We start from the raw sequence: 72089 nt of genomic DNA on the forward strand, positions 1-72089 counted from the left end.
GTTAACATTGTTCCTGATCAATGTTAAACTTCAGACCTTAACTCCTCCCACAGTTTTGCCAGCACACACTCGTGCCATATGTCAAAATGACCGTCTAAATCGGGAATCGTGCGCGTGTATAGGGCTAAGAGATTGGTTAAATAGTTTAATTGATATTAATTTATTAGTGCATTAAATTTCCCCCATCCGCTTTAATGGAAAAGTGAAAAAAATCAAATTCAAGTATTTTTTTCTCAGAAACCGTAAGAGCTACAGTTACCACATTTGGAGGGGAGGTTCATAATTTTTTCCGAAATTATTTTAAAAAAAATCACACCATTCGGCCTCATTGTGGCGCTATAACAGTCCCCTTTACGTTTTGGCCTGTAACTCTTGAACCATAGCTCCTAAAATCAAAATTTCTTTTCACCTGGATTCCTTGGGTCACAACGCATCTCCCCATATAGGCCACGCCCATTTGCGTCAGGATAGATTTTCCGCCATTTTGAATTTTCTTCAAAACACTTTTTGCTCCTTTTCCTACATTTTTTTTCCAAATCTCACAAAAATCGGTACACGTGATCTATGGACCCATGCGATAAAGGTATCCAAACGGCATTTTGATAGTCCTTACCGTTCGTCCGTAATTGGCTTCCAAAGTTAGCGGGAGGGGCCCGTTTTACAAAGAATGCCAAAAATCACGAACGAAACGTCCAATCGATCCCAGATTTGAATCGCATGTCGAGGGTGGTTTACTCAACAAATCCCCAAAAGCATTTCCACTTTGACCTATAGGGGGCGCCACAAATGCGCACAATGTAACCGTTCGATGCAAAAACATGATTTTTGGGGGGATCAATCCTCTCAAAATGAAACGCAAGCGATCTCAGGAGTGACGACACAATGTAATTGGCGCAGCCTCCGACGTTATTCCTCCCGGCGTATTCCTCGAGTCCCGGCGGCCGCGACCCGCGACCCGCGTCGGCGCAACCACACTCTGCAATTTCCCCGGAATTGCGACGCGTCTAGTGTTAACATTGTTCCTGATCAATGTTAAACTTCAGACCTTAACTCCTCCCACAGTTTTGCCAGCACACACTCGTGCCATATGTCAAAATGACCGTCTAAATCGGGAATCGTGCGCGTGTATAGGGCTAAGAGATTGGTTAAATAGTTTAATTGATATTAATTTATTAGTGCATTAAATTTCCCCCATCCGCTTTAATGGAAAAGTGAAAAAAATCAAATTCAAGTATTTTTTTCTCAGAAACCGTAAGAGCTAGAGTTACCACATTTGGAAGGGAGGTTCATAATTTTCTCCGAAATTATTAAAAAAAATATCACACCATTCGGCCTCATGGTGGCGCTATAACAGCCCCCTTGACGTTTTGGCCTGTAACTCTTGAACCGTAGGTCCTACAATCAAAATTTCTTTTCACCTGGATTCCTTGGGTCACGACGCATCTCCCCATATAGGCCACGCCCATTTGCGTCCGGATAGATTTTCCGCCATTTTGAATTTTCTTCAAAACACACTTTTTGCTCCTTTTCCTACAATTTTTTTCCAAATCTCACACAAATCGGTACACATGATCTATGGACCCATGCGATAAAGATATCCAAATGTCATTTTGATAGTCCTTACCGCTCGTCCGTAATTGGCTTCCAAAGTTAGCGGGAGGGGCCCGTTTTACAAAGAATGCCAAAAATCACGAACGAAACGTCCAATCGATCCCAGATTTGAATCACATGTCGAGGGTGGTTTACTCAACAAATCCCCAAAAGCATTTCCACTTTGACCCATAGGGGGCGCCACAAATGCGCAAAATGTAACCGTTCGATGCAAAAACATGATTTTTGGGGGGAACAATCCTCTCAAAATGAAACGCAAGCGATCTCAGGAGTGACGACACAATGTAATTGGCGCAGCCTCCGACGTTATTCCTCCCGGCGTATTCCTCGAGTCCCGGCGGCCGCGACCCGCGACCGGCGTCGGCGCAACCACACTCTGCAATTTCCCCGGAATTGCGACGCGTCTAGTGTTAACATTGTTCCTGATCAATGTTAAACTTTAGACCTTAACTCCTCCCACAGTTTTGCCAGCACACACTCGTGCCATATGTCAAAATGACCGTCTAAATCGGGAATCGTGCGCGTGTATAGGCCTAAGAGATTGGTTGAATAGTTTAATTGATATTAATTTATTAGTGCCATTAAATGTCCCCATCCACTTTCATGGAAAAGTGACAAAACTCAAGTTGAAGTATTTTTTTCTCAGAAACCGTAAGAGCTAGAGTTATCAGATTTGGAGGGATAATTCATAATATTGTCCGAAATTATTGAAAAAAATATCACACCATTCGGCCTCATGGTGGCGCTATAACAGCCCCCTTTACGTTTTGGCCCGTAACTCTTGAACCGTAGGTCCTAAAATCAAAATTTCTTTTCACCTGGATTCCTTGGGTCACTACGCATCTCCCCATATAGGCCACGCCCATTTGCGTCAGGATAGATTTTTTGATATTGATTTATTTCTGCATTAAATTTCCCCATCCACTTCAATGGGAATTGCAAAAACTCCCATTCAACTATTTTTTTCTCGGAAACCGTAAGGGCTACAGTTACAAAACTTGGAGGGGAGGTTAATAGTTTTTTGAAAAATTATTAAGAAAATAATCACACCAGTCGGCCACATGGTGGCGCTATAACAGCCCCCTTTACCTTTTGGCCTATAACTCTTGAACCGTAGGTCGTAAAATCAAAATTTATTTTTCCCTGGATTCCTTGGGTCACGACGCATCTTCCCATATAGGCCACGCCCATTTGCGTCAGGATAGATTTTCCGCCATTTTGAATTTTCTTCAAAACACACTTTTTGCTCCTTTTCCTTCAATTTTTTTCCAAATCTCACACAAATCGGTACACGTCATCTATGGACCCATGCGATAAACCTATCCAAGCGGAATTTTGATAGTCCGTACCGTCCGTCCGTAAATGGCTTCCAAAGTTAGCGGGAGGGGCCCGTTTGACCAAAAATGCCATAAATCACGAACAAAACGTCCGGTCAATCCCAAATTTGAATCACATGTCGAGGGTGGTATACTAAACCAATCCCCAAAAGCATTTCTACTTTGATCCATAGGGGGCGCCACGAATGGTTGAAATGTAACCGTTTGATGCAAAAACATGATTTTTGGGGGATCAATCCTCTCAAAATGAAACGCAGGCGATCTCAGGAGTGACGTGACGATGTAATTGGCGCAGTCTCCGACGGTATTCCTCCCGGCGTATTACTGGAGTCCCGACCGCGTCGGCGCAACCACACTCTGCAATTTCCCCGGAATTGCGACGCGTCTAGTTAGTGTGGTTGCCCTAACAGGGCAACCAGACTATAGTACTCTATACACTTTCTTCCACTTCAAGATAAACAATATTTCGAACCGCATCTCCTCCCACAGTTTTTATCCCCTAATGTTGTGCCATATATCAAAATGACCATCTAAATCGGGAATCGTGCGCTTGTATTTTGCTAAGAGATTGGTTAAATAGTTTAATTGATATTGATTTATTAGTGCATTAAATTCACCCATCCACTTTAATGGAAAAGTGAAAAAACTCAAATTCAAGTATTTTTTTCTCAGAAACCGTAAGAGCTAGAGTTATCAGATTTGGAGGGATAATTCATAATATTGTCCGAAATTATTGAAAAAAATATCACACCATTCGGCCTCATGGTGGCGCTATAACAGCCCCCTTTACGTTTTGGCCCGTAACTCTTGAACCGTAGGTCCGAAAATCAAAATTTCTTTTCACCTGGATTCCTTGGGTCACTACGCATCTCCCCATATAGGCCACGCCCATTTGCGTCAGGATAGATTTTTTGATATTGATTTATTTCTGCATTAAATTTCCCCATCCACTTTAATGGGAATTGCAAAAACTCCCATTCAAGTATTTTTTTCTCGGAAACCGTAAGGGCTACAGTTACAAGATTTGGAGGGGAGGTTAATAGTTTTTTGCAAAATTATTATGAAAAGAATCACACCAGTCGGCCACATGGTGGCGCTATAACAGCCCACTTTACCTTTTGGTCTATAACTCTTGAACCGTAGGCCGTAAAATCAAAATTTCTTTTTCCCTGGATTCCTTGGGTCATTACGCATCTCCCCATATAGGCCACGCCCATTTGCGTCAGGATAGATTTTCCGCCATTTTGAATTTTCTTCAAAACACACTTTTTGCTCCTTTTCCTACAATTCTTTTCCAAATCTCACACAAATCGGTACACATGATCTCTGAGCCCATGCGGTAAACATATCCAAACGGCATTTTCATAGTCCTTACCGTTCGTCCGTAAATGGCTTCCAAAGTTAGCGGGAGGGGCCCGTTTGACCAAAAATGCCAGAAATCACGAACGAAACGTCCGGTCAATCCCAAATTCAAATCACATGTCGAGGGTGGTTTACTCAACAAATTCCCAAAAGCATTTCCACTTTGACCCATAGGGGGCGCCACAAATGCGCAAAATGTAACCGTTTGATGCAAAAACATTATTTCGGGGTGGATCGATCCTTTCAAAATGAAACGCAAGCGATCTCATGACAGACGTGACAATGTAATTGGCGCAGCCTCCGACGTTATTCCTCCCGGCCTATTCCTCGAGTCCCTGCGGCCGCGACCCGCGACCGGCGTCGGCGCAACCACACTCTGCAATTTCCCCGGAATTGCGACGCGTCTAGTGTTAACATTGTTCCTGATCAATGTTAAACTTCAGACCTTAACTCCTCCCACAGTTTTGCCAGCACACACTCGTGCCATATGTCAAAATGACCGGCTTCACCGGGAATCGTGCGCTTGTATTTTGCTAAGAGATAAGTTGTATAGTTTAATTGATATTAATTTATTAGTGAATTCATTAATCCCCATTGACTTATAATGGGAAAATGCAAAGACTGACATTCAAGTATTTATTTCTTCGAAATCGTAAGGGCTACAGTTACAACACTTTGAGGGAAGGTTCATGATTTAGTCCAAAATTATTTAAAAAATCATCACACCAATCGGCCCCATGGTGGCGCTATAACAGCCCCTTCACCTTTTGGCCTGTAACTCTTGAACCGTAGGTCCGAAAATCAAAATTTCTTTTCACCTGGATTCCTTGGGTCACTACGCATCTCCCCATATAGGCCACGCCCATTTGCGTCAGGATACATTTTCCGCCATTTTGAATTTTCTTCAAAACACACTTTTTGCTCCTTTTCCTTCAATTTTTTTCCAAATCTCACACAAATCGGTACACGTGATCTATGGACCCATGCGATAAACCTATCCAAGCGGAATTTTGATAGTCCGTACCGTCCGTCCGTAAATGGCTTCCAAAGTTAGCGGGAGGGGCCCGTTTGACCAAAAATGCCATAAATCACGAACGAAACGTCCGGTCAATCCCAAATTTGAATCACATGTCGAGGGTTCGGCCTCATGGTGGCGCTATAACAGCCCCCTTTACGTTTTGGCCTATAACTTTGGAACCGTAGGTCGTAAAATCAAAATTTCTTTTTCCCTGGATTCCTTGGGTCACGACGCATCTCCCCATATAGGCCACGCCCATTTGCGTCAGGATAGATTTTTTGATATTGATTTATTTGTGCATTAAATTTCCCCATCCACTTTAATGGGAATTGCAAAAACTCCCATTCAAGTATTTTTTTCTCGGAAACCGTAAGGGCTAGAGTTACAATACTTGGAGGGGAGGTTAATAGTTTTTTGCAAAATTATTAAGAAAATAATCACACCAGTCGGCCACATGGTGGCGCTATAACAGCCCACTTTACCTTTTGGCCTATAACTCTTGAACCGTAGGTCGTAAAATCAAAATTTCTTTTCCCCTGGATTCCTTGGGTCACGACGCATCTCGCCATATAGGCCACGCCCATTTGCGTCAGGACAGATTTTCCGCCATTTTGAATTTTCTTCAAAACACACTTTTTGCTCCTTTTCCTACAATTTTTTTCCAAATCTCACAAAAATCGGTACACGTGATCTATGGACCCATGCGATAAAGGTATCCAAACGGCATTTTGATAGTCCTTACCGTTCGTCCGTAATTGGCTTCCAAAGTTAGCGGGAGGGGCCCGTTTTACAAAGAATGCCAAAAATCACGAACGAAACGTCCAATCGATCCCAGATTAGAATCGCATGTCGAGGGTGGTTTACTCAACAAATCCCCAAAAGCATTTCCACTTTGACCCATAGGGGGCGCCACAAATGCGCAAAATGTAACCGTTCGATGCAAAAACATGATTTTTGGGGGGATCAATCCTCTCAAAATGAAACGCAAGCGATCTCAGGAGTGACGACACAATGTAATTGGCGCAGCCTCCGACGTTATTCCTCCCGGCGTATTCCTCGAGTCCCGGCGGCCGCGACCCGCGACCCGCGTCGGCGCAACCACACTCTGCAATTTCCCCGGAATTGCGACGCGTCTAGTTAGTGTGGTTGCCCAACAGGGCAACCAGACTATAGTACTCTATACACTTTATTTCTTTATAGATAAACTTTATTTCGAACCGCTACTCCTCCCACAGTTTTTATACCCTAATGTTGTGCCATATGTCAAACTGACCGTCTAAATCGGGAATCGTGCGCGTGTATAGGGCTAAGAGATTGGTTGAATAGTTTAATTGATATTAATTTATTAGTGCCATTAAATGTCCCCATCCACTTTAATGGAAAAGTGAACAAACTCAAATTCAAGTATTTTTTTCTCAGAAACCGTAAGAGCTAGAGTTATCAGATTTGGAGGGATAATTCATAATATTGTCCGAAATTATTGAAAAAAATATCACACCATTCGGCCTCATGGTGGCGCTATAACAGCCCCCTTTACGTTTTGGCCTGTAACTCTTGAACCGTAGGTCCGAAAATCAAAATTTCTTTTCACCTGGATTCCTTGGGTCACTACGCATCTCCCCATATAGGCCACGCCCATTTGCGTCAGGATAGATTTTTTGATATTGATTTATTTGTGCATTAAATTTCCCCATCCACTTTCATGGGAATTGCAAAAACTCCCATTCAAGTATTTTTTTCTCGGAAACCGTAAGGGCTACTGTTACAAGACTTGGAGGGGAGGTTAATAGTTTTTTGCAAAATTATTAAAAAAAGAATCACACCAGTCGGCCACATGGTGGCGCTATAACAGCCCACTTTACCTTTTGGCCTATAACTCTTGAACCGTAGGTCGTAAAATCAAAATTTCTTTTTCCCTGGATTCCTTGGGTCACGACGCATCTCCCCATATAGGTCACGCCCATTTGCGTCAGGATAGATTTTTTGATATTGATTTATTTGTGCATTAAATTTCCCCATCCACTTTCATGGGAATTGCAAAAACTCCCATTCAAGTATTTTTTTCTCGGAAACCGTAAGGGCTACAGTTACAAGACTTGGAGGGGAGGTTAATAGTTTTTTGCAAAATTATAAAAAAAAAAATCACACCAGTCGGCCTCATGGTGGCGCTATAACAGCCCCCTTTACGTTTTGGCCTGTAACTCTTGAACCGTAGGTCCGAAAATCAAAATTTCTTTTCACCTGGATTCCTTGGGTCACTACGCATCTCCCCATATAGGCCACGACCATTTGCGTCAGGATAGATTTTCCGCCATTTTGAATTTTCTTCAAAACACACTTTTTGCTCCTTTTCCTTCAATTTTTTTCCAAATCTCACACAAATCGGTACACGTGATCTATGGACCCATGCGATAAAGGTATCCAAACGGCATTTTGATAGTCCTTACCGTTCGTCCGTAATTGGCTTCCAAAGTTAGCGGGAGGGGCCCGTTTTACAAAGAATGCCAAAAATCACGAACGAAACGTCCAATCGATCCCAGATTTGAATCGCATGTCGAGGGTGGTTTACTCAACAAATCCCCAAAAGCATTTCCACTTTGACCAATAGGGGGCGCCACAAATGCGCAAAATGTAACCGTTCGATGCAAAAACATGATTTTTGGGGGGATCAATCCTCTCAAAATGAAACGCAAGCGATCTCAGGAGTGACGTGACGATGTGATTGGCGCAGTCTCCGACGGTATTCCTCCCGGCGTATTGCTCGAGTCCCGACCGGCGTCGGCGCAACCACACTATGCAATTGCCAATTGCGACGCGTCTAGTTTCTTTATTTATTTATAGATAAACTTTATTTCAAACCGCTATTTCTCCCACAGTTTTTATCCCCCAATGTTGTGCCATATGTCAAAATGACCGTCTAAATCGGGAATCGTGCGCGTGTATAGGGCTAAGAGATTGGTTAAATAGTTTAATTGATATTGATTTATTAGTGCATTAAATTTCCCCATCCACTTTAATGTAAAAGTGAAAAAACTCAAATTCAAGTATTTTTTTCTCAGAAACCTTAACAGCTAGAGTTATCAGATTTGGAGGGATAATTCATAATTAAGTCCCAAATTATTTAACAAAATATCACACCATTCGGCCTCATGGTGGCGCTATAACAGCCCCCTTTACGTTTTGGCCCGTAACTCTTGAACCGTAGCTCCTAAAATCAAAATTTCTTTTCACCTGGATTCCTTGGGTCACGACGCATCTCCCCATATAGGCCACGCCCATTTGCGTCAGGATAGATTTTTTGATATTGATTTATTAGTGCATTAAATTTCCCCATCCACTTTAATGGGAATTGCAAAAACTCCCATTCAAGTATTTTTTTCTCAGAAACCGTAAGAGCTACAGTTACCACATTTGGAAGGGAGGTTCATAATTTAGTCCAAAATTATTAGAAAAATAATTACACCAATCGGCCACATGGTGGCGCTATAACAGCCCACTTTACCTTTTGACCTATAACTCTTGAACCGTAGCTCGTAAAATCAAAATTTCTTTTCACCTGGATTCCTTGGGTCCCGACGCATCTCCCCATATAGGCCACGCCCATTTGCGTCAGGATAGATTTTCCGCCATTTTGAATTTCCTTCAAAACACACTTTTTGCTCCTTTTCCTTCAAATTTTGTCCTAATCTCACACAAATCGGTACACATGATCTATGGACCCATGCGGTAAAGATATCCAAACGGCATTTTGATTGTCCTTACCGTTCGTCCGTAAATGGCTTCCAAATTTAGCGGGAGGGGCCCGTTTGACCAAAAATGCCATAAATCACGAACGAAACGTCCGGTCAATCCCAAATTTGAATCACATGTCGAGGGTGGTATACTAAACCAATCCCCAAAAGCATTTCTACTTTGATCCATAGGGGGCGCCACGAATGCTCAAAATGTAACCGTTTGATGCAAAAACCTTATTTTGGGGGGATCGATCCTCTCAAAATGAAACGCAAGCGATCTCAGGAGTGACGACACAATGTAATTGGCGCAGCCTCCGACGTTATTCCTCCCGGCGTATTCCTCGAGTCCCGGCGGCCGCGACCCGCGACCGGCGTCGGCGCAACCACACTCTGCAATTTCCCCGGAATTGCGACGCGTCTAGTTTTAGATTGTTTTTGTTGTCTGACACGTTGAGAAAACAGAAGCCCCAGAATCTCCCTCAGTCTATCCAATAGTGTCTAATCTGATTATATATATATAATAATTAGATAAAAAAGCTATTAAACAAACAGAGACCAGAAATGATGCTCATCTGATTCGGGAAAGGGGAGCATATTTGTTTGTTTATCGTGTGTGTGTGTGTGTGTGTGTGTGTGTGTGTGTGTGTGTGTGTGTGTGTGTGTGTGTGCGCGCGCGCGCGTGCGTGCGTGTGTGTGTCTGTCTGTGTGTAACTGTAAGTGTAATCACGTTTGTGCGTGTTCTTCATGAGAGTGGGCGTGGAGGAGAGGAACTCGTCTCCTTAGCCCTGAGAGACGCACCAACACACTGTCATATGAGACAAGGAGACACTCAGGACAGAAGCGAGCATCAACTCAGAGCTCCGTGCGTCTTTTTCGCTCCGCGCACAACACAAGTCCAGTGATCCAGTCCAATGCGTGAATCTCAGCGAGCTGTTTTGAGAGGATCTATTCTCTGGTGACTCGGAAAAACGGACAGATCTGCGATTTCAATCTCAGCGACAAGCCGTTTTATAAGAAGAGTTTTAGTTGAAGGCTTTAATTTCGCCGGGGGAAAAAAAAGAGGGATCACAAATGCAGCGATGATGACAACTGAGATCATTTATTCCCCTCGACATAAATAAAGTCCCGCATCTTCTCGTTATTTCGTCGGTTTTTTTCGTTGACCTCCTGGGAATAATCGGGAGACGCAAAGGAGAAACGGGATGAAGTCCCTTTTCATAACAGTGTTACTTGGAGCGGTGAGTATATCCTGCGATGTTCTAATGATCTAATCTAACACCTGACCCTCTCTCTCATACAATTTGGGATATTTCTGATCAGTTGTTTATGAACTCGGGACGATCCTTTAACCATTCCAGAGGTTCCGATCGCTACACCTGCGCCTTGTGCGCGTCCAGTCAGCCTCAGCCAGAGACATAATGGGAAATATATCCTGACAAACTGTGATTTTGCGAGAAAGTTTGAGGTGTTCCATGATTCCTCCCGTTCCCAGTGGTGGAAAAAGTAGCCTACTATTTACTTAAGTAAAAGTATCAATACATTCACTTGTAACAGTACGTTGTATTGAATCAATACGGCAACGTACTGTTACAAGTGAAAGTCCTGTATTCACAATGTACTTGAGTAAAAGTACAAAAGTATTGGTATCAAAATGTACTTGAAGTAACAAAAGTAGAAAGTACTCTTTATGCGGAATGTCCAATTTCTCTATTTTCAATTTAAATGTATACACATCTTTTGAAAATTGCAGATCTACAATGTTGCTTGTAGATCTGCTATTTTCAAATGGCAGTGAGCTTGTAGATCTGCTATTTTCAAATGGCCGACATATATAGGGCTGAAGTGGGTAATGTAGGCCTACGTTTTGTGATATTAATCAAAATCTACAAAGTAACCGGTAACTAAGTTTTCAAATAGCTTAGAAGTAGTAGAGTAGAAGTACTGACATTTTTAAATACTCCAGTAAAGTAAAAAATAAATACCTCAACATTTTACTTAAGTAGGCCCTACAGTACTTGAGTACATGTACTTAGTTACTTTACACCACTGCCAATAAGGCAGAATTTACTGTTGTAAAACAAAATGTTAGAGGAACTGTAGCCCACCCCCGCCCCCCTTGCACCTGTCTTGTATACAGCACAGGTTTCATAATGCATATAGCCTTCTCTAGTCTATAGTATCTATGCAGCAGACAGAACGTTTCCATAGCTGCGTGTTATTGCTCAGTCCGCAGTTCCACCCTTCTCGCTTACACATGGACCCACCGTCACTGACAGCAGGGCAATAACCATGTCGCAGTGGCCTACATGCAAGAGGTCACCGATAGGCCTCGTTCTATATAAGTCAGGGATCTTCAACGTTTTTCAGTCCAAGGGCTCCTTAGCTGAGAGAGAGATGAAACAGGGACCCCCCCCACTACATATTGTATACAATTGTGTTGCAGATTAGTTTTTCATAGATTTCATAGACTTGTTTGACAACACTATCATTGTGTAATGTTGTGTTGTGTTGTGTTGTATTCACGTTAATATCTATTTTCAGACAGTTAACCACTTAAACCCCCCCCAAAAAAACATCTTTGCTGAAAATAGCAGATCTACAAGCTCACAACGCCTCGAGCTGCGAGGCGTTGTGAGCTTGTAGATCTGCTATTTTCGGCTAATGTTCCCCCCAGAATAGGGATGCTAGGGTTCAAGTGGTTAATGTAAAAAAAAAAATCCTATCAAAGATTTGGTGGCCCCCCTGTAGTAACTCTGAGGACCCCCTAGGGGTCCCGGACCCCCTGTTGAAGACCCCTACTCCAAGTAATTAAACGAATAGCAAAGTACTATTGCCATCACATTTGGTAATGTTGAATCCAAATGCTGTATCTGATACTTTTTTCTTTTGCACTTGACTTTTATTTCAATTTTTATACATTCTGTAATCACATTACATGGACATATAATGTGCTCCTCGGAGCACAGGTCTCCGCCAGGCGAGGTGGTAAAAGTCAATCTGTCTTACCTATTTATATTACATATTGTGATGTCACGTGAAGCTTGACCAATGTTAGGTGTTCACAGACGGACGGACACACACACACACACACGGACGGACGGACAAAGTGAAAACATACTCTCCACCATGCCTTCGGCCTGGCGGAGACAACTAAACATAAAAATTGCATCACACATTCAACCTCATCAGACACATCAAAGAAAAACGTATAGGCATCACAGACACAGGCAACCAAAGATCATTATTCTAACAGCACCAATCGTCCATACATGACCTTCAGGACACTCCGGTCAATAGCGCAAGGAGGACAGGCAACCAGGCCTTTCAATCAACTCCCGTCCGTCGACATTAAGGGGGGACCATATCCCCAATCACTCTGGGCAGCTGCAGTACCGGTGTCCATCTGATATTGAAATCCTCTGTCCTCATATGTAGTCTAGCTGTAATGCTTTCCATCAGATAATATGCTTTTTAGCCTCTCCCTCCATTGCTGGATAGTCGGTGGCTTTACATTTCTCCAAGACACAGTAATATTTTTTTTGGCGATCAACAGCAACACCCCAAGCAGATGTCTGGTTCTTGGTTACAATCCCCCCGGAATCTCACCAAGTAGAAAGAACGCAGGCTCCCATCATTTGTTTAATCTCCCCTTGAATTTCCCTCCAAAATGTAAGTACTTAAACGGTGGGTTTTGAGGGAGGGTTGTGTGATGCTCATTCACTTTCTTGCCGGGATTTTTACAGGCCACAAGCACGCTCCTTTAATCTTCAGCCACATTAACACATTAATGGAGGAGGTTCCAGAGGGTCCCCAGCTAAATGGTTGACAGTTAGGAACCAAATGCACATTTATTTCATTTATACGTTTATTTGGGAGGGACAGCACATACGTATTTATGAACACCACACATGCAATGTAAATACGCCAGATTTAGCAAGAATACAAATTTCCATCTGCAGTCCCCATACAGAAAACAAGCAACATTACAAAAGAGCACATTAACGGCTCTATATCTCCGAGACAAGTACAACTGGAACCAAATGGAGCCTTACAGATGTTGCCTTACAGGTCCGTTTGGTTCATTTGATATACACTCTCAGAGTTCAAGTTACTTAGGATTTGTCAGTGTAGTGGGGTCCTGGGGAATTAATAAATGGGGGTCTATGGCCTAAAGCACATCAAACTGGGGGTCCTTACATGTTTTTAAAAAGGTTGAGAATCACTGGTATACTCTACATCAAGCAATGCATCACACAAAGCATGCATCCGATCTTAATAAGAGGACACGGGGTCGCACAAGAGAGCAGTAGAGATGAACTGTCATCATTATCATTGTGACTTCTCTAAATACGTTCCCATGTGGGCTGTGTCTGGTCTGTCTTTGACGTTTGACAGGCTAGTCGAGGTCCTGGTTTTGGGAACAGGCTGCATCACTGATACAGTATGTGACAGCTGCACCCACTGATGGGTATGCAACCTCTGCTGCCTCAGCACATGCAATATTTATACAGCCTGAAACCCCCCTTCTTTCTCCTCCATGCACCTCTCTCACACACGCACATATACACCCCTTTCACACCCTTGTTTTCTCTCTCTCTCTCTCTGCATCACCCCCCAATCCCCCCCCCCCCCCTTCTACTTTATAGGGGATGATGAGTCAGCTTTAGGTTGGGAAGGCATTTCTTCCGATGGCATTGCCACTAGTGTTCCCACAGCAGTTCAGGAGCCATCCCTGAACAGTAGTCTTTAAATGAAGCCCAGCTTTGGTGGTTGGCTGCGGTAGTAGAAGCCTAATGGCTTTAACAAGCGCTGACAGCCGAGGTCCAGAGGTTAAGTGCATCTAACTGAAAACTGACTTTGAGCACTAGTAAGATTGAAACCTCACATCATGTGCCCACATGCAATTCAGCATGCTTTGTGTGTGTGCGTGCATGTGCGTGCGCGTGTGCGTGTGTGTGTGTGTGTGGGGAGGGGGTGCTCTCGCACAGTGTGCTAATGTGGTGTGTTGAGGTATGTGTGGGCTGTTCTGTGGACTGGTTTGTAGATGACATAGGCAATTACGGCAAGTTTATTTGTTCAAGTGCATTGCCCGTTCAGGGCATGGTCGCTGTTTGGAATCGGCGGCCCTTCGGGCGGGACGTTTGTGGAGACTGCTCAGCCAATTATTAACAGAATCCTACGAATTGATATAGCACATTTGATGTAGGAATACAATTTCAGGGTGCTTTACATACATTTGAAGCCAAAAAACGCTTTTAAAAACATAAAAATATATAGTCCCGAACATGATCCCCCTATGATCATATTGTTCATCACTTTTGGGCTTCAGCAAGAACTGACAGCACGCAAATATTGTAGAGTACAAATAATCTTGGCACTCACATCTAAAAACCAATTACAAGCATGATAAGTCGGGCCGCAACTTGCGTGTCAAGCATCATTTTCCCACCACGCTGTGCGTAATTGTTTGAATGAAATTACCTCCTTATTCATCGAAATGCTTCAACAACTGCTTTAACAACTTCATGGCCATTATGGAGGCACTTTGTTTTGGTCTTCTTCAGCCTCCAACACGTCTCGATGCTGCTCCCACACCCCAAGCAAAGAAAGTGAACTGCTGCCAACCACCGGTATTGGGGAGTTATTTCTAACACTGAGAGTAACAAATGTAACCATTTAATTACATTTAATTACATAAACATACAGTTAAATGACCCAAATTTGGCAGGGCCGGATCCTGAGTCCATGGGCTCCTGGGCCCGAAACTGCCTCAGGGCCCCAATGTGAACCCAAATTAATCGTAACAGGGGAGTAGCACAGTGTGAATTAATACAGGAATGACCCTGGCTGGCAGCATATCAACTAATTGGGGTGTTTTGTCTGTTTTGAGAATGAGTTTGGGAACAGATGACATGAGACAAAGCACATACAATTAATGATTTTTTCATTTATGTGGACTGGGAAATGTATTTGTCTCATCAGCATCAATGACGCAGCGGTGGAGATCAAAGGGATCTTGGAAAGACATGTCATGACAAACCACAAAGACTTCTCCAGCCAAGAAAAATAAATAAATAATTAAAATCTCATACGTGTACTATATGAAACTGGATAAAGTGCTGTCATTTAAGTATGTATTTGTCTCATGTATAGAATATGTTGAACTGGATCAAGTGCTGTCATCAGTATTTTAAAAGTCCAATAAATAATAGTTGAATTACTGTTTGATGTGCACAACACTTTTACATAATTTATCCTGCCTTAATTATTCATATTGACTTCTTCTGTTTGCATTATTTAAATTTGCAGCCTATAATAAAATAGAAACTACAAAAAGGGTCTGACAGAACCAGAAAAAAAAAACCTCTTGCTGAGTCTGGAGCCCAGAGCTTTGAGACCTCAGGTGCTTGCCTGTCAGCACATTGGCACAAACAGTCTGTTGCTGGGGTGGTGTTTGTCCTTCATAATCCTTTTTGCTATCCTCAAACACCTGCTGTCATGCAGGGACTGGGGGAGCTCCCTGTGGTGCACTCAGCTGAACACACCACTTTCCGCAGGGCTGCAGTCCTGGGAGGATCTAGTCCCATGACAGACGGCAAAGGCCCCTGTCAGGATGCTCTGGGTGGTAGCACAGTATAAGTATTTCAGGACCTTCTCTGAGACATTGAATTTTCTCAGCTGCCTGAGATAATACAGGCCTTTCTTTGCCACAGTCTCTGTGCGCTTTTTCCAAGTTAGAGCCTCAGTGATGTGCCCACTGAGGTATTGAAGCTTCTCAGTGCTCACCCTCCGGTGTACTGTTGATCAAGGGGGGGATGTGGGACTTCTGCCAATGCATACCAATGATCATCCCCTTGGTTTTTCTGATGTTCAAGAAGAGGTGGTTGTCTGCAACAGGTCTGCCACCTCATCCAGGTAGGCCCTCTCGTCGCTGTTTGAGTCGAGTAGTTTCTGACCACACAGTCGTGGGTGTAGTACATGGGAGTACAGTAGAGTAGAGGACTCAGCACACAACCCTGTGTGGCTGTGAGGGTTGTAGACATGTGCGTGCCCACCCTGATCACCTCAGGTCTGGCAGACAAGAGGTCCAGGTCTCAGGCATACACCACAGGGTTCAATCCCAAAGTCCACCAGTTTGATATCTAGCCTGGTGGGGACTATGGTGTTAAAGGCAGGACTGAAGACAATAAATGACAGCCTAACATAGCACCCTTCCCTGTTGTCGAGGTGGGAGAGGGTGACATGCAGAACCTGGGAGATAGTCATCGTGCTGGGGAGAGAGGAGCATATTTAATCTTTAACAAGCCTCTCAAAGCACTTCATGACCACTGAGGTCAGCGCTACCAGGCAGTAGTCCTTCAGGCCCACTGGGGATGCGTTCTTGGGCATGGGGGCAACAGTGGACTTCTTGAAGCATGTGGAGACCACAAACTGGGCCAGGGAGAGTTTGAATATTGGGCACGTTTAGGCCCCCAGTCTTTTTGGACAACAAAAGTGTCTTGCTATTAGCACAGGCCTTGATGACTTTTTTGTAATAAATTAAATCGATTAGTTTGAATAACTGTTGCACCTAGTGTATGAAGCTATTCACCATTTCTGTAAACTTGTTGACGTCACTACTCATTAGTGCTATGTTGGAACATAGTCCAAATCAAGTCACTCAAGGATTTCCTGCCGAGAAAGTTCTGCCTCCGCGCTCCAATACCTATAATTCACTGGCTAAGGTGTGTCTGCCAGAAAGAGAATGACAAGGAAAATAAACTGTACATATGAAGTGTATCATTGTCTGTCAGAAAGAGAATGACTAAGGAAAACAAATTGTACATACAGTATGAAGTGTATCATTGTCTCCCCATGCTGTAGTATTCATCTACTGTAGTGTACTGACTAATTACGTGTTAACGATCTTGGACAATACATTGATTCTGATCAGCTAAATCAGCCAATGATTGGTATCACATAACATATTATGTAAGATATTAGTTACTACCGGTACTAGCAATGGGGCATAGTGATATGAATAGTAATATATGTGTTTAAACGTGCGCACACACAAATTCATGCATACAGTACATCCAAACCATGCACAGCACATACACAAAGGCACACGCCAGTCGACAGCTGACTCAGAGTAGCCTGAGGGGAAACTTGCTGTCTTGTGGAAAGCCTCCTTCTGTCAGCAACATTCCAAACACACCTGAGTCCTGACGATTTATGTTGGACACACCTCCGCTTCAGAAGCCCCTTTCCCCCACGGAACTGTGCCAAAGTTAAGCTAGTTTATGAAAATGTTCTGACTTCTGGCTTGCTATTGCCACTCTCAGCAGGTACTGTAAAACAGCACTATAAAACGAGTATTAGAAAACAAAAACAAATATTAGATGGCCACGGGTACCATGTCCAAATATGTTACACTATTTCTAAACATGAATTAACATTGTATTAACCACTTGATGCCAAAATAGGACCCTTGATCGAATGAAATCTAAACAATGAATAGGTCTTCACTTGTCCTCTTCTCTGTATCTAGAAAAGAAACAAACTAAAAAACATGGAACTATTTTGTACAGTACCTGATCTCACTGAGGAATGCACTGACCAACAAAAAAGTATGCAAAACTCATAAATCGTGGCCTACAAGGATCACTCCACATGTATCTGATTCTGAAGTGAATGAAAGACAGAACTCTGTTCAGGTTGCCAGCGAGGGTTTTGAAGGTTTGCTCAGGAATTTTAACAGTCACATAATGCATAATATCAAAAGACCATCAAAGGACTAGGACGTAGGAGAGGAGAGATTTGGCAAGGCATAATGTTCATGTTTGCGCAAGACCTCTGATCACACAAACCTGGTCTAGCATACTGTAGGTGCATACATGTTTACACAGCACAAACATTCTACTATACATATACATACCAAAACATCCTCCTGTCAGCTGCTAAGATATATATACTCAGTATGTCAACTTTTGAACACAAGACATAATTACAGCCCTTGAACTGTGTGCTTGATGTTAGGTGTGAGTGTGTATGAAGGCAGATGAGAGAGTGTTGTTTTGCCCTGGGTCTGCAGATGGAAATTTGCTAGCTAATAGCATCTCTTATCATCCTATTTTAATGCATTTGTGCATGGTCCCTGAATAAATAAACTTTAAACTATTGGAGAAACAGGGAAACATGTGACGAATTATCAGGGATGTTAAGACAAATCCTAGAAAATTAAACATGTTACACCTGATTTTTACAGTTGTGTGCTGGTGTCCTACACCAAAAATAGCAGATCTACAATTTCACAACTGTGATGTGTGTTTTGAGTTTGTAGATTGTCTATTTTCAGTGCGAGACGGTGTGCAACCAAGTAAAAATCAGGCTTTAGTGTTCGGGCTTTGGCCTAAGTCAAGGCTAAAGTAGGGGCTATGGTTACTGCACAGTAGATGTAAGACAGAGCAAAATGTGAGTTTGGGTAGCCATAGCTGAATGGGAAGAGAGCTCACCTGGGAAACAAAAGATCTTAGGTTTGATTCCCGGCCCAGTCAAGGTGTCCCTGAGCCACTTAACCCCTTACTGCTCCCCCCTCCCTAAGCTCAATTCTGACCACTTGGCCAGCAATCAGCTGGGTGAAGCTGAAAAGCCGAACTCTAAATTATTATTAGTATTATTATTAAAATAATATAATAAATAGATGATCATCTGAGGTATATTGTATAAATGTTTCATGTTCATTGCATTCTATAGCCTTTGTGTTTGTGTTATTTCACTATATAGGAATGCTCCTCCCTTTTCCCATATTGACTTCTCTCTCTCTGGTGATTGGCAGGTTGGGGCTCTGGCTAATCAGGAGCAATGTGACTCAGGCCAGTACACCACTGATGGGGAGTGCTGCCAGCAGTGTCCTCCTGGAGAGGGTGTCATCAAGCCATGCGGAGCCACACAGGCTGTCTGTGCCCCCTGCCTTGATAGTGGGTAGCTCACACGCTCATGCACACAAGCATGCACACGCACGCACGCACGCACACACGCACGCACGCGCAAACAGTTACAGTATGTATTCAGTCATGGCTTCAATGACCATCTCATGATTTTGTGTTGTGAATCCTTTTGCACATGTAACATTTGGCACGTTTCATATTATTTCTGTTAAATGTATGTTGTCTTCGTACAAATACCCTGCTGTACTGTACTGTCTGTCTCTGAGAGTACACGTGGTTCATCATTCTTTAGCTACAGTGTAAAGTCAATATACAGCACAAGCACTTAAAACAGTGTTTTTCCAAATTGGTTCGCAGGAAGATTAAAATTTGACGACGGCCATTTCTTGGTGTGGAGTTACTGGTTTTGTTACAGTTACAGCCTTGCCAAGTGTTGTCTGCATTATCATTTACAAAGGAATACATGTTGTCAGATTAGCCTACACAATAGAACGTGAAAGTAGACTGGGTCAGAGGAAATACAATCTTCTGTAGAAAATGTCAGGCACCAAAACCAAGGAAATAGAACAGTATAGAACAGACGCTTCCATTCACAGCATCACTGTGCTTCCATATCAAAAACGGAAGAGAAAGTAATCAATCCAGGGGGCTTCCGTGATGTGTTTGTGCGTTGCAGTGTGGAAGCCACTAGCCAGGTACCTACTGTATGTCCATAGCAAGTGTCAGGTCATCCTACAAAGTAGGTGGCTGAGAACACAGAAGTAGTGTGGTTATGACCTGTCTGTACAATTTTATGTCTGTGGGAACTTATTCAATCCACTGATTCTGAGAAAGGCGAGTTCTGCTGGCTGTTGTCAGTGGTCCAACTTGTAGATAATTATACTGATTCCAACATCAGTGTTGATATTGGACTAATTTCATGCTACATCAGGGAAATGTCCTGGTCTAGTGATTCGCATACTTAAGGCCTAACTGCGTTCCAGAACTAGTGGTCTCCACACAACCCTGTCCATGTAGGGAGAGAGAGGTGGACTCGGGCTGCAAGACTGCCCGAGGACAGTTATGAGAAGAGGATATGAGAATGGGACCAATTCCAAATGTTCGTGCTTAAGAGGCCCTAAAAAGCACAGAGGAAGCTATTTAGTATTAATGGTTATGTTACAATGATTAAGATCCTAAGCAGCGTGGATTTTGGATTTTGATTTCATAACAGGAAAACACACAGTCTGATTTGCTGAGGAGCACTAAAAGCTTTTCGACATCTCCCCTTGGGATGCACATCTCTGGCCAAAGTCTGGAATTTAAGAAAACACTAAAAAACAGGCAAGTGCACGGTTCGTAACTTTATCTGACTTGCTGCATGTTAGACTTGAAAGGTCAAAGGTCACGGCAAGAGAGAGAGCTATGGCCAGGATTGTTTCAGGGTCTACTCCCACCCCATTCCAAGAGCTGTCTCCTCTGACTGCAATTAATCTCTTGGTTATGCATCACCTACTGTAACCAGTAAGTTCACTGCAAAATCCTGAGGTTCATAGTGTAAGAATTGACCCCAACGAGTCACTCTCAGAGTTAAATGAACACTCAGCATTTTGCAGCTGGAGGTCCTCCCCGGGTCAGTACATTCAGTGAAGGATGACAGACGATGATCCCAACTTGGCCGTGAGAATAGACCAGCAATTGCAGCATGATTTATCTGCCTTTTTATGGGCCCTCCAAAGAGAAATGTATATTCATGTTAGTGTAACTGAGCTCGATAGTAAGTACTTGAGGTCATGTGTACTACTATAATAAAATCAAGGCTAAAAATATCCGATGTTTTGCACTTTTTATGTTGGGAAACGTTTTTCCCATCTTCTTTATTACATTCAGCCCACAACTATTTTCATTGACAGAGTATCTGCTGTGTGATTATCGTGTTCTGGTGTAGCATAGCGGCATGAGCTGTTTACATCGAGTTAATTTTCAATGGGTTATTGAGACTTTTCCGCTCCGACATGAACAAACAGCGACTGTGTCATCAAAAGAAAGGAAAAAATGTCACGAGAGCAGACCACACAAGTACTGCTGCAGTGACTCATGGAAAAAGGAACGATAGAAAGAGCAGAAAGAATGCAATGCATATCACGTAGCGGCTCATCAGATAACAGCATAAGGGCACTGATATTTAAAGCTCACACTAGAGATATCGATCATATCTACAATGCAGAACCGTAGTGCTGAAATGGGCATGTCCAGAAAGAGTTGAGAGATAATGGCATGTTTCCAACTGGAGAACTTTTATCTCAGACTTCATCACCAAGTGTTGAAGTATGTAATTCCACTTCCTTTCTCATTTTGTTGTCCAGCCATGAGGAAGGAAACAGCCCAAATGGCATTGTTTTAATTGTTTTAACGTGTATTTTTGTAGGTCTTACCATTGCAATGCTGAGACAACAGCACTCCTGTCCGCAACACCTTAGATAAACAGTGTTTCACTTTTTGGGTCACAGATACCGTTCCTTGACAAGCCCTCTCTCTTTCATCCCTCCATCCTCAGCCGCTCCCTACCATGTCATGTGTCATGTTATTTTAGGCACATTGCCCACGTCTGATAGTATCTCTTACTATATCTATTGGCCACCAGAGTGCTAAAGCATTCACGTATGAGAGAGAGACTGCGGTTTCCAGAGAACGTTCAGGGTTCATTTAATGAGAATAGTTAACAGGGACCTGGCTGACCCGCTCTGAAGGAAGGCCAATGGAAACACGCAGAGGCGTTCTTGCGACTCAAACAATGGATGGTCATGAAACGGAGCAAACGCAGCTGTGCGGTTGTGAGGACATGCATGACAGCAAAAAATGTCTCAGTCTCATATGCACACATTCATGTATGATGACACACGTACAGTACAAGTACTGGTAGAACATGCAAACATACACAACGTCATATACATATAGTAGCAGGTACACTAGCATATATGCAAGGTACAATACTAGATATACGTCACATAATAGCCACTCGTGTAGTCCAATACCACCTCCTCTCTTTGTCCCTTTCTCACATGCACGCACCCACACATGGCATGCACTGCACAACACACACCTTAAAGCTCTGAGGTTTCCAGAGCAGGCCAAGTTAGGAGGCCTTTTATGGGAGTTGAAAACAAAGGGAAGGATTGAATGATAGACCGGGGGCTAAAGTACTGTACAGTATATTATGATATGCTGAGCCAGGAGAAGACAGTCTATACAGCGTCCCCCCCCCTCCTTCTCTCTAGCCCTCAGCTGCAGGCCAGTGTTATTAATGTATTGACTTGCATTATTGATGCATGGCATTATGATAATGGCTCTGAGAGCACTCGTGGGGAGGAGGTGGGGGGGCTGTCTGTGTGTGTGTGTGTGTGTGTGTGTGTGTGTGTGTGTGTGTGTGTGTGTGTGTGTGTGTGTGTGTGTGTGTGTGTGTGTGTGTGTGTGTGTGTGTGTGTGTGTGTGTGTGTGTGTGTGTGTGTGTGTGTGTGTGCGCGTGCGTGCGTGTGTGTGTGTGGTGGAAGGAGTGGGTTGCGGGAGATAATGGGTGAGGGGTTTAACATTGTAGCACTGGACACATGTCTGGAAGATACTCCACATCACGCACAACCACACACGTGCACCGAAATGCATGCATGACTGCATGCCCGTACACCAAGAGGTACCCAGACAAACTAAATTCCACAGGACGTCAGACTGTCCTGATTCATTTGAAACAGAGACTTACACAAGTCTCTCATTATCTCTCTATACCTGAAATGACTCAGCTGTTCTCTCTGCTTCCTCTTCATCCGTCTCTCTCTCTCTCTCTCTCTCTCTCTCTCTCTCTCTCTCTCTCTCTCTCTCTCTCTCTCTCTCTCTCTCTCTCTCTCTCTCTCTCTCTCTCTCTCTCTCTCTCTCTCTCTCTCTCTCTCTCTCTCTCTCTCTCTCTCTCTCTCTCTCTCTCTCTCTCTCTCTCTCTCTCTCTCGATAAAAGAAGAGAGATTGTTCTATTATTTTCAATTGCCTCTGGAGGTAGAACTATTATTTATATAAAACTTCAAAACAAAAGTGCATGCAATGTGCTTTTTAGTAAAGATTATGTACATAGTAAAATAACAGTAATGCTCTGTTTTGCAGTCCATCCGCATCTCTCTCTCTCAAACACACACATTCTCTCTCCCGCACGCACGCACGCACACACACACACACACACACACACACACACACACACACACACACACACACACACACACACACACACACACACACACACACACACACACACACACACACACACACACACACACACACACACACACACACACACACACACACACACACACACAGCTCTTACAAATGGGTCTGTTGCATAATTTAGTGTTTCCCAGTTCTCTATCCAGCCGAAATACAATTCCATAAAACATGCCATATTGATTGGGTCCTCTGCATGTATCTTTCTGAGGGCATCTTCCAGGTATTCCAGGTTCATATCACAACAGTGTTCATTTAGAGGAGACCCCGATATGAAACCATAAAAGTATCTCTTTTAATCAAAGTGGGCCACTCTGAAAGAAAGATATTTTCTGAAATTGGGGTTTCTCTGAAATAAATGTATTTTATAGTATATGTGTGTGTGTGTGTGTGTGTGTGTGTGTGTGTGTGTGTGTGTGTGTGTGTGTGTGTGTGTGTGTGTGTGTGTGTGTGTGTGTGTGTGTTTATGTATGTACAGTACAGTACATACATACATGTACATACGTACATTACTTACTAAGTAATTATTCAGATGAATTGCTTACAAATGGGTTACCAAGCTCACAATGAGGTTGGAGGTCAAAAGGGGGTGGAGCCTGGAGTCAGCAAAACCAGCTAACTCCACCCCTCTTTGGTGGAGCTAGCTGGTTTAGCGGAAAGTTTGAGGATCCAATGGAGTTAGCTGGTTTTGTCAGAACTACTTTTCATTGGTTCAATATTTGTTTTACCAACACACAGATATAAAGGGTGTTCAATAGCACTGATTTATGAAAAGAAAATGCAAAAGCGTTAAAATGGAGTTAGCTGGTTTCTGCCCGACAGCAACGATATACAGATGATAATGGTTAAAGTAGTGTCCCTTTAATAAACCCTGACTTTCATGAGATGGAAGCTGAACAGCGCTTCTCTTTGCTTCTTCCAGGCGAAACCTTCTCAGAAAACTTCAGCCTCGTCGAGATATGCCAGCCGTGCACCCGCTGCACGGGTCTCCTCCGCATGCACACGCCGTGCACCGACACCAACGATGCAATCTGCGTGTGCGACTACGGCTATTACATGAACGACATCTTGAGCCAGTGCGAGCGATGCACCAAGTGTCCAGAGGGCAAGGGCATGCTCTTTGGCTGCGATAACGGCCGCGACACCGTGTGCGAGGAGTGCCCCCGGGATACATACTCGGACCAGGAGAGCTCTCAGGAGCCCTGTCTGCCGTGCACCATGTGCGATGAGGTGGAAGAAATGCAGATACAGGCCTGCTCCTTGGTCAGTGATACAGTGTGTCAAGGTAAGAGAACCGCAGTGTTGCGTGCCCAAGGGCCTCGGGGGGCAGTTAATTTGTTATGGAAGCTTACATCTCAAGCATTGTGATTTACAGGACACATTCAGTAAACCAAGGATAGACAGGCTGACATGGTGATTGCATGTTTAAAGGTCTTCAAGACAATATAGACGTATTGTACTTCTCTATTGTCTTGAAGGTCTGCGGACTGATACAGGGCCCTATCAAGCTCACAACGTGTCGATGTAGATCGGCTAGTTGAACTATTTTAAAATGTTTTCCAAAATAGTAAAATATGGCTAATAAGTCTAGGCATAAGGGGTAAGGCGGCATGCAAGATAGGGCCCACAATCTTCAATTAAGTATTTATTGTTCTTTATGGGATTTTTGCATGTGGTCCATCTAGGAAGTGGAGTTATTGGTCCTTTATAAGCTCTGGTGAAATTATTGTGAACATAACTGTAAGCTGACTGAATGATGGGGTGGTTTGCCTGAGGCATGTTGAATCACAGATGTCAGTGCATACTTGGTGTCCAACACGTCCACTGACACTACTGTACGAACACTAGCCATTTACAGTATCGACCGCACTGTCGCATCATCTCGCTTTGACACTATAGACATTGTTGGGCCAGAGACGTGTAAATGCCACTCCGATGCTAATCTCATTGTCTACATGGACTCATCCCTACCAAAGTACAAAGGCCGCTCTCTCACTGTGTCTCATGGGTTTCGTAGAAGGTCATTTCTGTCAACCGGGCTCTGAATACTTTTATATCATTTCTACCCTGCGGGCATCGTCAGTCGTCACACACCAAAATGTGAATTCCTTATGATCGGCGTCAGCGCTTCATGCCAGTGACCTGATGCCTTGTAGATTAAATCAACGCTTTTGTGAGGTGACCGTGAAAGGAGTCTGTTGAGAAGCTGTGGAGTGGCTCTCTTGCCGAAGCAGTTTGAGGGATGTCGTTATCACAATGCTGCGGACAGAGGGAGTGTTGGGCTAAAGGAGGTCTTTTGTGCTCGCCCATGATCCCATTTGGTATGTCAGGGTCTTTGGTTTGGCCCATGGGGCTGCTGGGCTGTTTGAGGGAACTTATGAGTAAAACAGACTATGACAATAAAGGAGACATGTCATTGGTGTATGTTTCACACCAATAGAGGCCTTTGACAGACATCTGATTGTTCGTCTCGTTTTACCAAATGTGTGCAACAACGATTGTATTGTATAGAGTCAAGTCAGAACACAATACCAAAAACTACACTGGAGTAATTGAATAACTTAATCCACTATTATCTACAGGTCTTATCGATATCAAAGAAGGGCTGGCAGTTGTGACAATCAGGGAAAATGCTGTTCTGAAAGGGTGTGTGGACACAAAATATCACCCATTCAACACCCCAGAGGATAGCAGAGTGAAATATTTGAATGCTTGCATATTACTGGATGGTCTGGACAGAGTGTAGGGAGAGGGGGTGATATGTGACACAGTTCAGAGGCTGTCAATTAGATGTATTTTGTTTACAGATGCTATGTTATACAGATGCATGTCTACCTGCTATCCTACTTACTTTGTAGCACAGGCTTGTATTCTTAGCACTCTAAATACTCAACCACTTAAGTTACCCTGTTGTTTGTTGACAAAGGTTCATGCCACTTACTCTCCAACCTTACACACAAGTTGCTCTGGATAAGAGCATCTGCTAAATGCCTAAATTGTAAACAGTCATGGGTTGAATTAGAAGCCCTGATGTTGTGAGTAGGTCTACAGTATGTGCCTGAAGTACATTATGAGGTCAGCCCCCTAACTAGCAGAGCCCCCACATCATCTGATTGATTCCACTTGTGACACTGTGTGGCTTCAGATGAAACGGGACAACAAAATGCTCAGGGAGGACACAGGAAGGTTCTCTCAGAGGAGATAAGATCTGCAAAAGAGCCATGAGTCATTCACTGAAAGTTCAGATGACCTGCTCTCTTCAGGACAAATTTGAATCCAACCAAGCGCCTCCAGGCATGATGGCTCACAGACCACAGTATTTTGGCCTCATCGTCATATGTTATTCCTCTCTCTAACTCAATCACAAGCTCTTTATATCTAATGTAATCTTTTTGAAAATGCACATGGTTTATCAGTACTTACAAATCTGTGGCGCAGCCAGACGTCCACATCCATTAGCGCTATGGAGTGAGCAATGCAGCCCCAGAGGCTAAATGCGGCCAGAACACAGTCAGCAGGGTGGAGAGCGAGAGAACTCAGAGACTGAGATGAGCACTGCCTGAATATGGACAAGTTCTAACTTGATTGACTTTTGTTCAACATAATGAGGAGGACTGGAAAGTCTTCTCAACAGTACAGTGGGCTATATCTTCTAAATGGGATGTTGACCTCATGGATGTCTTTGCCGTTACCATTTTGTAGGAGGTGAGGAGGATAAACAAACACTGACCAATTCACAATTAGCATCTTTTTGCCATGTTGAGTTTTCCCTTGCGATAACGACCACTTTGCACCCCACGGTGATGATGTTGGCTCTAGCGATATATCTTCGCTCAAAATCCAATTTCCTGATGCGCTACCAGAGGGATTAGTGTTTTGTTATCTGTTATGCGAGAAGAAGAACTCACTATACTCATCCCCCCCACAGTGCTACCCAAGCGGCCTAATACAGAACAGACTGTGTGAGGCTAGACCCTCAGAGCCGACAAGAGGTTCTAAAGCCGATGCTTATCTACAGAAAGTGCGATATGACTTCCACTCTGCTGCAGGCCACCAAGCAAGGTCAGAGGTCGGAGGTTGTGAGAAGCTTGTACGTGGCGGGGTCTTTGTCAGACGGTAGGTCAATGTGGGATTCCCACGGGGACGTGCACAGAATAACATGGCATAATCCTCACAATCCCTTCAGGGGTCAGAACAACACTGGAGCAAGTGAAGTTGATTAATAGCAGTGGTCTTATTAAGCACGCCTCAAAGGAACCTCCACCGTGCCGTTATAAATCAACACAGACACGCTGTTGGTACTGTAGGGTGGATATGATTAACCCTGATCGTCAGCGGAGGGCACTGCTACGAAAACAGAGGATGGGGCGTGAAATTGGCGTGTAATATGGCTGATAACAGGATTGCTTGAAAGGTGTGTCGTGTTCGCACCTGTGGAGCACATGGTGTGTTGTGTTTGTGACGTGTGTGTTTAATGCCTGTGAAGTACATAGTGTATGTGTGACGTATACCACTGTGCATACATAGCAGGTGGCTAGCCATGCAAACACACAGCGGCAGGCCTCTCTCATGCGTAGCAAACCTTGAGTGAGCACTGCTGATGTTTGACAGAGTGCAGCAGACTGGGTGCTTTTATCACTCAGTGCCTTCAAGGTTAGATGGAAACCTACCTTCCCTCCCTGACCCTGTTCCTTGTTGAGATTGTACCCGGGACAGGGCTACATGTTCTTGACCCGATCCCTCCTTGCTGCAAGCTGGGATCTACTACGAATTCAGGGGCTGCAGGTTGACTTGTGCACTTGCAATTCAACACTCCAAAACACACTCCAAACAGTCCAAATGCATTATGCAAGCCCAAGTAAGGGGAAGTTCATGGGTTTATTGTGGACATGCCACGCAATACACACCTATGCAAACAAACACGTGTACGCGTGTGTGCGCGCACACACACACACACACACACACACACACACACACACACACACACACACACACACACACACACACACACACACACACACACACACACACACACACACACACACACACACACACACACACACACACACACACACACACACACACACACACACACACAGAGGCAGGGAGCAGGTTAAAGTCACTGGCTGATTGAACATGGCAGAATTGGAAGGATGAAGGTCAGGTGGGTGGGGTTCATAGGTGGATGGAGGCAGGGTGGTTGGGCCAAGTGCGTTTGGTTATTGAGCGGGGAGTTGAGGAGGAGGGAGGAAGGGCAGGAGCTGTTTCCTTCCTGTGTTTGGCTGACCTTAACGATTGACAGGCTGCCCTCCAGAAATCAGGAAGCAAGTCTGATCAGCTAACCAGCAACATACACATCACTCAAAGAGAGGGGACTTCAAACTAGGGGAAATCATAGGTAGAGGGGTGCCTGGTGGCTCTGCTAGTGCACAGACCATATGGCTCCTTGTCAGCGCGAGGACCCAGGTTAGAATCAGACTCCTGTCTTGTCTCGCCTCTCTCTCTGCCCTTGGGTTCCTGTTTCTCTTCGCTGACCTATCTGAAATAAAGCATTAAATATGGAAACAGAAATAAGAATATAAAATATATATAAATCCTCTATTGGAAAGAGGATTATGGTTACTAGGGTTGGGTTTAGAGGGAGAGAGGGGGCAAAAGAAAGAGAGGGAATGAGAGGGAAAGCTTGACAGGTTTGGCGCCAACATGCCAGTACAATACAATACAACACAACACACAACACGTGCATAGTCAGAGAGTCCGAAAAATGCAGAGAGAAATAGTGGGGAAATACCATCAACATTCCTGACTCCTGCAGTGTCCAAAACACGAGCACATCAACGGCTGTGACGACCCTCTGACCCAAGTGGCACAAAACTATTCTCTGTTTCTATATGCACAGTCACTCATTGTATAGCCATAGCCATAGCCCGGTCTGCCCTCTTTGACACCAACATCTACAGTCTCATATCAGTTCCACTGATGCTGGGCTCTTAAGGCCATGGATGACCTCCTCTCTATAACCCCTCGCTCCCTGGTCAATACAATGCCAGGCCTTGTGGTGGTAAAGACAGTTTTGAAGTCTCTCGCCTCTTCAACCCACGCGCACCCCCTCCAAACAACCCCCCATCCGCAAACAAGAATCGCCCTTTTATGGCAAATATCCCAATCTCCTGCAGAACTACCATTCTAGTGGAATTTGCCCCCTTGACATTGCGGCGGGAATTCGGGAGACGGGAGGTGCTTGGGTGCTGGTGATCCGCTCCGGTCCAAGGGGTGACCACAACACTTGTGCCAGCGCTCGTGCAGCCCATTCGCTGACGGTCGTCCCGGATTGAGAGCCAAGGTTTTGGGATTAATGAGTTGAATATTTGTTACTCTGACATGCCCCCCCCCATATGACCTCATTTTGGTGCTATGGGACAGAAAGCCAGCATTGTAACGTTTGCACAACTTTGCATCCTGTGCTGTGCCAGAGTACCATCGCTGAGCAAAGAAAGCTGTGTCCCATTAGTCTGCTACATCTGCACACAACTGTTAGTGAACATTTTACTGCAGTTGTGGTGCATTAACCATTTGAACCCTAGCGTCTGTATTCTGGGGCGAACATGCAATGACAATAGCAGATCCACAAGCTCACAACCCATCGCAATGTGAGCTTGTAGATCGGCTATTTTCGACGGAGAGATTTGGTGTAGAGGGAAAAAAAAGGTGCTGACCGAGTATCGAGCCCTGGGGGATGCGGGTCAACTAAGTATATACAGGGTTTAAGTGGTTAACCACTTTAAACCTGGCGTCCCTATTTTGGGCATGTCATTAAACAGTGGGTGGAAACATTTTTCTGCAAGCTCACAATGTTCCGTGATGCGATTTGTTGTACACTTGTAGATCGAAAACAGAGGAAAAAAGGAGAACGATTCATAACTCCTCACAGGACTCCTCAAGGAGGACATCAGAAAAATTGTGGGGCGAAAGATGGAGCATATGTATGGATGGATGGAGAGCTGTTGCAGCAGCATGTAGCAGAGAATGAGAGAGATGGACAGAGAGAACAGATGCTGAGAGAGAGCGTGTCCTGGTCGATAAAACCGATGGAGTTACTCCTCTCCACTCTCAGGTTTCTCTGGGTGACCTCTACGAGTGCCGATCACTTTCTGCCGCAGAGCAGGAACACATGCACCCCCCCCCCCCCCACACACACACACACACACACACACAGAAAACCCATGCACACACACACACACACAGACACGCCCACGAAGGAACACACCCATAACGAGTGCATACACACACGTATAGGGGTGTGTTCAGACGATAGCACGTGTGCAGAAAAATGAGACAGATCTCGGGCGGAAGGTAGGGAAAAAAGGGAGAGGCCAATGGGAGAGGGGATAAAGTATGAGAATCACGGATGGGATGCGTGTGAACAAAAGGGGAACAGTAATCGCGAACGTCTAAAAAGGGATCAAGAAAAACTAAGGCAACATGTCAGTGATAACCCACAATCATCCTTTCATGCTTCATCTGTATGCGCTCAACGATATAAATCCTCTCTAATGCCTGGTGTGTACTTCGTCATACGACAGTGTCCCACGGCGAAAATTGCAGATCTACAAGCTCACAGAGTGTCGCATCACCCTCGCTGGTAAGGATACTTCACGCTTCCAGGGCAGGTCTTGGCTCACGGCCCGGGCAACGGTTTTGGCAGTGCTCACACATAATGACATGTAATAATAAGAAACAAAACGCTACTTGTGCTGGAAACCCCTCCTTATGCCTCACACGTGTGAAGTCGGGGCAAAAGTATACGGTCGAGGCCGTCACCACAGGAGTAACACCTGTTGTCTGGAGTCTGCAAGAGGTTGGAATGCAAGATTTGGCTCAGGTGCAAATCTCACACACCCAACCCAACCCAAAGCATACATGCACGCAGGCATGCACGCAGGCATGCACGCAGGCACCCCCCCTCCCCCCCAAACACACACAGTAAATTCATCAGTGTTAATTTAATTCTGAAAGACTGTTTGGGTTAAATGCATACATACTTGAATGCATCTAAGTGCACCACACTTACAGTAGATACTACAAAGATATGATTAAGTTAAGCTACTGAGAAAGGACTCAGTTATTACTAGCAACATTACATTAGTCATTACTTTAAGGCATACTGTAAGTGTGCCAGGATATCCAGTAATACGTTAGTCATTAACAGATAAAGGACTATTCCAGTGATGTCCTGGATAGAATAGAATACCTAAACAAAAACGACTGGATGGCAAGCGGGCAAGGGCTATAATTGAGTCCATAGACTGTCATTTTGACAGGTTCCATGTCTTATATAATGATACACTATGTGATAACATAATGGGACACTACTGGTACGGTTTGACCAGGGGAACGCCCTCCACTCTTATCTGTAAGTGAGCAACCCTGCCTCTTTAGGCAGTGGTTCCCAAAAGGCATTTTGTGACAACATCACATTATTATTATTGCACTATATACTAACTAATTTAAATAAGAGTTTTTTCAGAAAATTTCAAAAACTGCTAAAATAGCAAATCTACAAGCTTGCATGTAGCAACGAATCTTGTTGTGAGCTTGTAGATCAGCTATTTTCACTATCTAACAATAAATGTGCGACATCGTCTGTGCGTCCGTCTCTAGTTCATGTTTCTCGAGAATCGTCCGACCGACCGACTCCAAACATGGCGTGCATTTCACCGACGACCCGAGGGAGTCGACTATTTTCTTAGCGATTATTCTAAACATCGATTATTAATCAATTATTCTATCAAATTATTGATTATCGATTATTTTTTATAATCAATTAACTCAATTACTTGGATTGACTGTTGCACCCCTACTCCAGAGTCTAGAAACCTCAAGCAACCTCCTCTTGGCTCATTGGAAATAAGCTGAGCTCAGCAGTGTCCTAGAAGGTCACTCCCTCTGAGACCAGCATGGACTGCCAGAGCACTTTGAAACTCTGCTCTAAATGTTCATCACAGACAGACAGACAGACAGGCAGACAGACAGACAGGCAGATAGATAGACCTACAAAAGGCGGATAGACGGTGATGAAGTAGACTGGGTGAAAAAAAAAAGATCAGAGAGAAAAAAAAGCAAAAAACAGGTAGTCTTCCACAACGAAGGAGGAAGGAAGACAAAGAAGGAAGGACGGACAGTGAAAATGGGAGGGGGTACATTCTCAGAGCTAAATTAACACCCAGGATTTTACTGTGTAGGAGTGAGAAAATGAGATCGGGGAATGTAAAAAAAGGAAAGAAAAAGGAGATGTTATATCCTGATAGAGAATTGGTGGGGGGGGGGTGCATTTGCGCTGGACAAAGAAGATCTCTGTCACTGAATGGTATCTGGTATCCTTTCTAGTGGGGATGGAGGGATGGAAATAGGGGGTGAAAAGAGACACAGGAGCCAGGATGAGGGAGGGAGGGGTCCGGACGGGTGGGTGGGCCGATAGTAACGAGGTCGGGTGGTGGTGGTGGGGGGCTGGATATCATTACATTAGCAGGAGAGAAGCGAGCTGCAAATGGGCCCATTTTCTGTCATCCATACGCAAACTACGGTTACAGCAAGTCATCAGAGTAGTTGAGTTAATATCAGATGTCTTAGACGTCATTTATCTAACTATTTTAGCCTGCTAGCAGATAATAAAAAATATATACAAAACTGAACATAATCAAATAATCCAGGTATTTAGTGATGAAGACAATGGAGAAAAGTGCGACTGTAAGTGTGTGTGTGTGTGTGTGTGTGTGTGTGTGTGTGTGTGTGTGTGTGTGTGTGTGTGTGTGTGTGTGTGTGTGCGCGCACGCGTGCGTGCGTGCGTGCGTGCGTGCGTGCGTTGCCAGAGCCAACCATTTGTGAATAAGCTGTGTTTTGCTGAATGAGCTGTATGCACCACTTGACTGCGCCCCATCGCGGTTCATTGAACTCAGCAGGGGGGCAGGGCAGACACAGTGGAGAGCACTCGCAAGTAAATTTGCAGTTTTGTTGCAGACAAACAGGCAAGGTCACACAAAGTGTCAGCTGGGGACACCCTTTCATCCAACAAACAGTTAAAAACAAGTTGTTAAAGACGTATGAGACGCTCAGCACATCAATCACTGCTGACTAAGAACAAAGCAGTTTATGTGCAGGCGTGCCTAACTTCACAATAAGCTGTAGAGAACTTAAGTTAACTACAGTGCAACATCTTTCCTCTCCGTGCAAAAGGGTAATACAACACCGGTCTCAAGTAGTATGGTTGGTAAAACATCTAGAAAGATCAATGCCTGTGCAGTATATGGATTACAAATTATGTCCGCCCAGTATAATAACTTAATAAAGAAGGGCTAGTAATTGACATGGGTACAGTAAGTCAATTGTAAAGTACGTCTCATCAAAACTCCTTTAGATAAAAGCCCCTGACAACAGCAACTTGTCTAAGCAAGGTCTCGCTATAAATGTTTCACCACATGAGTGAAAAATGGATGCCTCATGCGCAGCAGCTCTCTTGAGGTATTTAGAGCCCTCTGAGCCCAACAGGATGATTTCCTGTTGATGATGTGAGTAACTGTAAGTAAATGACAGGCGGGGATAGGTTTCCACATCCGAGCCGAACAGGGAACATGTCTGCTTGGCGGTAATGGTCGGGTAGAGTGGGCAAAGAGTGGATGGACAACCGGGCTCTTACCCCTGTTAATGACTCCACAGGGAGTATGGAAAATGACCTGCTGTAAGATGGAGTGTGTGTGTTTGTGTATGTGTGTATACAGTACATACACGTATATATACACATTATGCAGTGTATAATGTGTGTTTGTGGTTAAGGTGGCCTATCCTCTATTGGGTTTTGAAAATGGACTCGTCGAGGTACATAAGCAGTAGAAGTGTGGGGAAAGACAAGATGGGGGTTGGGGCGTTTTAGCTGCAGGGTGGTCAGTCTGTCAGGCCTAATGCAATTATGCACGACGTTCATGCCCACTTTTTCTACCCTTGGGGTCCAACCACCGCTTAAGGTCCCAAGATCTCCCCAAAGGCAGGGTATCGGAGAATACACAGTATGTTTCTCCATCTGCTACTGCTACTTAAAGAAGGGGCAAATTGTGCGTGAAGGGGGGGGGGGGGGGGGGGGGGGGTAGTAGTGTTTGACCAGCAGTTCACCCGCTGGTGAAAGAAGTACATGACATCCTTTCTGCTTTTGCTGAGCTACTTGGGAAAAGCACTTACTGACTGTATACAGTACCTCTCAGCTGCTTCAGTGAAGCAGCTTAATAGCCATAAAAAAAAGAAGAGTAGTAAGGAAAGGAGTATCCAGGTGTGAGTGTGAAAAAGAGGAATGTGAAAAAGCCTTATTGGTAAATGTTTTTCTCAAGTCTCAAAACATTGCTAGTTGTGTTTTAGATGCCTGTTCAGTTATGCTTCAGGTATAGCAAGGTTTGTAGTTAGAGATCTGATTGACAATGTGCCATCAACAATAAATACAAAATCTTCAGTGTCCTTTGACAAGACAATTTTAATATTACGGTATCATTTGTTGCTAAAACCTCATACAATTCTCCTTCTATCCTACTCTGTCTCAGGTCTGTACACTCCTCCTGCCCCCACCCCCTCCGGGGAGCCTTGCTTCTCCTGCTATGATGACCTTCCGCCAGACGCCCCTCCACCAGATGGCCCCACAGACAGCACTCCCACCACGACCGACGGCGACTCCCCCAAATTGATCTACCAGGGTCTGAATGATAAACTCATCCCCATCTACTGCTCCATTCTGGCAGCTGTGGTGGTTGGCCTGGTGGCCTTCATCATCTTCAAAAGGTGAGGAAGATGATGGATGGAACAGATTCAAGGGATAGTTTGGTTTTGAAAAAGCTTTAGAACATTTTGTATATGTATTTGGCCTGGATCAGTTATATGTTATTATCCTTTATTTCTGCAGCTGTAAGAATTGGGACCCAAGTTTTGTTTCTTAAAATAAGTACAGTGGGTTAAACATGTAATGAAAGAAAAACAGAATCAACAGCCGTGAGGAACTGGCATGGAATTTTCAAGACATGACAAATTCATATGAGCAAGCAAAGCCAATCTTATTTAGAAATTCAGCTGTTTCATATTTAATGAAATCATCTGTCCTTTTTCTGAGTGAGAGCACAAGCCTTTCCCTCTGGTCCTGGGGATCGAACTATGGCCTGTATTATCCACTAATGGTGCATCCACAGTTCCATGTTCCTTTAAACGTTTACATGCAGATTCTACTCCCCGTTTCAATATTGAATGTGTGTTTATCTAACAATGTTGTACTACTAGACTAGTGTTGGTCCACAAAAACACATGAGCATCAAAACAAACAGATCAAAGCACAACTCGATGAATATTAAAGGTGACAGCAGTCTTTAAATATTCAGGTTGAAAGATTGTTCATTGAGCAATTCAGTACTATACAGTAACTTGGACACCCATTATTGTATGAGGAGTATTGCAAGGATGGCTGACTGTCATTACTCAAAACGACTTATATCTTTTTTGCTTCCTTTACATAGTGTAATAGAGATACATGATGTTGCAATTGTGTGGTTGTCACCTACCACGCCCCATGTTTTCTTTATTTCTATTAATGGTCACATTAGGACGACATAATTATTTCAACGAAAGCCTTCATTGATTGTTTGTACTTGTAGTGGTAAATACTTATATAAAAGAGAAATATAGACAGGTTGAAATCCTATGATACAGTCAGGAGGCCTCCATATGGTTCAGTACGTGAGTAAATGTACTTAGTTACTTTACACCACTGTTATACAGATGTTTCTACTTAGGTCAGCATGACTTAGCAACACTCAGAGCGTCTGCAAAGGCAGTGGAAAGTTCTAGAAGCAGGGTTTGTACCGTAAGTTCCCAGAAATGAGATGATCAATGTGTTATTTGTTATACATATACAATGTTATTGTGTTGTTGCGCAAGAAGAATTGCAACATCGGGTCCTATAAATGTGAGGAGAGGGTTATTGAGGAGTTCTGCAAAAGAGTCGGAGGATGAGAGGGAGGTGGTAGTTGAACTATGAGGGCTACAGAGCTGACTGCCTGCTAACTGCTATGCTGTAACATGCCGGCACCCAAATAAAGAGATGATGATTGAAGATCTGCCTGGACTAAGTCAGGACTGTCTTTCCATCTATCCATGCACCTGGTGCTAGAATATCCTAGTCTACAGATATCCCCTTCATACTCTTGGCAGAGCCTCCTACCAAAAAGTGAAAAGATGGATACGGTATCTACAAAGGATGTAACAATGCTCTTTTTAAGTACTTATTCTAGTTTCGAGTCTCTTGTTCACCACATGCATTTGCACTCATGCATGGACTTCGCACTATGGAATATAAATTAGCCTTTAGCAGTAAAGTTGTGAATGCAGCAGTGCACAGTGTACATGACAATGAATAAATACTGCTACTGTTGGATGTTTCTGATCTGGTGGAGCAGAATGGAGCCCCACAGCTCAAAACATGCTGTGTTTGCGTTAGAGCAGCCGTGACTGTTTAATTTCAAACAGACTTTTGGTAATCAAAAGATTGATGTAATGACCAGATAAACTACCACTCGTGTAGGCCAATTATACTAATTGAAAAAAAAGCAGATGTGCCTCTCCTCACATTTATAGGACCCGTTGTAAACGCATGACCTGACCACATCTGAAAATATCCCCATCTACAAGCTCACAATGCATCGCATCACAATGCGTTGAACTTGTAGATCTGCTATATTCAATGTGCGACATTGTCATACAATGGAGTATTCGTATCATGAACTCTGCAGTATCGCAAATCTTACCAAATTATGGATTATCTACCGTACATTCTTCACCAATCCCAGAATGTATTTACTAGAAATTCAATATTTTGTAATAAGGTCTAGGAGGTGAAAGCTAATAGGTCACAAGTTCATGTCTTCATGCTGATTTGCTGCTACTTGTTAAGAGTTCAACTTAACTGTTGTTTGCTAGAACATGCTGTGTGTGGCCAACAATCCATCAACCACTGGCATTCAAATTGGCAGATTGACAGGTTGAGGTAGCTTGAAGACAGGAGGTGCAAGTGTGGACTATTACATTGATTGAATATCAAATAGAACAGACACATTTGTTTTGAACTTGGGTGTATACAGTAAAGTTGCTACACCATTTTGAGTGCATTATAAATTAGGGTGATTAAAGCTACAATCTGTGAGTTGTACATCCATTGTCTCACTGTCTCAACAGAAAGAGGTATAAGCGCATCTAATGTCCAATCTGATGCGCCGTCTGCTTCAAATAAATGTACTGACATTATCAATCAGCAGTTGGTGCCCTATCCGATACCAGGGCCGGAATTAGGGAGTTGGGAGAAAACCTCCAACATACTGCAGATGTGCTAGTTGTCTACCATGCAGATTGGTTAACAATCAAGTACGACATAATGTTTTATTCTGTAAAATAAGTCCAGCATGTTTCTTTATGTTTACTTGCAATTCTATATACTCTTTTCATCTAGGTCACACTAGTGGCGACCAAAACGACCAAGTGTGGCCAGCTACATTGCTGCCCAGTTATTTCTCAAGCCACACCACGCATATGAAAAGGGTAGGGTTAATAAAAAGCACTGAGAACTGGTTAACGGCAAGAATGTTTTCTTCTTCCTTTTACGGGAACAGAGCAGGAATTGTGGGGAGCGGGAAGGGGAGTGGAAATGGTGAAACAAAAACATGATTGTTTGATGCTTCACGACAATCATGCTTTACGTGTCACTGGAGCGCTGAAAAAAAGTTGAATCCAGCTCAACTTTTTTTTTGGTAGCACGTGACACCCATCACGTAGCGACAAGTGCTGGCCGTCAGTTTGTAGCTTCATGTCGCTGGCTTCCGTTGAAAATGACTTGTGGCCTGTTGCTTTATCACCGCCTAGTGTGAACACTAGTTTCAGGATATTGCTTTTCTTTTCTTTTTGTCCAGATGGAACAGCTGTAAGCAAAATAAACAGGGCGCCAACAACTGTACAGCCAATCAGAACCAGACACCATCACCTGAGGCCGAGAAGCTGCACAGTGACAGTGGGATATCTGTGGACAGCCAAAGCCTACAGGAGCAACAGGGACAGACCCAGGCACAGACAGGTAACACATGCACACACACACACACACACACACACACACACACACACACACACACACACACACACACACACACACACACACACACACACACAAAGGTATTATAGTATTGCATGTCATAATAATAATAATAAGTCTGCTATTTTGGTCGAACCCGAGCTCCAGAGCTGCTCTAAATATGTTTGATGGATAGTGAGTTTGAACCAAAGACACTTTTTTGGATACCATATGTACACATTATCAGCACCCTGCCGTGTCAGTTGACAGGAAACTATTTCCCCGCAGGAGTGAGGTGTCTTGTCAACACTTTGAGTACAACCTCTCAAACAGGCAACGGTAACAACTCCTGACAGTGCAACAATGTGTTTGTTGGCTGCATGCACTCCTTTGGAGTCATGCCCTGTCAAACCAGTTTGTGAGAATTTCGAGGCCTTTAAAGCCTCATGCTATGAGGCTTCGCTGAGACACATGATTCCGTAGTTATTGCATCCTCCTTTCTAAAGATGTACTCTACGTGCACAGGGAATTGCAATGAAAAGGAAACATAACAACAACAGCAGAAGGCACGAGGAGAACTTGTGAAGGCATGAGGAAATATGTGATGCCATGAAGAAAGAGTGTCTTTCTTATCATTATAATTTGAATGTGGTCTGTCAGTGGTGGGCCTGGGCCACACCCAATCTCTAAATTGTTCATAGCTTCTCCAACAGAGAAATGTTCAAACTTTAGACATTAATACAGTGGTGCCTTTGGCTTGGCCGGGCGCTCTAACGGACATAATTGTTCTGTGTTTGTGGGTGGGATAACCGATGAGGGGTTATATTCCTGCTGACTGGTGGGGGAGGGGCCTGTTCAGCGGAGGATAGCAGGGGGATACCGTGAACCTCTGCATGACTTAGGTTCTCCGGGACTGCATGTTTCGTGGAGGATGCATGTGGTAGTCTACACCACTGGTTTTCAAACTTGTTGCGCCCAAGGCACACCTGTATTCATAGCAAAAAATAGCGGATCTACAAGCTCATCGTGACATGCTGTGAGCTGAATATCTGTGAAAATAATGTTGTTTTTTTTGCACTTGATTTTTATGTCCATTTTTATACATTCTGTTATCACATTATATGGACATACGTACATACACAAAACAAAAACAGACAAAAACTAAAATAAAAATTGCATCACACATTCAACATCATCAGACACATCAAAGAAAAACTTACAAAGGCATCACAGACACAAGCAACCAAAGATCATTATTCTAACAACACCAATCGTCCATACATGACCTTAAGGACACTCCGGTCAATATCGCAAGGACAGGCAACCAGGCCTTTCAATCAACTCCCGCCCATCGACATTAAGGGGGGACCATATCCCCAATCAGTCTGGGCAGCTGCAGTACTACCGGTGTCCATCTGATATCGAAATCCTCTGTCCTCATATGTAGTCTAGCTGTAATGTTTTCCATCAGATATATGCTTTTTAGCTTCTCCCTCCATTGCTGGATAGTTGGTGGCTTTACATTCCCCCTGGAATCTCACAAAAAGTATAAAGAACGCAGGCTCAAAAGGAATGTCAACTCCAATAATTTGTTTAATCTCCCCTTGAATTACCCTCCAAAATTTAAGTATGTTATTAATTAACACATTGGGTGCCAAAACCGTATATATACGTTTTTTCAAAAAGTCACGTTGAGTGCCAAAACCGTATATATACGGTTTTTGAAGAAAAACATTTTTTTCCTTCACAGCACCAGGAGATATCATTTTCCGAAGATTTAGACTCCAATCCACTTCCTGGTTAACTTATGACTTCAAAAGCCTGTATCTCGGCTCCTCAAAAATGGTTAAAAATCCTGGCACTCAGTGTACTCTGTTTTTAAAAAAACCTGGCACCCAATGCTTTAACATAAATTAAAAAAGGTTAATATATATTATTTTTATTAGGGTGTGAAATTTGTCTCTGTATTGGGAAATCAGTGTGCACAAGCTGCTGATATAGCACATTAAAAAAATATTCATCATTTTGTTGTATAGTTATTATTTTAGTTAGTATTATTGAAATAATGTGTGGTTTGGGAACCACTGGTCTACACCATCCCCAGACCAACAGTGAGGGGATTGGCAGTGACAGGGACCAAAGCACACATGGAGAATTGGCAGCAAATAAATCAAACAAAACAGGAAAATAACAGTGTTTTTTCCCCTTTAATTTCCCTGCAGTGGTGACTGTAGATGAGGAGCCATGCCTCCTCCTTCCTCTCCACACCAGAGAGGTGGTAGAGAAGCTCCTATACAGGGGCTGCGACGGAGACATGCCCGACCATATGGAAGACAGCGACTGGTGCAACCTGGCAGGCCTCCTGGGCTACGAGGAGGAGCGGATCGCCACCTTCCGGCAGGAGGAGCATCCGGTGCGTGCGCTGCTCTCCGATTGGGCGAGCAAGGACTGCGCCAGCATGGACACGCTGTGCACGGCACTGCGCAAGATCAACCGCGATGACATTGCCCAGAGTCTGGTGCTCAGTCCCAGCACAGCAAAGCCCACTGCCACATCTGTAGTGTGATTCGTTGCAAGCGAGTGATCACTTAAGTCCAACTTCACTCGCCTCACTGCAGATAATATTGACACGTTACAACTATTTGATGACTAAGCTCTTCCTTCATTTAGTCGTCAGCTACGCTAATGACAAACAACACCGATTCCAAATCATCCATGTGAACATTAAGCAAGGGATAAAAGTAGGGCATGTGAGAAATTACACCAATGCTATGAATTCCCACCTAGTCACATCCAGTGCTTAACTGAACTCAAAACCCAATGCCTTTACTCCAGGCTCATTAGGATGTGATCAGAGCCATTGGTTTCCAGTGTAAATTCAAACCATGGCAAAACACAAAGACAAAAGGCTATGTCTCTGTCAACACCCTGTGAGGTCTGAGATGGTCCTGTAATCATTCCAGTGTGAGCTTGGATGTTCGACTGGGTTTCGCACCCAATTCATCATTCTCTGACTTACAAAATACTCACCCTGAGGTAACAATGAGCAGTCAAAATAACAATGATTTCGCTCTCTTTTACCTGAACTAATCGAAAAAAATGCTCCATCCTTTTTTGTTGCATAATTTGATCGTTCCTTTTCTTCGCTTCACCATTCTTGCTTCTCCGACACACACACACACACACACACACACACACACACACACACACACACACACACACACACACACACACACACACACACACACACACACACACACACACACACACACACACACACACACACACACACACACACACACACACACACACACACACACACACATTTTATTGCATTAATTATGTCCTACACGACCAAAGAGTAAACTTCTCAAGACTGTGTTGCAGCTACTTTGTCTGTATGCCATATTATTATGAAACTGGAAAGTTGTGGCTTGTGTGCGCCTGTACTAACTGTTTACTACTAGAAGACCACTTCTATCACTGTAACAACTTCAGCAAGGATGCTTGAAATGGATTAACTCATCATTACCAAAATTTGATCCGAGGATCCAGGATTTTAGAATATTTCTTGTATGACATTCGAGTTATTTAGCTGACACCTCTGTCCGGACTCCAGAGTGACTTAGGATGACGGAACGACAAAGTATCGGTTCAGTGTGTTTGTTCAAGAACACATGTTCAAAGTCGATGTACACATACTGACTGTTGGGATGAGCCTGTGAACGTCCAGACCGCCCCGTTCTCTGTTTCGGATGAACCCGTTAATCCACAAATCCAGCTATTCAACACTGTTTTAAAACAATTACTGTCACCTCTGCCTTTCTTCCCCGACAAGTGCTATATGAACTGCTAACTGGATTTTGCCAACTAGGTGGTCTGTGTGGCAGGTCATTAAGACTAAGGCAACTCGACTCCATTCTATGTGCTCAGGCTTATCTACATAACACAGGAGCTCCCACACAGGGGCCTTTACTCTGACCCAGATAGACAAGGACATGGAATTCAAAACTCACTCAGTAACAACCGCGTATCTGTACATAGACAGACATATATGCACACACACACACACACACACACACACACACACACACACACACACACACACACACACACACACACACACACACACACACACACACACACACACACACACACACACACACACACACACACACACACACACACACACACACACACACACAAAGAGGTATGTAACCATGCATGCATGTACTGTACACAGGCATACACTCGCAGATCTAAATGCATTTCATGAATGCATAAACACGCTCATGCGCATATTAAGACACAGAACTTCACTCAAGGAAGACAACCATATTTAGAGCACTCTAACAAGGGACCATATACTGTTTAATCATATGCTTAAAAAGCCAGTGTAAAGATGACATGGGGGCTTGTTGAAAACATTATTTGCAATGCGTGTTCTGGGTGGCGAAGTGCTACCTTAGTAGTCAAGTCAACACCATATACAGTAGTAGCTACTGTAACATCTCATACTCAACCAGTGCACTAAATAGTTTTCAAAACACACAGTAAGTAAACATACATGTTACTGTACTTGGTCATGGAACAAAATTCCATGGTTTTCTATGTTTGTTTTTTTGTTTGTTTTATTTGCTTAATTTCTCAGGGTATCTTGAGTGTCTCTGTGACTGATTATATGTTGCTTTTATACGTCATGCCTTTTTATTTGTAGTTGAGGCGTGGACAATCTAGATAATATTATGTTTTTACACAGCAAAGAAGAGTGCTAATTTATCTCTGAGAGTGTACACATACTGTATTTACACTTTCACAGTTAAACACTCAGGGTTTTGCTGTGCAGTTGTTCAGGTAGACACGCTGCCTTATGGAGAGGGCATTTAATCCAGGCAGTGATTTTGCGACTGACAATCCTTCAGACAGATGAATGAGAGAGGGAAGCGGGTTCGAGAAAAAGCAACGGGTGTCTAGTTTCCACATTGTTCCCAACAATGACCTCTGAATGAAAGGCAAGTCACAAGAGACAGGAGTCAAGGGATGTAGGATGTATTCAAACCAAGGGAAAGATGAAAAGAGTGAATTAGAAATTCAAAGGTTTTTTTTTAAGGCCAACTTAAATGTTTAAGTGATACTTCGAACCAGATGGTCGAACAATCTGTATTGAAAAACGCTTGAGTGTAAGCATGCATTCTCTTATTTATTGCTAGTTGTTACATTGTGTTGTGTTGCACATATTTGCGTTAAAATGCCAATGCATGCTCAATCAACATTGCAACTATTATAACATATAACTTATGCCATGCCATCTACAGAAAAGGACCAACTTTTCTTCCCCCTTAGTACAGTATGTATTGACAGATGTATTCCTATTTTCTATTTCTTTCCATGTTGTCTGCTTTCTGTGCAAACATTTGAAGTAAGAAATATTTTATTACATTGAACTAATTTACTGTATGTCACCAAGTCTATATCCTTTTATCTGGTAGTCCTGAGTACAATGTGTACCATTAGTCTACTGAGCTTGGGGCCGTAGCATAACAATGAATGAAGGTGTTTTCAACTCTATCCTTTAAAGTTTTTTTCTTCTTTTATTAATGGTTGTATCATTATAACAATTGTAAATGGTATTATTCTTTTATGTTTTTTTACAGAGCTAGATTGTAGCACTTAAAAGATTTTTAAGTAATGTGTCTATTCTGCATCACAAGTGCCTGGGACTTTTTCAGGCGTTCAATGATGTTGTACTCGTTTCGTTTTTTTTACTGTGTTCAGTTGCTTTTGTATTATCTGTGAATATGTTTTTTTCAGTTTATAGTTTTTAGAGCCTGGAATGTTTGTTATACTATAATACCTGTGACTTGGGACTTTCCTACAATGTACAAATGTTGTCCTGGTTTGCAAAAGGTTAGAAGGGTAAAACGGAGGGAAGTTTCATTACTGAGGAGGAGCTTGGTGCAATTAAAGAACTCAGCCATTCACCATAGTGTCAAGTGCATCAGCGGCTGTGGGTGAGTGAGGTGCGGAAGAGGCACACATGCAGGAAGAGTTGCATTCAAGACTATTCAGAACTGAGAGAGTTCCAGTCTTTTAGCTGGAAAAAACTGTCAAATAGCCACTCAAAAGGGCATAGGCAGTAGGAAAGCTCCATTTCCCCTCAGTGACATTGTGTTCATCAAAACACACATTTCATAACACTGGGTTTTGATTGTGCTACAGTATGCCTGTAACACTAAGGCAGAGAGACACAAACAAACAAGCGAAATGCTTTTATGTACCAGCAGTCATATACTGTACATAATTATATGAATATGTTCATATAAATATAAATAGACATAGTACACAGTCTAGATGCTATTTTTATGACGGCAAGGAGCTCAGTCTTCCAAAGTCATTCGTTGGAATTAAGGTGCAAGTTCTTAATCGTCTTGAATGCACTGAATAATTGCACCAGCAAGATGTCTTGCTGTCACTAATATGGGAGAGAAGGCTCTGGAGCGAGGGCCTTACAAACATGACTCATGAGGCCACTAACAAACTGTCTTTGTGTCACAATGTGACATACTGTAATCATGACCTATTAACTCAACCACTTGGAGGATGGAGGGCACGTGATACCAAGGTCATCAAATCCTATTTCTTTCTATTCTTTTTCTTTTTGACAGCAAAGGGCAGTTTGGTTCAATGGATGTGGACTGTTAAGTCATGACCATAATAATGACATTCCCTTACTGTATGTGACTTGGACCAATGGGTCGAACCCTTATGAGAATTTGTTGTTGTTGTTGTACAGAAAAAACTACGTCCTCAAGGTTAATCTCCCTGTCAGAAACTGTGACTGAATATATAGTTTTTTCCCCCCCAGACAGTATTGACTTAGTTTGATAGAAATGAGAAATTATGTTATGTACATTTGTTGACAAGATAATGAGGTACAGTTGATTCAACTGAAGGTGGGGAGTGATGACATTGCACTTGAAAATAATCATGTACGGTCATCAAATAAGCAGGGGTGGGGGGTAGGGGGGGGGGATCTGTGAGGATAGGAGAGATAATGTATAATAGCCCTGGTAGCTCAAACCGACTGATATGGTCCACCAGGACTAACTTGTACAGAACCGAGAAATACTAAATGTTCCTTGTATTTACTAATACATACGTGTATGCTGTATTATACTTATTGTGAATTTGCTAAATTCCTACATCAGATAAGCAGTAAAACTCAATAAGATAATAAAGGTCTTGAATCCACTTGTTTGCTGTATGGTAATACACACACAAACAGGCACATGGGGAAACATGGAATACGCTAACGCAATGACCATAATATACTCCTTGTGAGTCGTGAGGACCAGAGCTCCAATCTAACTCCCATCTCATCTCGCATGTCTTCCCTCTCACTGCTCTGGGTTTCCTTGTCTCTCTACACTCTCCTATCTAAATAAACCTCAAAATGCACCCCCAAGAAAGAACAAAACATAGTGATATGCTCCTCACACTTATGCGCACACACACACACACACACACACACACACACACACACACACACACACACACACACACACACACACACACACACACACACACACACACACACACACACACACACAGTGTAAAACCAAGGTTTGCTTTTCAAACATGGATTCTTTTGCATTTCAGCTTCAGGGCAAAGGCAGTCTCTGGGCATTTTCTTCTAAAGTTCTTCTGACATGTAACTCGAGCCAAATGAAACAGATTGATGGCTTCAATCTGGGCTTCAGAAGTAAGAGCATACGGAGTGGGTGAGGGGACAAATTAGGATGGACTAGTTCCTCTCTGACTGTTCAACAATGACTCCATGAATTATGGCAAAGCCTTCTACATGTGATAGTGGCAACACAATGCTATCATAACAGAGACATACGGTCTGTCAAAACAGCCAGTCCTATGCTGCCGAGTGACATAGCCAGCTAATGGTGCGTGAAACACCACATGCTAGCACGTTGGTAGAAGTTTCACAGTTTTGTGTCACAGTACACTTTAGAATGAGATGCAATATTATGGCTGTTAGCACATTCTGTCATGGTCTATTATCCCTGGTGTGATGGTGAAAGTTATAGTGGAAAAACTGCAGTAAATTAATAGAGTTGTGTCAGAATTTGTGTTTAAGAGAATGTGATACATGGATAGGCCTACAGATTTAAAGTACCATACCAGCGTTAAAAGAATGTGGTACTGTACATGGATAGGCCTTCAGATTTAAAGTACCATACCAGCGTTAATGTCATTGATATTCACAGCTTCGCTACATATTGTACATTAACAGACCATTTATATTTCAATGGGTTTATTTAATTTTAGTTTTGTGTTTGGTGTGTCATTGAAACTATTGAATTTACCAGAATAATTGAGCCAATGTTCGTTGGTATGGTTAATTAGTCACAGACTATAACATTTTGCTCATAAGTCAATCTTTTCTCCAGGGACTATTTTTGGCATACTTTAAAATGCTGAAATCCATAAGTTCCATGAACCCGGGTCTCCCACACAGGAGACCAAACCTTTACCACTCTTCCAAGACAAAATACCTCAAATACCCGACACCAGGATGTAAATTTCTAAGGAGACCACCTCCCACCACTGTAGATATGCTAGTTTCATATTGTATTAAGAAACTATACCATACAGATTTGTTCTGGATTAAACGACAATAGCATAACTGATTAAAATAAGTCTCCAATAAAGTTTGCTCTGTTGGATTACTTATCTCAAGCTAGTGTTAAGTCTTTGCAAGTTGATCTTCATACTGTACTGGTGTTAACGGAATCCAATGGTTTCCTCGAAAATCTAGGCTTTGGAAAATGGTCTGCACTAATGTTAAGTTATACCGTATAGACTCTATAGAGAGTCAAGGGGCTAAACATGCCAGACTAGTATCCTTTAAAATCAGGGACAGGGTATAAGTCAAAAAAAGGGAAATGAGCCTCATGGTATTTGTGGTTCTGATGAAAATCTACACACCCTGTCCAAAATTAACCCCATTACAAGGAGGTCAAGCTTTCGGATAAAACCCACACTCTCTACCATCACCATGATTCAACGTGGCCAATAGTCTCTCATGTCCCTTTTACGCATCAACGCTCCCCATTAAATCAAACTTGATGTGGGGTAGCAAAGAGCCTGACCTACGTGCCACAAACACTCCCAAAGCGCCCTGCTCTCAGCTTCTTATACGCTCCGCAGTGGCAACAACCAGGCCCCTCAGTTCTGACCCAAGCTCCTAGATCGGGTTCTATGTACCCCAGGTCTCAAATGTAAAACACATTCCCTCAGATAACTACTTCTAAACTCCAGTGAGTCGTAAGGGAGGAATGTTTGATGTGTGACGGGAACCATGCACATGTGAGTGACATGCAGAGGGGAAAGAGGATAGGCCATGGCAGCAGGAGGACACAGCATTAACTTGTGTGACCATTTGAATTTTTGGCATCTATCCGAGTTGCAGAAGTTCGAGTGACTTTTTGGACTTTGCTGATCATCAAATCAGATGTTATTAACCCAAGCAAATCTTCAAATTTCTTTTTAATTTTTTTTTTTTAAAGCGAACATTTGTAAAATATTTAGTTCCAGGGACATTCATTATTTTTGAATAGCCAAAGAAATCTAAAATGACACAGATGCGTTCCCGGATTGAATGGGTTAACGTGTGTTGTTTACAAGTGTTCACGACAACTGCAACAATTCTACTGAAGGGTAAACACTGTACATTCATAAAAACATCATAACATGCCCTGTTTAAGTTGTACTCCTGGTTCTAAAGATGTCTAAGTGGTTAGGAACCCCACCTGTAGAATCACGTGTACTGCCAATGGCCCGGGAATCAAATCCCACTAGAACCTTCTCTCTCTGTTTCTGTCTCAAATTTCATACTCATTAAAAACAAGGGGGGGGGGGGTGTATTTTCATTTACTAATGCCAAATAAAAAGTTAAACTTCAGCTTTTTATTGGCACATCACAGGTTTACAGGTGTAAAAAAGTGGGTGAAATTATTTGCCGTACAAGCGCTTAGCTCCTTTTCCATGTCCATTTCCTGAAGTTTTCAGGAAATGGAAAAGAATAGAGATGGAAAGAAAACAAGGAAAACAGTTCAGAAGTGTCAAATATTCCTAGAGTAGAGTAAATATATAGTTGTATACATAAGGTGTGTCGTGTAAATGAGGTTAATTCAGTGATTAATTAATGTGGAAGAACATTATTTCCAAATAATAATTGTGAATGTGGAGGAGTTTAAAAACCAAAGCTTGACTAAATACACAAGTATGGGCAGAAGAAATTTGACAAAACCCCAAAACTAAGAATATGTTTTGTATAATTTTGTCCAAAAGTCGGAGGTCACTGTGCACAGATATGATGTTGCATCCTGCCATTACATATTGGAACAGGAAGATAAAGGGGCGTAGCTGAGGGATGACAGGATATGTGAATATTGTGATTTGAATGAGGTGGAGAATGAAATTCATTTTATTTTATATTGTCCTTTGTATCAAGATCTGAGAGAAAAACAGTTTTAAAAAAGTCCATACTCCTGATTTAAATTTGATAGATCAGTGGTTCTAAAACTTTTTCATGTCAAGGACCCCCAAATTGATATGTATTTGGCCGCGGACCCCCATCTGAAAATATTTATTGCCAGGGACCCCCAGAAGAGAAGATTTGTGTGAAATAAAATCTAAATTATTCAACATTTTCCAATACTTTCAAGATTCTTTATTTTTAAATGTTCAAAAATAGCAGATGTACAAGCTTGCAGTGCGGCACGATATGGAACTGATTCAAATTATGCATCAAAAATTTTGCTTGGGACCCCCTGGAACCCCCAAGGACCCCTGGGGGTCCCCGGACCCCACTTTGAGAACCACTGTGATAGATAATGAGATCAGTGCTTTAATTGAATACATTTTTTATCACATTTTTGCATTTTCAGAATATCTCTCTAAAGTGTGGGATAGGAGGAGAAGGGTGACTTACAATAGATTAACTTTCACTTCATTTTTACATGTAGGTTTGTATGAATGTTATGCATGTACGGTATATACTCCATTGTTTATATTCAGGTTGTATTATGAGTTTCTCTCTCAAGACAAACAGCTGAATATGACTACTCTCAGCGCTGCCTTAAACATTTAGTGTTGTTGTTGTTGTTAGTAGTAGGAATAAACACAGAAGCACCCAGGAGGAAGTTGACTAAGAAAGGGGAGGAGACAAAACAAGTTCCTGTTTCTACAAAGAAAAGGAGGTGGTGCCCCCAGAGGCAAAAACAAAGGGGGAAAAAATGGGTTCCCGGATTACTGGTTGGGTAATACACTGGAATGTTTTATGTTTTGTTTAACTGATGTATCTGATAATCCCATGAGGGATGGCTCAAACAATTGTCCTGACATGAAAACAAAATATTCATTCAAAATATTCATTCAATCAACATTATATGAAAGGGTAATCGTAGGCTATAAAAGGTGCATGGTTAAAAAAAGGGGGGAAAGGCAATGGAATGAGGAAGTTAAAATAGCAAAAGATACAGTCGTAACTGATATACATAAGGTATATATATACATAGTTTAAAGAACTTTACTTACAGAAATGTTCTAAAATAGCGACATCTAGCTGATCGGGTTAAAGTGGTTAAAATATTTTTTATATTTCTTTCTACAGAATTTGCCTCTGTAGTGGGAAATGAGTGTGCACATAGTACTGAAAAAATATTTATAACTTTTTGTATAGTTGTATTATTGCAATCTCGTGGACTTATCTCATACACCAGTGTGCCGCACACCATTTGGCATAGCATTTGGGATCCACTGGTCTAGAGATACTTTCTCCGGAATGTGGTGTTTTGGAAGTCTCTCAAATGGAACACTGCAACTCAACAGCTCCGTGACTGCTCATGGAGTTGTGGGTATAAGTTCCATGGACCCTCCCTTGTGCCAAGTTAACCTTCTCCCTCTAATTGCTGTGAACAAGTTTATGGCAGGTTACACTCAATTTACACTGTCCTCATCACCGCTGTATGTGGTCTCAGTGTAACATTGGCACCAGCTTATTTACACTGCAAATCATCACTGGGGGAAAAGTGAGAAAGTGGAAACGGGGGATTCCCCCAGGAGTGTCCAGGAATGCAAGGTTAGGGCATGAAAAGACCTTTTTTCACAAGGTCCTGTATGTAAAACAACACAAGGTCAGTCTCCAGAGGTCTGCCTGTGAGGTCCCAGATGAGTTAACACCATGACACCACAACGCCTTCACCTCCAAAATATGAGTTCCACAGGTCATCGATTCTGGAAAACATGGCGTCTAAACAGCAGATCCTAGAACAGTCAGAACAACCTGTGATGTGATATGATTGGAGCCTCATAAATGTTTGTTGTTGGGAAATGTGTCAAGGACGCCCCTATCTTTTAAACACTGAAAAGCCAAACTAAATGCCAGATTTAATCATGTTTGGTCAGATATTTATCTACCACTGTACCAGAATGAAAAATAATTAGAAAAGGGTGCTCATTGGAGCGCAAATCTCAGGAGGCACACCCCTCCCTCCCTCAATCATTGTGCCTGTGTGGTGCGTGTGATGAAATTGTTTTGCCGTTGTGTGCCAGCCAGAGCTGTGTAAGTCGTGGGTTACAGCTGCCAGGGCGAGAGGAAGCTGGAGTGATAGCATTTCTACATGGTGCAACTATATTTGTGGCACCCCCTTTGGGCAGAAATGAAAGTGCCTTTGGAGGTGCAGTCTGTAGAGGCCCAGTCTTGCGTAGCCAGACAACTATTCCACAATCTTCGAATGCTGTATTCACCTGTTTCCTTGGCTGTGTGTTTTCCACTTCCTGTCGATTTGATCCAATGAAATCCAATGAAACTGGTCAGATGACCAATGATATCCAATGAAATCGACAGGAAGTGGAAAACACACAGCCTAGGAAACAGGTGAATAGAGTCTGGAACTACACCTCACGAAATCCGAGGCAGGAAGCTGTCATCTGTTTGTCATTTCCGTTCACGAAAATATATTTTAAAATATCTTTACATTTCATTATTTACATTTCTGCTAAGCAGCAAGCTATATGCTTCGATGATTTTGATTTATATTAGGATAAATTGGCGCGACCGTAAAGACGAAACGGAAGTGGGGAGGAGGCTTCACATTCGCTTTATCGCGTGATCATTTTCAGAGCTTCCGTGCTCCAGAATGTATGACAGAAGCATTTGAAAACTGTGGGAGGCAACAGTCTCGCTCGCAAGACTAATACAGGCCCCTCTACGTGTAATTCCAATTTGGGATTGATTGGATGTTGCACTCATGATATATATATTTCATTTTTGTACACAATCTGTAGGAGTTATAGAGACTGTTGTATGCTAGTTAAACTACTGTAATTCAGTATTCGGTATCATTTGTCACAAAATGCGTGATGTTCCACTTCCCAGAACATTACTGTTAATATACTGCGGATGAAAGACTGTTATAATGCTGAAAATCTGGCCAAACTATCTTGCTATATCTTTTAAAGGCTTCATAAATCCATCATACAGCTCATAAAAGTTCTTAATGATCCATTTTATAGATCTTACCGTGTCTGAAATACTTTGACCCAATCTACTAACTTCCTTGCCTTTCATACCTCATACCATACAAGTTAGCACAGAGTTCCTGTAGAGAAATAATCGTCTACATGGATTGAAAGGTCAAAATGTCCCCAATATTTATGACTGTAGAGACAAACATCTTGTCCAAATTTTGTCTGAAATACTTTGACCCAATCTACTTACAGTACTTCCTTGCCTTTCATACCTCATACCATACAAGTTTTCCTGCAGAGAGATACTCGTCTACATGGATTGAAGGGTCAAAAGTGTCCCCGATATTTACGACTGTGGAGAGAACATGTCTCCAGAGGACCTGGTTAGACTATCACAATGATGTATGGCGCTGTGTAGAAAGTCCATACATTACTGCGGATGACACACACGTGCACATGCGAGCGAACATACACACTATTCGCGCACACACACACACACACACACACACACACACACACACACACACACACACACACACACACACACACACACACACACACACACACACACACACACACACACACACACACACACACACACACACACACACACACACACACACACACACGTGTTCTCTTTGGTCACGGTTTGACTGTAGCTGTAGATCAAACAGCAGTGACTGCCTTTGAAAGTAACAACCTGATGTTGGGAGGCGGGGCATGTAGGCTACGAGGTGAGCGATCTCTCCTCAGGCCAAAGGTCAGTCGAAGATACGGTAAGAGCGTGATGGAGCACAATTCACTCTGTCCTTTGCAAAACAAATTGGGATGTTTTTGTAAACGTTGTAAGGCATGCGGTGAGAGACAGCTCTATCACCGGCTGCATACCAACAAGTGCTCAAGGCTACGAATTAAGTCAGACACGATTCAACTGAAGAGCACATACACCCACGTTCATATACCTTACTGTACAATGAGGGTAAACCTAAACTATATTATTCTCCCCTGAGGGCTGTTATAACTTCTGTGTGCAGGATTAAAAGCAGCTGAGACAGTCGACCACATGTCATCTGAGAAAGCATTCACTCTTTGACTCTCTCCGTTCGGAGTGCGGGGAAATCATCTCCTCTTCTGCCAAGGTTCAGTTACCTTGGAAAATTATAATAAGCAAGTTTTATGCCACTTGTATTTATTGCTGGAGCTTGTATGTCACTTCACTGTACTGTACTGTACTTCGCTTTACAATATGTTCTCTATTCACTCAGCTAATGTCTTGAAGGTTTAACCAAGTCATATAATAGCCATCTATTCTACAAACTGAGCATGCGCTTGTAGATCTGCTATTTTTGAAAAGTTTTAACAAAAAAGGGACATCAGTGTTTAAATGGAAGTTATGATAGTTTGATTACATGCCCAGTCGTTATTTGTCCTGGGTGTGGGGAGTAACAAAAGACAGAGAACCTGATAAGACATTGTATTTGCGAACCACATTATTAAACTTGTTCACACATGCTTTTGTCATCTCAGAAATATATCCAGAATGGAATACATTTTGAGTATTAAAGATCATACTGTACATCATACATGTTTTTATTTATTTGCGCCTTGCAATTGTGTTTTAACATCTTATGGGCTGTCCACCCCAAGCAATATAACTTTAACTAAAAATATATTGTTTTAAAAATTGTTCCAACTTAAGTGGATGGCAGAAAGAAATATAGATGTTATAGTTAGGCCTATAGTTATTGGTGTGGACGGCCCGATATCTCGATATCTCGGTCGATATCTCAAAATAGTTCTGTTGTGTTTACACTTGGCTACTCAGAGGAGACCGGCTAACCCATCGCTTTTACAAGCTGTCCATCCAGAAAAATGAAGTGATGCGGTTTCCCACTCTGTTCTAATATTCTGCTCTTCTTCCCTCTCTTCCATGCACCTGCAGTTTGGTGGAGAAGCAAGATGGAGGGAGGGGGGGGGAGAGAGAGAGAGAGAGAGAGAGAGAGAGAGAGAGAGAGAGAGAGAGAGAGAGAGAGAGTCTGCCAGCAATGCACACAATTAAGTGGAGAGTGATGAAATTATATCTGGCCCAGGCAAATGGAGGAATAGAGGGGTGGAGGGGGAGGAGAAGTGGGAAGGAGGGAGAGTCCATTCTGTTTCCCTGTGGGGCCGAGGGTAATTCTATTAGGCCTCGTAATAGCGCAATTTTTCACCTCCCTCCACATCAGTCTATCGTCTCCACCCCTCTATCCATCCCTCACTCCCCTGTAAAGAGGGTAGAGTATCATCTGATGCCTGCTTCTCTAACTTACTTCCTCTAGAAACCTTCCGCTTGGCTTTTCTCTCCCTTTCCGCCTGTCTCCCTTTACCTCTCTTTAACTGAGATAAATGATGGCCTAAAAACAGAACAGTATCATGAATAGGTTTGGGTTTAAGTGGAACAAGGCTTAACCAATTAAGCCCTATATCCCTTTGTCGGATGATGAATAGCAAAAAATAGCCGGTCTACAAGCTCACAATGTGACGCATTGTGAGCTTGTACATCTCCTACACATCTCACTATTTTTTCTTTTTTTTTCACCTATAGTAACATGCCCAACATTGGGATGGCAGGTTGAAAGTGATTAAAATGTCAGGACATTAATGTCTATGAAACCAGTAGTGAGGCCACATCTTTTGTTGACTGAGTGAAGGGCAATAAAATGTCTGCGGCTGAAAGCAGGTGATTAAAGCTTAATGATGGCGAATGTGCTCTGGAGAGACCGCTTTTATTGCCCACTCATTCCATTTTCAATCAGAATACAGCTTTAATGTTCAGGAGAAGGAAATGGCAGTTCAGAAGATTAAAGAGGAGGAAAAATGACAAAAGCATTTTTCCTTTTAGGAAGTAATTAACAACGCGAGGCATTTTGTTACAGCCAGTTCATGGTGCCGAGGCGATGTTTTTGTCCGTCATGGCTTAGTCAGGAGGAAATCCCATTAAAACATTACAGATTTTATTGCATTCTGTGTCAGGCTCACACATGTTTCCTGTTTCTATTTGTGTCTATTTCTGCGTGCCAGGTGGTGTGTACAGGGGCTGACAATATGTGATTTAACAGGCAAAACCTGTTAATTGTGCTATAATCCATCACCGATTGTTAACTTTGGGAATGCAAGGCAACTACTTCCGCCCCAATATCCAGCTGCAGGCCAACATCAATATAATATCACTTTACACATTAGTGTGTTTACTGTTTACATAACATAAAACCTTCTGGCAAGGACATTGTTACATGAGAGAACACCTGAGTGTTTATTATAAGAAATGATATTAGAAAAGTCAGCAAGGGCAGAATAACTTATTCATGAAAGCAGCTCTACTCAACATTCATCCATGTGGAAATCCTCCCTTCACTTGTTTTGTCAGAGCAAATGAGAGTAACTGAATAAACAGAAAGTTCAAGTTAGAACAGAACTTGACTTTCACTGCCAAAATCCTGGGTGTTTATTTAACTCTAAGAGTATAGAAATAGACCGTGTCCCCCCCCAATACGATTTAGAAGTGCATACTGTAGTTTCCATTGTAACCTGAGTAAAAACAACTAAGGTACCATTGAAGCCGGAACTCTCTAAGACACAGACAACACTTCACTGACACTGATACACTAAGCAAACAAAAGCCTGCCAAAACGAGATTGCAAGCATTTAACTTCAAATTCTTTCGTTTTGAACATTGTTCAAATTCCAAGCAGTGAAATGTACAGCTACTTGAAAATTACATGAAGTGCAAAATGTAACCCGCCATGTTTTGTGGAAGCTAGTAAAACAGCAGGTGAACTTAAGAATCCTTTAAATAGTCATCGTTACTGAACAAGCAAAAAAACGAAATGTATTACAAATGCAAGAATTGTTGTCAAAATGCTGAAAGCAGAAAACACAGAGTGAGATAATAATTAATTTAGTAAAGATAATAAATCCAAGTTGAAGTCCAATTCAACTGCAGTGAAAGAGCCATGAAACATTCATTGGCAAAAAAACAACAATAACTCAGTTCAGTCAAGGCTGGGTAGCCTAGTGTTGCGTATTAATGATCTCCTCAAGACATATATGTCATCTGTGTGATATCTAATATATCTGGACCCTGTTCCTCGGCACAGAGCTGACGGGAAACTGGAGCTCTGTCCCCCTATTCTACCTCAAGAGATCCGATTGGCCTTAGAAATAGCCAAGGACGAGTGCTGATATTCTGTACAGTATCTCATATAATATGGCGGCTTGAATTTCAATCTTAGCCACCCGTCTCTGTGGTGAATGCAGGTACAGAGTGATGGTCGTGATGTCACGCTGATATGAACGCTAAATAAAGGCGTGATGTAACGTTGCACTGTGGGGTCCGGACAGGACAGAGGAGCGGATTATTGTGCTACGAAAGACAATAGCCCTCTCTAGGATGACAAGAAGCTTTCCCACATCTATCTGGCACTAAGGAGAAAGAAACAGCCTGTGGGTTTTGGCATTTCATCCCTGTGTCTTATGTACTGAATAAGATGATACTATCATAAGGGAGTCCTGAGTGCCTCTGGAAGAAAATTCAGATGACCAGAGAAAACGTGTCACTTACTGTACCTCCCGAGGGAAGTGTAGATAGCACATAACTATTTGCATGCATTCATACCATACTGTTTATAGTACTGCATGGATTCAAATTTCATATTCTAGTCACACTTTTTTCTTCATCTTGTACAGTAATAGTGAAAAAACTGGGGCCAGAAAATGACCCAAACTGAAGATGAATCGAGCCATTGTCAAGGTATGTTCTACAGATTTGTGATGACAGACGGCACAATCGGTCAACCTAAGTTGTAGTGAAGTCCTGCGGCGATGTATGTGTTGTGGCTCGTCTGTTTATGATGTACGACAGGGAGCTTGTCAATCAAGAGTTAGAGGCCCTTTCTAAGTATTTCTCAGAATACTTAAGCCAAGAGGTTGGGCAACCTAAAACTCCTAAATAAAGCTGAGGAGCTTGTTTAAACACACCTACAGTACTCACATACACACATGCATACAGACACAACCACACACAAAGTCTCACACGCATACCGTGCACATACCTTTTTCTCTGAATTGGCTAAAAAGACATAACCGGTTCATCATACATGACTGTGCCGAACAAACATCTTTGTACGCCCCCGTGTATCCCAAGGGATGTTTAAGAGGATTATCTTTCAATGTAAATCAGCTCACCTTGCCCACAGCAATGCCACTGACCCAGTACCAGAACTTTACATCTTATGGCAGCGAGGCTCATCTCCAGCACCCGTGTAACGTGGGACACGCTGGCCATCACGTCCCATGTAGAATGTGCCCCTAGAGGAAAAAACTGCAGTCAGACTTGTAGAAATAATACCAGTTTTAACAAATGGTTTTCAGGTGTGAATAGGGAAGAAAATGAACTCCTATAGAGACATAAACAGCAAGTGTAGTGGAGTTAAACCTTGGTAAACTTCTGCTCTAAACCATGTCGCAAACATGGCAACATTGAGTACATTGAAACAGCATATTCTGGTTATGATTTTATTCAGGATAATAAGCAGCGTAGGCAAATTGACATACCCACATAAAAAATTAAAACCTATCCCTGCATGTATACTGATGTTAAACTGAACATTTTGGTAACAATACCAAGTGAAACACCAAGAGACACTTGTTTACCCATGTTTACCCCCAGGGTATCTGTGCTGTTCAGAGCAGGGCATGACCTCCTGGACTAAGCTTAACCAAGAGGGCCATCACGTCTGTCTGGAGCACAAAAACACAGATACTTTGGCATTCTTCCTCCCGAACCTATTCTCTTCCTCCCGATCCGGAATTCTACAGAGGCAGTGCCGAGTGTCAGGTTGAGCTACAGTATCAGCTCTCAGGGATTGGAGTCAGATCAAAGAGGGACGGTGAAAAGAGGGATATCCACACCCCGGACTCCTCGCCGTACAAAGAGGCTAAGGAGCGAACCCCACTCCCCTGGGAGTTGTAATGGGAGCGGCCGATTACCCCCATGGACCAGAGCCATATGGGCTGACCCAAGGGAGCTGCCGTAGAGTTTAGCATGCGGCCTTGACTGGTGACGAGGCAGTGGAGACAGGAGTGAAAGTGTGGGTGCCAGAGAGAGAACACTTGTGTGTCTGGGCCTGTGTCAGCGTCCGACCCAGAGATAAAGATCATTAGGCCCGTCACAATTATTACATAATGAAATCGCAATTATTTGAGATAATTGCAATTATTTTGCAGAATCGTCATAATCTTGAAAAAAAAATCATAAATTAAAAAAGAAAAATCGAAGTCGGTCGCTCCAATACAGTATATGCACATGATATACTGTATATGGGCATAGCGCTCGTATCTGTAGCTTTCGGTAACAACCGGAACTCTGTATCTGTATGTATGTCAGTTCTTGTCGCCTTTATGCCCATATATGGAGATCGCTGATGTCATCAGTATATGTCCATATATGGGCATTTCCTCCTCCTCCTCCTGACTGATTTGTTTGTGGCTGATGCCATGACAACACATTGAGGTTAAACAACACACTCAAATGTGGGCGTCGATGCATCTGGAACTCCTTAATGTTCAATTCCAAAACCACAAATACATTGCAATTATTTGTGACAAAACGTCACGATTGTGACAATCCTAGAGATCATAGGATATACAAGCATTTGGTTTTCATGGCAGTTCGTAGTTTTTGCACAAATGAACTATATTTTTGTAGGAAGTAGACATTCATTGCCATGTAAGCTAAATAATATATACTGTATGACATCTGGTGGACACTCTAATCCAAATTGCTTTACACTACAGGAAGCTACTGCATTATGAATGTGCATGTGCTCATTATCAAACTATAATGTTAGTACTATATTCTCTACCAAATGAGCAACATGAGATTACAGAATCTAAGTTAAAGATCATTTATAGACAAAGCTGATCCTGAACATCACTGTACTATACTGTATATAATTTGTGCAATTTTGGAGTCTACCTTGCAATTAACTGACCCACATTCACCACACCCTTATCTACGTCAATCTTTTGTCTGCATCATCAATCTGGTCCTTATTTTGTCTGCCGCATCAATCTGATCCTTATTTTGTCTGCAGCATCATACAGACAGAACCATGCTCCTCCCTCCCATCCCCCCGACAAACCAAGAGAATATTGAATTAGAACCGATCTGCTGCCCAATTTATCTCAAATCCTCGCTGATCCAGATCTAATTTCAGCCTCTTAGTACCGCAAACAGGAAGAAGGAGCCAGTCGATAAACAGCCCATGGTCACTGGTGGAGGGGGAGCGAGGCAGAAGGGGTATATGGAGGTAGAGGGGAGATCAACATGGTCACTCAATGGTGGAGGGGGATAGGGAGTAAGGGGGTACTAGAGGGGAGATTAACATGGTCACTCAATGGTGGAGGGGGATAGGGAGTAAGCGGGTACTAGAGGGGAGATTAACATGGTCACTGTTGGAGGGGGTGGTGGGCTAGGAGATACAGGGGATATGAAGAAGGATATCTCTGAGGTGTTCCTCATCCCACTGTGAGTGCAGTGCATCATTCAACCCTTCAAGTACTTACTGGCCCTCCAATTACTTAAACAGTGATGGATTTAAAATCGGTGTTTATTAAAGTTTTACCATTAACTTAGAAATCAGATTTTTACCAGATCATATAGCTTCACAACCTACACTTCCTCACAGATACATGATTTAAATAATTTGCATTCTTACATTGCAAATATTCCCAGAAAACATAACTCTAAGCCTAACCCAATTATTTCGATCTCATTTTTCATATAATGATTTCATATCCTTGCGTTTCTTTTTAAAATATTGTATTTGACATACCAGCCTTCTTACTTACTTACAATAACAAGTTATTGAAAGACAAAGCAAGTTCACAAGCAGGCAGAACCTATTTGAACTAAGGCTCTGTTGACATACTTACACAAACATTCAAACATGCACATTACACCAGTTGGTGTTGGAACTGTGAACTCCTGCTGTATAATCTACATTGCACTTCTGATTCCAGAGTTTATGGATAAGAAACATCCCAGATACTATGTAGGCTATATTATGAATACTACTTCACTTTCTGCTTCAAACAGCATTTTTAAATATTCATTACGACTTTAAATTGATGTCTGAATGGACCCTTCTCACAGCAGCCATTTGCAGTGGTGTAAAGTAACTATATTTACTCAAGTACTGTAGCCTACTTAAGTACAATTTTGAGGTATTTTTTACTTTACTGGAGTATTTCCAATTTCCAGTACTTTTACTTCTACTCCACTACATCTCAGAGAATAATATTGTACTTTTACTCCACTACAATTATTTGAAAATATACTATATACATTTCGGCCATTTGAAAATAACCGATCTACAAGCTCACAATGCTTGCATCGCCATGCATTGTGAGCTTGTAGATCGGCTATTTTCAAAATATTTTGTATACATTTTAAACTTGTGAAATGGGACTTTTGGTACTTTAAGTACATTTTGATACCAATACTTTTGTACTTTTAAGTATTTTTTAAATTCCAGACGTTTATACTTGTGACAGACTATTTCTACATTGCAGTATTGATACTTTCACCTAAGTATCAATACTGCACTTTGTGCACCACTGGCCAGTTGACAGTAAACACAGCTGAAGGCAATTACATCAATGGTGGGTGTGTTTGACAAAAACAACAGGAAATGTAATATAGGAAGAAGGCCACAGGGCTACATATTATATACATTTTGATACAATATGTTTATGCAAAATTACTAAAGAACAAACCAAACTATGTTTGAACAATAAAGAATATCAATATACACAACTGTACCTTACCTTATCTGGCTGGCAACTTGCATTAGCCAGGAAGGTAGCCAAGTAGGCTATCTGCAATAGGAAAGAGCTTTCAGTGGTGGAAAGTAACTAATTACATTTACTCAAGTACTGTACACTATACATTTCGGCCATTTGAAAATAGCCAATCTACAAGCTCGTGAGCTTTTTGATATACTACTGGACCTTTACTTGTAACAGAGTGTTTCTACATTGCAGTATTGATACTTTTACTTAAAGTAAAGAAATGTAGGACTTTTCCCACCACTGATAGCTTTGGCATTTCCTTAACTTTTTTCTGATTTTAATTTGTTTAACTGTTCTGCCTCGGGCTGTGCAATAAGCCACTAACGTCTGAACGAAATGCGTTGACCAGGTACAGTGCTTCATACCTGTATGGCGCAAGCCTCGTTCCCAGCCTTGCACACAGCCGTGCTAAACATACAGAAAATGCTTGCATGTCATTGGTTGTCCACTAGAGGTCTCCACCTCAGGTTTTGATACTGTGGTGCCATTAATATTAATCAACAATGGTGGGAAAAGTACTACATTTCTTTATTTAAGTAAAAGTTTCAATTCTGCAATGTAGAAATACCCTGTTACAAGTAGAAGTCTCGTTTTCAAAATTGACTTGAGTAAAAGTACAAAAGTATCGGCATCAAAATGTACTTAAAATTACCAAAATTAAAAATGCTCATTGTGCAGAATTCCACAAGTTCAAAATGTATAAAAAATCTTTTGAAAATATCAGATCTACAAGCTCACAATGCCTCGCATTGTGAGCTTGTAGATCTGCTATTTTCAAATGGACGAAATATAGGGCTGAAGTGGTTAGTGTGTTTTTATTTTCCTCTGAGATAGTGTGGGGTAGAAGTAAAAGTATTGACAATTGTAGATACTGAAGAAAGTAAAAATACCTCAAAACTTTACTTAACTTAACTTTACTCAAATGTGTGTTTGGCATGGGACAAATTATGTTTTAGGCCTCCCTCTAAGATGAAAAGTAACTTGGTTATTATTTGAAATTATTTGAAATAATAACCAAGTAACTTTTCAACTTAGAAGGAGGCCTGCTACTCAACCAACACACAAAAAGACAGCATACAGTATTAAAGGACCACTTCACCCATTTTCTATCTTATTAGTCCTCACTAATACAATGCTCATTATAAGACCAATTCTGTCTATTCGATCTGTGTCTCAGAGGAGGGTTGTGGACAGAAATTACCAGCTTACCAGTGACATCATCTGTAACCAGGTTTGGTAATTTCAAACAAGATTCCAAACTTCTTATTTTTCCCCCCTTTTTTTTTAAATGCAATAATAATGGCTTCTATTTCAGCATTACTTCTATTATGCTGATGGTGTCATTGGTAGGCAGGTTTACCATAGCCCACCAAAGATGAGTAGATGGAAATTGTGCCATAGTCGGCTAAGGACCAATTACAGTATGGTTGAAAAGGGGTAAAGTGTTCCTTTAACTTTAAAATAGGCCTACAAAGTGTTGTATAGAAAAGCAAGTCTGAAAATACTACATTTGTTTTGTTGAAAGGTTAAAGCTCTATTCTAATAGTAATCATTGCTATAGAGTGTTTGTTCAGTAACCCTGTCTCTCCACTCTCCAGCTCTTTAATAAACAGAAAATTACATTTTCAGGTGGGTTGTCAATTTCAGCCAATCACGAAAGAGTACCGATTTATATAGTGAATAGTATGGAGTTCCAGTTCCAATTTTGTCTGCTCATTTCTTTGTGTCATCGCTTCCAATTTCACTTACTTATTTTGAATCCTGTATGAGTTCTCTCTCCTGATTGGATAAAATTGGCATCCCGACCTGACAATGCCTTTTCTCTTCGCTAAAGTGCTGGGGAGACGGGGAGACCCCTGTTAGTAGTGAACTAACACTCAATACAAATGATTCCTATCAGAATATAGAGCTATTAAAAAAAGAAAGAAAAAACATCACTACTGCACCTTTAATAATGGTGATTTAAAGCCAGTAAACTCAAGACATGTACGGTAGGTAGGACCAGTGGAAGTGATCATGTTTTGTTAACCAACAGAACCAGATGGCAAGAGGAAGCCCCCTGGTAAAACCCTGATCTAATATTTCAGTGGCCTGATGGAAAAAGCATGCATGGCCACAGACATTATAAATCAAATACCCATCATGTCTAGGAAAGATGGGCTGATAAGCACAGTCAGAGTATTGGTTTTACATCTCTTTGAATGGGACATAACATGGTTTTCGGAATTTAAAGCTACAATTCATAAGATTTATGTCCTATGTCCAGGATTCGAACCAGGGTCTCCTGCGCGAGGGCTGACATTTCTATGCCGAGTTAAAACAGAACTCCCACTGGGACATGGGAAATATTGCACTTTGAGCTTCAGGCAATACCTCAAAACCAGTAGTGTTCCTACCCTCGATCTAAATGTAGTAGAGCGGGAAGTCCACAGCAGTCGTTAGATTTAGACTATTGTACCAACATACAACTCTACCATACTGATTGGTTTAAATATTTTTTTATTCGCTAACACAAGTCTGGATTGCAGCTTTAAATGAAGCATACTTTGGAGTACCAGGCTTATGAAATATCAAGTTTGGCCCCATGGGTTTTGGGAACAGGATATGTTGTATGCCATGCTATATCCATGAAGCACACAATATTGAATGTATGGTACATCTATTTAACCTATAACATAATCCTGATTTTCCACACATGGTTTGTTGCGTCCATTTCATGGAGTTCTAGGATTGCGGCTGCGGTGCATTGAATGTCCGACCTTCTCAGGAGTATTGAATTCTCCAGGGAATTCCAATTACTCAAGACAGTAACAATAGATTACTATATGTCTTCATCAAGAAAGGCCTTATCAAGACACTAGGCCTTGTGTAAGAAAAGAGGAAAACAAAGTGATACAAAACATAGATAACTAGTTGGCAGCCTTTTTTATTAAGGAGAGAGGAAACAGTGTAAGGATGTTAATCCATGTTGAGTCATCCGCATGACTGGGCATCAATGACCGAACATCATTTTCTAAATTGAGTTTTCTCTCAAAACAACAGAATTTGAATCTCTCTCCTCTTCGAGACAACTTGTTGAGTGGCAGGATTTTTTACGAAGGCATTAGCAGGGCTACATAAGGAATTTGATGTAAGCCAGTTAACGGAACATCTGGATTCAAACCATATTGTGAGTTTAATACTGGCCACATTAGCCCCAGACTTACAATTATGATTGTTTGTTGTGGCAGGATGTAAGATGTCAGAAAGCTTACACATTCTTGGATTGATTTTCCTCCACCGATTTACCTCCGTAATTAACTATCGTTTGTGTGTGTGTGTGTGTGTGTGTGTGTGTGTGTGTGTGTGTGTGTGTGTGTGTGTGTGTGTGTGTGTGTGTGTGTGTGTGTGTGTGTGTGTGTGTGTGTGTGTGTGTGTGTGTGTGTGTGTGTGTGTGTGTGTGTGTGTGTGTGTGTGTGTGTGTGTGTGTGTGAGAGAGAGAGAGAGAGAGAGAGAGAGAAAGAGAGACAGACAGACAGACAGACAGACAGACAGACAGACAGACAGACAGACAGACAGACAGACAGACAGACAGACAGACAGACAGACAGACACACAGACACACACAGAGACAGAGAGACAGAGAGACAGAGAGACAGAGGAAAAGACAAAATAGGTCAATAGAGTAAATGATTTTCCACGCAATAGTGGAACAAATTGTGCCAGACGTGGCAGAGCGTGTCCACCTCATCCTTGTAATATGCAACATCTGTCCCTTTCTCATCCAGTAACTATTTTCTGTGTTTAAACACCTCCTGATTGTTTTACCTTTAACCTTAAGCAGAATAAGTGTTTCAACCTGTGACTGTGAATTTGTCAGGGGTCAGCACACAAAAGAGTATATGGATATTAGTACTGTAGGTGACTGATGTATTAGGCTGTCTGGACTAGCCGTTGCACAGCTAAATTCATGCACGTGACAATGCAATGAGGAATAGTCATTTTCTGTCCAACTGTAACAAAAATTACATTTCTATTGAATATTTTCATACAGGCTCATACATGATTAATAAGTCGGTATAATATTGTCGTAATATGATATATAGGCTAAGTTTTGTAGAATAAACAGTCTCAAGTTCAAAATGTAATTAAGTTGTAAGTTGCATGATGATCAGTGTTGACACTTGACATACAGAGGGGTAAAGTGGAAAAAGTGGATGTCAAAGGTCAGATGAGACTATTGCTGACCCCTCCAACACACCACAACAGGGACCCAATGAGGGAATCCAATTTAGCTGGCAAAGCAAAGCCTTCAACATCTTGTAAAAGTAAACAAGCTGCCACTCTTCTTTCTCATACCCCGCCCCCCCCCCCCCCCCCCCCCCCCCCCCCACACACACACACACGTTCTATCCACCTCTTTACCTTCGTCTTGAGGCTACAAATCAATGACACACCCCTGTCGTGATACAGGGGTGGCTCAGAAAACAACTTGAAGGTGAAATGAAAAGGATCAGTGCTTTGAGGGTTTTGACGACGCAGATGTTGTCTGAACACAGTCGGAGAGTGAAAGGTACATTGGACGAACCTCAACAGGAAATCCCACCCTGAGGACACATGGGAGGAGTTTTTTGAAAAGAAAGCGGGGACATCTGAATAGAGCGTTTTGAAAAACAACCAACAGTCTCACGTGGTATGACATGCTTGAAGTCGTGAATGGTACTATGTCAGCTTATGGAGCACATCCAGCATGCCTTGAAATGAGTTTATGGTATTCCTTTGATGGTGTTTATTGAGACAAACTGACTGACAGAATGAACTGTACAGTACTTCTATGTGAAATACCAAAGACATCTATTGTGAGGTGTTGGTATGCTCACTTGAACCTGTCAAGGCTTCATGTAGCAAATCCATGTTAATCATTTAAATGTTCCCGGAGTTAAATGATCACTCCAGGTTTTACTGTACATAATCTCTAACTAATCTCAAGGAAGGAACCGGAAAGGCTCACCCCAAAACATGCTCACCCCCATTTCTTTCGCGGACCAGCGGTTCTTGTATTCTTGTACTGTATTTGTTTTACAGAGGATAAGGTTAGAAATAAATTTAGTTTTACTGAGGTTAAGTTTAGGTATAAGGTTAGGGTTTGGCACCGTTTTACTGAGGTTACATTTAGGAATACCAGGTGAATACCGTCAGATTTTCTGTGTTTTTTTCTGTGTTTTGGGGCGAGCGTTTTGGTATTCATCTCAAGGAGACGGTACGACTAAGGGAAGTAGTTGTTGTACAATAATCATTTTAATATTTTGTACCAATTCTGACATATTGTTTGTGTGGCAATATGACACAGATGCAAATTCCAGACAATTTGACATGGTTTAGCAGGTTTCTCTCTGAAACCACACTCAACAATTCGTGGGATACCTTTGCAGCTTTGCACAGGAGCTCCTGGCATCAGAGAGAACCTCATTAAGTATTTGTGACAGCTGTTTACAAACTAACGGTAAGTAACATTTAGCCACATGTGGATGTCATTATGGTCAGAAGATGTGGGTGGTGTTATTGGAGGGGACTGGGGGTGACTGTGGGGACAAGATTTGTGTGCCTTCAGGAATAGAAGTGCACTTAGTCAATTGGATTAGAGACAGAATAGAAGAGACAGAACGAGGGACAGAGTAGGAAAGAAAGTGAAAGGGATTAAAAGGATGTGTGACTGGGCAGAGTGGAATGAAATGGGTATGTGAAGTTCAACTGGATATACTGTACAGTACCTTGGAAAGACTTTTCATCATACATGTACCATGTGAGTGGATTATCATTTGCATCATGACCAGTTATAGACATTCTCCATCCTGTTCCCCTAGTCAAAGTGTTGAAAGCTGTTTAAAACATGTACTGTAGGCAGGTGTCTGTCAGACCATAAAATCCTGTAGTAGTGACATAACACATGTAGTGTAGATAGATACACTGCGTTTAATCTCTGGACAGAACTCTAGTTTCACACAGCTCACTTTGATTCAACCCTCCCTGGGCCTCATTTATTGAAAGGTTCATGTAGGCCTATTTCTTCAAAATAATCTTCATCATTAAATATACCTGATGCTTTGTATGGATGTTGTCACTTGTCAGTTATTATATGGTTTACTTGCCATACCTTCTTCTCTATACAGCTTATTTATTCTGTCTGTTCTCTTTGATTTGTACTCATGCCCTTATGAAGGCCAGTCTGTGGCCTCGCTTTCTCTCACTCTTGTCACATGTTGACATTGTAAGGCTAGAAAAGCTACATAAGCCACAGGATTAACCATGCTGAACCATAAGAAAGCCCAACTTGTCAAACAATCAGCGTTCAGTCCCATACAGGTATTTAGCTATTCAGCTGCCATCACAGACAAATGGAAATGTTGAAGCCTATATTATTAATACCTTGTTTGCACGACAGCGACATTTGCTGAAAATAACGGTTTTCTTGGAAGGGGGGAGGGGGAGGGGTCTGACCCCGGATGACCCCGCCTTGAGTATGAGTATGAGCCGGTTGAGTATGAAATAATACCAAATTACCTCCATGTGAATATGGTCAATACTGTGATTGCACTTGCAAAAGGTGGTCTTTATAAGACTGTGTGCTAATTGAATTACATTAATGTGATGTAATGTAAATGAATGTGTCCATAAGATATAGTATTGGAAGTATTGGAAGCCGATGACTCTTTTGACGCATTTGTACCATAACATAATACCAATGACAAATCCCATGTTGTGGGTGTGTGATAATCATTGTTATGTCTCGGGTCTCACTCTGTACTGTTTCAGGACACATTGGCGGACAGTGATGAATTTCCTCACCAGACAAGAGGACACAGGGGATACCAGTATTGTCTGCCCCAACTCTGGCCCCGACAATGGAGGTTCACTACAAAAGGGAGAGAAACTCAACCTGACATACTGTATCACTGACAGGCTCTTTCATCTCAAATGAGAGCTTTTGTATATCAATGGTTAGGATTTTGGTTGTTGTTACACTATGTGTCCTGTTTGAGTGTTTTGAGTTTTTCCATATACTCATTTCCATCTGTTAAGTGGTCAAATAAATTACTGGGTAATGATCAACTATCATTTAAGATGCAATTTATTTGTTATTTGAAAGATACAGTGCTCAGAAAAATCTGAAGCTAAGAGTTGAATGCCCCACATATATTGATATATTGATAAACATTAAAAATATTAATCCTTAGTAAGAACAGATATTATCATATTTAAAGGCCCTGAGCATATCATCATCATAGTGTGAGGGCTTAACCACAATGAGCAATGCTGTCTTCTGTGGTTTATCTTGTGCTGCCCCCTACTGTTGCTTCATCTTCATGAACAGGTACTCAATAGATCATACTGTACTATAACTGCTAGCATTGTGTAACAATTACAGAATTATCACACAGTTTACTTCATCATTTTCATAATCATCATCATTCATCACCATCATCATACGATTACATTTAATAAGTGTGTGGGTGGGTGGATGGATGGGTGGGAGGGAGTAATGTTAAGTGTTTCTATTTGTCTGTTTTTTGTTCTGTTTTATTGTTTACTGATATTTTATTTTTAATTTGTGATATTGTGTTTTATTTTGTTGTCAATGTCTTGTTTAAAAGAAAATCTATGGAAAGCTGTATTATTTAATGGCTGAATGTTAAAATTGTTATTCTCCAATAAAAATATTTTTATTAATTAATAATACAAATTTTATTAATAATAATACAATTTTTACATTAAATTAAAACAAAACAATAAAAATGCAAGCTAAACCAAGTAAGGTTTGAAAATAACCGAAAGATAATGCAATCATTTAAAATAATGTCTTATATCTGCACACTTGGTTATTATTGGATATCTACTGAATATATTAAGCATATAGTGCTTGTCTGTGTGTGTGTGTGTGTTCTTTTCTTAAGCCAGGGTTGCACCAGTCAGTGAAGTAACTACCAGGATCAGCAGGGATGCAAAGTGACTGGGAGTGCCACTCCTTAACACAGACCTCACCAGCCGTTCACCTGGAAAAGGAAAAAAGCAAAATACTATTAAATCTCTACAGTAAATACTAGATGTATGGGATTTATACATTTATGGTGCTGTATGGAAGGTTCTGGGGTGATGTACCCCAACACTGCTGTATGTCATATCTGAGAAGCGTCATCAAGATAAGATAACTGTACCTCCACTCGGCTTGAAGGTTAATGGTCCCAGCCCCAGTGAGACACCTGCAATGTCATAGGAAATCTCCCTGCGTCGTCTTTGGTGGTAGCCAGGGTAGCAGTGCTGCAGGGAAGTACAGTAGCATTCATATTTGAGACATTTAGCCGATGCTCATAGACACAAATGTAGAATTTGTTGCAAAACTGTGTCACGCACGCACGCACGCACACACACACACACACACACACACACACACACACACACACACACACACACACACACACACACACACACACACACACACACACACACACACACACACACACACACACACACACACACACACACACACACACACACACTCTGATACTTACAGCAGTGCAGTCCTGCTGGCCTAGCAGACACAAGTGGATCTGGCAGTGCAGGTAGATAGTGGAGAAGTTTTTGAAGGTGAACATCCTGAAGGAGAAACGTGCCACGTCGGAGTCACCATTCATGTCCAGTTCTACTGTAGTGTCCTCTTCATTGGGACACCTGGACCACAGGGAAGAATGTTGCAGTTATTACAAAACAATCTAGCAGGACAGGTAGATCAAGGAGTTAAATACTAGTAGGACTGAAAGAGAGAAGACGAGTGTTTATGGGCTATAAATTGCCTTGGGATATCTGTACTATATTACGATGTAATGTTTTTTTAACACACAAACTCACAGTTAAAATAACACTGATGATGTTACTGTGCAGGAGGTGCAAGGGATCAGTTACAGTGTTAATACTCATCACATTAAATCACACAGTAGCCTATCTCTCATATGAAATACATCCTCTGGCAGATGGTTGGGCTGATGGGTGGGCTGCGTGCATTTTCAGAGCATTTTATTTTAACGATCAATTAATTGATTTTGATCAATTAATTGATTGTGTTCCGGCTTGGATCACAGTATACACAGTATACTTTAAGAAGACATATTATCACATTTAAAGGCCCTGAGCATAATATGCTCTATGATGATGATATTATCATCATCATAGAATGAAGGCTTAACTACAATGAGCAATGCTGTCTTCTGTGGTTTATCATGTGCTGCCCCCTGCTGTTGCTTTATCTTCATAAACAGGTACTATGAAATACATCCTCTGGCAGATGGTCGTGCCCCACCCTGAGCCTTGTTTTAGTTCAAGTTCAGTGATTCTCAACCTTTTCTGGATGAAAATCTTGAAACCTGATGGGTGAGATGCGTGCTTTTTCAGAGCATGTTGTTTTAATGATCAATGAATTGATTGTGTTCCGGTTTGGATCAATAAATAACATAGTACACTTTAAGCTCCCATTTATCGGTGAAAGAATGCCATGTCATTTTTTTACATCGTTTTTTTAAATATAATGCTACATTATCAATCATTAAAATCTTGGTATTTTGCCAATTATTTGGGGGCCACTTGCAATAAGCTCACGGCCCACCAGTGGTCCCCTGGCAACAAGTTGAGAATCCCTGTTCTAGTTGAGGTTTCTTCATGTTAAAGAGAATGCTTGCTCAGCGGGGGGAATGTTGGGCTTCTGCTTTACAGTATTATGTAACTTGTCATGAGACAACTTGTTATGATTTGGCACCATAATAAAATTGAACTGAAATTCTTAAATCGCTTACTCTCTAACAAGGAGATCCCAGCGGACAGGATAGTCGGGGCTGTTCACAGGCGTGGCCCAGCAGGAGTCCAGAACAGTGGCGATCTGCTGTCTGTCCACTCCCTCCGATCGCACCTCGATGTACATCCTCTGGTCTATTTCCACTTCCATGTTACTGTCACCGGTGTAGGGGTAACGGTAGCCGGCGTCCAAGAATCCGATCATTCTCATACGATAATGGCCCATCCCTGATGGAAGTCTCCTGGACACAATGCTACAGAAAAAACAACCAAATAAATTATATATGGTGATCAAAGTTAAAAGGTAAGACATATTGAAAACCGACTAATTTGATGCAACACAACACTTGTGTTTAATCAGTAGGCCTATCAGCCCTTGCAAAAAAAAGGTAAATGCATCAGTATCTCTATTCAAATCTAAAAAATATCAGGAAATGTCTTGGTTCACACCCCAATGAAGCTGAGGCCAACAGTCAGAGATGTTAGCTGGCACACAAAGTAATTCATGTACTGCCTTCCAATGGAAGGATTTATGGGAAATAAGGGGGTTGTGGTGGAATGGGTCATGGATAATGGGATGGTAATGCTCTCACCTCTCTACGGGGTTAATGCCGACAGCCATAGACAGAGACTGGGTCAAAGGGTATTCGCAGCTGAAAGGCAGGTGGATGTTCCTCTGACGACTGATGATCGTGTCATGGGGGTCCACCTCACCCTGGATGACATTCTTGTACATGAAGTAGGACCCATTGCTCTGTCAGGGGAAATGACAAACGTGTATTAGGGGTGCAAATTTATACTTAAAACTAAAGGGTCATGTGATGAAGCATAAGATTAAAAGTATAAGCTGGCAGGTTGTTGTTTTTTTAGGTTAATTTAATGTGTTCATCAGACGCTGAATACATTTGAATTTCCTTAAAGCCTTGAACTCGAGCCAATGTACTAAGTAAAAACTATATACTTTATACAGCATGAATCCTATCCTAGACAGGTACCTAGTGCAGGGGTCATCAACATGTCCGTACATGGACAAAGGTGAATGGGTGCGTATTATACTTCATATGGTTATTACAGTATAGAGCGTGCCAATGCGTCGTCACCACCGGGGGGCGCGGCATAGTAGCGCAGACATGTTTGTTTTGGGCAATGTTAAGTCAACCTGGTTTATACCCCTCAAAGATGTCCGCTGCTACCAAAATACACTTGTTGACGCCCCCTTCAGGATTTTTGGCACGCTCTATATAGACAGATCGCTTTTCAGAGGACAGTGTTACTTGAGGAGAGGAGGTGACAGGAAGTTCTACCAGCTAAACTAGTTTTATAGTTTGTCAGATGGAACAATAGAAAACGGTATGTACATGATCAGTGGTCCATGAAGGGCATGGCAGGATTTAAAGGAATGCAGTGTCACAATAGTTTGATGCAAAGGTGCCTAACTTTGATCAGAGGTGAGGGGGAGGTCTG

General features: G+C 42.2%; 2 protein-coding genes across 3 annotated transcripts in view; one reads left to right on the forward strand and one right to left on the reverse strand.

The window, feature by feature from the left end:
• Window positions 1-9890: 9890 nt before the first annotated feature.
• On the forward strand, window positions 9891-44348 carry ngfrb (nerve growth factor receptor b). The gene is made up of 6 exons (XM_084079000.1): window positions 9891-10300; window positions 18880-19021; window positions 24153-24515; window positions 34813-35047; window positions 38212-38372; window positions 40589-44348. Exons 1-6 carry the CDS (start codon window positions 10265-10267, stop codon window positions 40930-40932), a joined length of 1281 nt encoding a protein of 426 aa, XP_083935126.1. The 5' UTR covers window positions 9891-10264; the 3' UTR covers window positions 40933-44348.
• A 23548-nt stretch (window positions 44349-67896) lies between these two features.
• The window catches only part of LOC311060846 (alpha-tectorin), a 20461-nt gene continuing 16268 nt past the window's right edge, over window positions 67897-72089 (reverse strand). For both annotated transcript variants that reach the window (XM_084079193.1, XM_084079194.1), the window contains 5 exons: window positions 71219-71379; window positions 70628-70879; window positions 69353-69512; window positions 68999-69101; window positions 67897-68836 (listed from right to left, as the gene is read on the reverse strand). In XM_084079193.1, coding sequence (XP_083935319.1) covers window positions 68733-68836; window positions 68999-69101; window positions 69353-69512; window positions 70628-70879; window positions 71219-71379 — 780 coding nt within the window. In that variant the 3' untranslated portion in view covers window positions 67897-68732. The remainder of the gene's footprint in view (window positions 68837-68998; window positions 69102-69352; window positions 69513-70627; window positions 70880-71218; window positions 71380-72089) is intronic.

The sequence above is a fragment of the Gymnoscopelus microlampas genome, assembly GCF_963454915.1.
Source record: "Gymnoscopelus microlampas genome assembly, chromosome: 14".
Lineage (NCBI taxonomy): Eukaryota > Metazoa > Chordata > Actinopteri > Myctophiformes > Myctophidae > Gymnoscopelus > Gymnoscopelus microlampas.

Bases quoted from the DNA above. Each gene is read 5' to 3' on its own strand.
- ngfrb (XM_084079000.1), top strand. From the start codon at position 10,265: ATGAAGTCCCTTTTCATAACAGTGTTACTTGGAGCG. The intron at 19,022-24,152 runs GTGGGTAGCTCA...TGCTTCTTCCAG, and splicing joins CTGTGCCCCCTGCCTTGATA to GCGAAACCTTCTCAGAAAAC. The intron at 24,516-34,812 runs GTAAGAGAACCG...ACTCTGTCTCAG, and splicing joins CAGTGATACAGTGTGTCAAG to GTCTGTACACTCCTCCTGCC.